The 72,089-nt window shown below is 34.7% G+C and overlaps 1 protein-coding gene and 1 pseudogene across 3 annotated transcripts; one reads left to right on the top strand and one right to left on the bottom strand.

The window, feature by feature from the left end:
- Positions 1-30,081: 30,081 nt before the first annotated feature.
- On the bottom strand, positions 30,082-36,831 carry LOC148782508 (alpha carbonic anhydrase 2-like). 3 transcript variants are annotated; one of them, XM_088864122.1, is made up of 5 exons: positions 36,672-36,825; positions 36,326-36,513; positions 35,490-35,599; positions 30,556-30,679; positions 30,082-30,455 (listed from the first exon to the last, which is right to left on the bottom strand). In XM_088864122.1, the coding sequence occupies exons 1-5, from the start codon at positions 36,796-36,798 to the stop codon at positions 30,201-30,203; spliced, it is 804 nt and encodes a 267-aa protein (XP_088720248.1). In that variant the 5' UTR covers positions 36,799-36,825; the 3' UTR covers positions 30,082-30,200. The 3 variants fall into 3 exon arrangements, with proteins under 3 accessions (XP_088720248.1, XP_088720246.1, XP_088720247.1); XM_088864120.1 differs by having other exon boundaries at positions 30,085-30,455; positions 36,326-36,543; positions 36,672-36,831; XM_088864121.1 differs by having other exon boundaries at positions 30,086-30,455; positions 30,556-30,658; positions 36,326-36,543; positions 36,672-36,831.
- Positions 36,832-43,777: 6,946 nt separating this feature from the next.
- Positions 43,778-47,136, top strand: LOC148782507 (alpha carbonic anhydrase 7-like; annotated as a pseudogene).
- The last annotated feature ends 24,953 nt before the right edge of the window (positions 47,137-72,089 follow it).

Here is a 72,089-nt window from a genome sequence, read left to right as displayed (position 1 = left end):
ATATTATAACTAATTAATTATTTCTGTTCGTTTTGATTAAAGATTATAGCCTTATGATTGGGTTTGGGTTTCCTGTAGTTAACGTCTTCAATTTGGTAGTAGGCGAGTGAAAATAGAGCGAAAGAGAGAGTACCAAGGTTTTGCAGCAAGTGCTAAAATAAAATATTATAAGTAGGGTTTTTCGGTAATGAAGTTTTGTTTCTCATAGGCAAGTTTATATGACTATTTTGTAGAAATAAATGATTATCTCTTCTTTTATTTTTCTTCTGCTGTCTCAGTTAGTGAGAGAAGACTAAGAGAAAGAAGAGAGGTGATAGAGACGGTGGCTAAGCTCGCCACTTGAGAAAGGGCTCGGCCTGCCGTCTCAATCAATGAGAGAAGATAAAAGATAGAAGAAGGGAGAAAATGAGAGAGAAAGACGGAGGCGGCAGCTGAGCGCATCACTTGGGAAAGGGCAGCTGAGCGCACCACTCGGAAAAGGGCTCTGGCTGCCGTCTCTGTCAAGAAAGAGAAGGCAAGAGAGAGAAGAGAGTAAAACAGGGACAGCAGCTGAGCCCATCACTTGGGAAAGGGCTCAGGCTGCCATACCAGTTAAGAAAGAGAAGGCAAGAGAGAAGGAGAGAGAAAAGAAAAAAGCAAATAGAGAAAGGAAAGTAGAAGAGAGATTATATATATGCATACCTTCCCAAAACCAGTTCAATCTCAGTCCATTCCTAGTCCGAGCAGGCGATTCTGGATTTGGACTCTGCAAAATAGTCTTTTATGTATTAGAAAATATCTCTCATTTATAGTCTAACGATAATTATATATGGGTAATATTGTTCATAATTTAAGTGAATTGGTTATCCAATATTAAGATAAAAGTTAATGATAACCATCACCTCCACTCTCTCTTAAAGATAACTACCTATGATAGGTTAGGATAAAAGAAAGAAATATAATAAGAAAAAGATATAAGGTGATGTTGCTCATTCTCCTTAAAGAAGTAGTAGAAAAGAAAGCTTGGAGTAGAAAAGAGGTGAAGCCTGATCTCCTTATTTGAAGACTAGAACGACAAGCCATTGTCTTTTATTGCTAGATCATGGTAAGTATGTTTTGATTTACTGTTTAATTCTTGTTTTTCAATAATCATGAACAATGATCTAAAAAGATTTACATGTTTTTCAAGTTTTTAAATCTGTAAATTTGTAATATGTGGTATCATAGCAATGATTGGCCTGTTCATAAACACTGAAAATAAGTTTTCATATGCAATTTTTAATGGCGTCAAATTCTAACCATCTCCTGTAGGCCACGGACAAGCCGCATTCTTTACATTTTAAGTCCGTGCTTAACCCTGCATTTTCTAAATCTAAAGTTTTATCTCTCCTGTTTTGGAAAGGGTTTTCCTTTCTTTCTCTCTCTAAAGATTTGAGATTTCACTCCTTCCTTATTTTGGCTTTATGTGCACTTTCTTTAAAATTTTAAATTTTTTTAAAAAACGACGTGTTGTCATCTTTCTGTTTTTTTTCCTCCTGGGATCCTCTTCATCTCTCTGTCTCTAAACTTTTCTCCGATTGCACACATAGTGCTTGTTTTGAGCGTAAATGTTTTTGATTACGCACAATGCAATAAAAAAAAAGTGTTTTGATTGCGCAAATTTTTTTTATTGTATTGTTCATATTGTGTTGGGGAACCACTAGTCCATGGTTGAGAACATGCAACAATAACATCGTCATGTAGTAGGTTGGTTTATGCTTCTAGCAATTGTGTTGAAATGTTAATATTTTTCTCGAGCATTAGCCTTTTGGGCTCTTTTAACTTTATCTTGGGTTTCCGTTTTAAAGATTCTTATGTAAAATATGTTTTTCTTATATGGTTTCTTCAGTTATGAGATATCAATTAGTGTTTTGGCTGTACTGATAGAAGGTATCGCAGTATTTAGAAAATGTGAATTTTCGTTTTAAAATGGATTGCAAATTTATCTGCTATTGTTTCTTGTGTAATCACTTATCCATTAGCAAACTAAAATTTTCCTATAGTAAATATGTAAAAGCTAGGTTAAATTGGTTTAGTCAATTAAGGGTGTGTAATCCTTATTTTAAACCAAATAAGTTGGAGTGATTGTGTAACCGCAACAATCATGAGAACTTGGATGGTATTAAAATATTTGATGATTCTTAATAATAATTTATTTATTTATTTATTTTGATAATAAAAAAAAGAGGTTTGAATCATCAGGGAGCCTACAAATTGGCGGAATAGGGTGGTTGGTGTGAGTACTGCAGACTTAGATGACGTTAAACTCAAATGAGTAATGTCTTCATTATCTATACTGTTTGTGATCAACCAGCCCTATAAAAGACATAAGGATTGATTGTTCACTAACAATAGACCGTTTAAGTGTCATAATTTCGGCCCATAGGAGGGCTTGCGATGATGCATCGATTTACTAAAAGTTCTTGATTTTAAGATAATGAAATGTTAATTACTCAGTTTTATGGGTAAATACAGTTTTGTGAGCTTGTTCTAAAAGCATGGAAGGTCTAAATTCCTCTGCACTTACTGGATACTTAGCCAGGATTGAAACTCTAAACGGATCTAAATTCTCTGATTGGAAGCAAAAGATTGAGATCACTCTAGGCATTTTGGATCTTGATTTAACCTTACTTGAAGATGAACATCCCAAACCCAACAATGAGAGTGCTACTAAATAAAAAACTAAACAGGATGAGCCTTTTGATTATAAAAGGTCTCTAGGTAAGACTATACGTGGTGCTATTCCTGATGAGGATAATGCTGAGAGTTTCATGAGCAAGGACGAAGAACAATTTGTAAGTCCCATTAAGGCATTGGTGATCACTCTTATGACAAAGTTACAGACCATAAGGGATGACAGGCATTGCTTTGTGAGGGACCATATTATGCAGATGATTGATATCACAAATCAATCGATGTCTATGGACATGGAGATCTCAGAAGGTTTTTTTGGTGCAATTCATTCTCGTCTTTGCATGCACAGTATGATTAGTTCAAACTTGCTTATAATACTCATAAAGAAAGTGGAATTTGAATGACGTTCAAATTATGTGTGTTCAAGAAGAAGAAAGATTAAATCAAAATAAGCTAGAAGTTGCCTATTTAGCAGAAACTATCTCAAGTAGAAAAGTAACTTTTAGAGCATTAGAAAATAAAGGTTATGGGACATATGCAAATTATCAATCAAAGGGGACTACTCCTCAAATTCAGAAACAAAATGACCAAAAGGAAAGAAAATATTTCTTTTGCAGAAAAAATTGGCATTTGAAGAGAGATTGCTTTCAATATAAGAAGCAGTTGAAAAATAAAGATATCCATCAACAATCAGAGACTCATTGATGGATAATGAAGGCTTGATTAAGATAATAGGAGTAGTTAGGTTAACTCTTGATGGTAGTTTTGTAATAGACCTGAAAGATACTGTTTATGTACCAACTGTTGGGCATAATCTTATATTAGTATGAAAATTAGATATTTATAGTTTTAATGTAATTTTCCCTATAAATTTCTTGTTATTTCATAGAAAGTATATTGTGGGTTTTGAAAAATTATGTGATGGTCTCTATAAAATAAATTTTGATTTTTTTTTTGTTTAATCTCTTTTATCCCTTCATGTGTGTAATGTGAAATATGAAAATGTTAGTGAGAATATTTTATGTTGTGGCCTTCTAGGCTAGGAAACTTTCCAAGAGAAAGGCTACAGAGAATAGTCAATTAAGGAGCATTGTTTTTAAGTCAAATTTGCCTATTTCTCTATGGGGGGCCCTGAAGACTGTTGTTTTCTTTTATTGCTTGGTCATGGCATGTATGTTTTGGTCTACTGTTTATATTCTAGTATTTCAGTAATCATGAACAACGATCCAAAAAGATTTATATGTTTTTCAGGCTCTTAAATCTGTAAATATGTAATTTATTTTTACATTATATGCACTTTGTTAAAAGGAAAAGTTGTTAATACATTAGGGGACACACGTTTCTACAATTTGCATGGAGTGCAATTTTAGCCTTCAAGGAAAGACTACAAAAATGAAATTAATTGCCGGGAGGCATTAGTTCAAAACACCCCACCCAAAATCAAACAGGGACTCATTCCGGTACTTGTCCAACTATCGCGTTTCCTAAGTTGGATTGCTAAAAAACCTAAAAGAATTTAAAAATAAAATAAAAACCAGAAACATGGAGATGATTTAATGGTTTCCTAGAACAGGATTGCCCAACTCAATAAAATGTAGTATGCCTCAAAAAGTGCTCCCAATGTATCATATTATGCATGTATATCCTCAGCAAAAAGATTTTATTTCGGAGTGTTTTTGCAATCTCAGGATATTGGATCATAAAACCACGAAAATATTGTGGAGGTGTTCAATGAGTGGTCCAAAATCAAACTATTTTAGCATACATTCCTCTACTTTATCACCACTGCACAGGCTTGTTATGCAGTATTAAAGGAGAAATTACATTATATAAACCTGTAAATATAATAATTTATTCATAAATAATAATTATCTGATGGTACTTGCCTTTTGAAACCAAAGTACTGCATACATAAATTGCAGCCTCCTACCTAATCAATGGGTGTTAAAAGACCTACCCATATACTTATTTTAAAATCGAGATAACAGAAAACACGACATAATATTTGTGTCACTTTCTAAGACTCATTCTTGAAGATGTACGCTTGTCCCTGGTTCAGGGGTTGTATAGGTCTTGCATTCTTCTCAAATTCCTGTCGATTACAAAAAAGAAAAAAAAGCAGCATCAGTCTAGAGAATTTTTCAATTCTTTTTTCTTGGTTATTAAGGTATGAGCTAAATGAAATATCTCACTTCTTCAACAGCGGCCCTTAACTTTCCCAGCTGCGCCATTGATATGGTCTTCACCTGTAACAAGTATATAGAAAAATGAGAAGTCTTCGCCTTTTGCCATTAAACGACTCCTTAGTTCATGCATATAAGGTCACCAATAATGCCCCCATCTCATCTCCACTATTGAAACCTCACATAACTCTTAACTTTAGGTAGGAGCCCTCACATAAGTCTTAACTTTAGGTAGGAGCCCGTGCCCTAACCGAAAGTGTAAGTTGTGACAAAGGTGGAGATGAGTTTAAGATCTTATAACTTTTTTTCTTTCATGAGAATTTATCAAATCACTTTTACAAATAGTTAACATTGTATTTGATTATTGGGTAAGCCTTCTATACTTCCCCATAAAATTTGGTACGTGTCATCATCTTAATGAACCTAAAAAATATTAAAAGAATAGATTTTTAAAACTAAAATAACCAAAAATACGCTTGAAACTTTTAGGGGTATTTTAGTCTTTTTTATTTTATCGGGAATATATTTTTATATGTTTCAAGGCATGAGTTTAAGAGAGGTGTGGACACCCAAAATTTGACGTTAAAATATTTTGTAGAAAGGAATTAAAAATAAAACAGTGTAGAGAAGTGACATTGTGATCAGGTCCATCTCAGCCTTCTATTCAGATCGGACCACTAGAAATGGGAAATATATAACTTCTCTACAGTAGGGGAAGTATAGAAAGATTTTCATCAATTATTTAATCACATTGCTACATATAGGCTGGGCAAAGGGCAAAGCAGTGTGGGCCTGAGGCACTACGACTTTCTTGGCCATGACACACTATACACCACTCAAGTTGAGTTGAGCTATGAAATTCCTTGACCAATCCTGGCCTAATCGATCACATGTATTGACCCGGGCATAGGACTGGCCGGATTGAGCAGCATGGCCCGTTGCTAGGCCTATCTACATGCACTTGGAGCAAGATGCAAGCCAATTAAGCAATTATAGCCTCCTTAGGGTATGTTTACCTCTTTTATGACAGTCCAAGTGACTCCCTCATCGCACGGAGGAGTTGTGAGGGAACCAAAGTATCAATAGTATGATTCTCTCTCCAAATCTATTGCATGATCCGGGTTCACTAATCCAACTTGCTCTTCAGATCACTTTTCATCGTCGATATCGTCAATCTCATCCATCACCTTCCAACAACCAACACACAGAAACATTAGTATAAACAAATACTCAAATCTTCATGCCCACTTGAAACCAGAGAGGCATTAGTAAATCTAAATCACCTCACCTTCAATAGGAAATGATCTTGCAGCCCAACTTTATAGATCACTGCAACTACGGCAATTCGTCCATCTGCGCTGCAATGGACCATTTGCATCTCCAAGTCATATCTAGAGACAAAGACTACAATATTCAGCTACTACGTACTTATCATGTGAATTCATGTCAAGAGACTTATTTAAATGGATGGTGGAGGTCAAAGAAACCCTTTTGCATCTATTGAGAAAATTAAAGGTCTACCTGCCAGTCTATGAAAAGAACAATAGGCTATTGTTATAAAACATAATAGTTACCAGGAGCGCCTAACTAGGGTGCACTTCAGCTCCGGAACCCAGCTCCGGCGCTCTGTAGCTGGGATCTTGATCGGAACTCGTTCTCTATTTTTTGGGAGCTCACTCCTAGTTTTAGGATTCTCTATTCCATTCACAATGGAGCTTGCTCATGATACTACACAGAACGTGTTCTTTAAATTTTAGGATCTCATTCCTGAATAATTAGATCCCCGCTCCCAGAGTTTTAGGAACACGATCCCTACATTTATGGAACTCGATCCCTATTTTCCCGAAACATCCTAAAAGAAAATTCTTAAATAAAATTAAATTTTAAAATAAATTAATAATATTTTAAGCCAAATTAATAAAAGTGGAGTTCTGCCATGGAGCGTGGACTAATCATGCACAGAACGCGATCCTTCCTTGAATGGAGCTCAATCCTTTCCAAATAAGAACACGGTCATTCTTAGATGAGGGCGCAATCCTGTTGTCGATGAGACCACGATCCTAATGAATTGTGAACGCAATCCCACTTGTCATGGAAAGCGCTCCCGTTAAATAGGAACCTCGATCCGATGTATTGGGAACGCGCTCCCTGTTCATACGGGATCTTGATCCGCTACTTTTACCCTCACCGGAACTCGCTTCTCGAGCTCCGGAGCTTTGGGCAGATGTCGCTTCGATGCTCCTACACTCGGAATCAGAGCCATTCCCGCTCCCGCTCCCGTTAGATTACCACGAGTTTAACCAGGGCGATACTATACTTTCACAGCTTTTAAGGACATTAAATAAACAAGAAGTTGGTGGTGGTTGTTTCAGCAATAGTGCCATTAAAATTGTAAATATCGAACAAAAAGCAACTCAAAACTTGAAGAACTGCGGTAGGGCAGACCAGTAACCATCTAAAGTATGTTCATATGGAGAATGCCAGTGAAACTCCCCAAGTACGAATTGGGTTCCATTGATGTGTATCCCACCAGCACTGCCTTTCTCCCATCCCAACTATTGTCAGCAACCAAAACATGGAAACTCTATGAATATCCATGAAAATGATTTTAATTACATGTAATGAAAAGGATAAAAAAATCTTGATGTAGGGGAAAATGATTTTAATTACATGTAATGAAAAGGATGAAAAAATCTTGATGTATGGGAAGTTGATTTTAATTAATTGTAATGAAAAGGATGAAAAAATCTTGTGAATTTGGCTAAATCTTGAATTTTTTATGTTTTAATCAATTATTCTCACCCAAGGTGAGGCACTTGTGGGTGTGCTGATGCGTACTTGGGTTAATACATTGGATATGGATTTGGGTAAAAAAGGGGGAAGTAAATAAAGAAACCTGGCCAACTGATGCGTCCAAAAGTTTTGATGAAAAGGTCAACAACAACAAATTTGAGAATGGGATGGGGCTTTGGCGGTACTACTGTCAAGCCCCATGATGAAGTCTCTGACTCTATTCTTATGAAATAGTAGGGGCCTAAATCCCCACTGACTTACCTTTTTGGAAAAGGGGTTAGGGTCGTGATGGTAGTATCCCCTATCTCTTAATAGTACGTTGTAGCTTCTATTCTCGCTGATAACTTCAAAAACTACTACGGATTTTAAAAAACCTTGTAGAGGCCTATATTCCCCACTGTATTTACCCCAAAGAAAAGGCGAGCAATAAGTAAAAGACCTTCATTTTCCAGGTTGTAAAAAACATTGTTTCAAGTCAACATTTGCCCCTCACTAATGAAAACCAAGATAACGGATCATCTCAATCATATTTTGGATTCTCACACCCCATTGCCATGGCCAGAGTTAGGAAGTTTGGCCTGTGCAGGCTCATATCGAGCCTTTAGGCTCTATAAGCTATGGTCGTATATGGCATTTCCATGAATGATATCAATGGGTGATTGCATGGCGCCCTTGGAGCATGCCACCCATTTAGAGCGGAGCCTGCCCCAATTTTCCGGTCCATTCCTGCTACCTTCCACATAGCTGAACTCAGCTTTCTCAACTGCAAAATCATCAAACCACATCATTTTGACTTTGCATTTCTAGAGAAGCATTGAGAAAAAGAAAGTACACAATGAAAATAAACCAGAAAAGAAGAAGAAAATGATGCAAAATAATAAATGAATATTATCTCAACGCATAGGAGGGTGAACTGAGATCGAAATATAGTGAAGAAACTGTTGTGGTTTTTGTTGTTCTTTTCAACTCATTTAAAAGAAGCAAAAAAATAAAATAAAAAAAAAAAACCCCCACACAGAGAGGGAGAGAGACAGGAGAGATTTTTTCTAGTGGGCATTCGAATAATATGATCATCTTGAATATTGACTTGTAAGAATCATTTTCAGGGGATCAGTGGTTCCTTGACTAATTTTGTAAATTAATGCTTCAGAGAAAACTACAAGAGAACTTTGTAGACATTTCCATTTGTCAAAAAAATATAAAAAAATGAAAAAAATAAAAGGGAAACTACTTCGTGGTTTTGAGATTAGAAATTAGCCAAAATATATAGTGGAAGAGGGTATGAAGCAATGGCAAATCAACAAGGGCTATAAGAGAATCACAACCAAGAATATGGAGGGTTTTAATGGATATTCCACTAAGTAATAAAACCATGCGATTGATTACCATGATCATCGCAGGAGACCAGGAAAGGATAAAAGAAAAGGAGAATTATGAAGGAAGAAGAGAGCTTCATATTCATCTGTCTAACACAAAAGCTTATTGTTTTCACGAAAGCTTACAGTGAGGTTACAGTTGATCTCTTTCTTATTTATAAAGAGGAGAGGTTGTAGAGTACGAGGTGACTTTAGCCACACGGTAACCGGAAAAAGTATCACAAGCCACCAAAGTTTTCTATAGAGATTAATTAAGAATTAGAGAAGGTTCATTGGGTGATTTTTTCATTACAACATGGCGATATTTTCTACTATTTCAAACACGTATTGTTTCTAGAAAAGCCCTTCTATCAAAAATCCATAAAAAAAGGAAAAACCACAAGGAAATCTTTGTACTCGTTCTGGTTTTGCATGTTAATCTCCATTCCTAAGTCCTAACAAACTTGTGTGGAAAAGAGTTACATTGAAAGTTTCTATTTCGAATAAGTCTAAACACTCCATGTCTCTTTGCTCGAGTAACAATAAACTTTGTGAGTACGTTTGCATTTCGTAAGCAAACTACTAAAGTGGATTCATTGCCTTTCGTTCATTATTTCTAAAATATTACAATGTTACACGTGCATTAGCATTAGGTACAATGGTCAAGCCTTGCAAAAAGAAAAGCCAAATGGTTTTGCGCTCCTGAGAGAGCTTACATCCCATTCACTCTCGGACCCGGTTTCTATGCGGCCAAGCACGCATATGTAGAAATGCGGGCCTCTTAAGGAATCTATTTTTGAGATGGATTTTAAGACTTAATTTTTAAGGACATGTAATCTCTAACATAGAGATCATGAATATGAATAAATAAATAAATAAATTTTAAAAACTAGAAATAATAATTCTAGTAAAAAAACATTCGAACCATTAGTTTCCATTGTTTTTAGGTGGAACACCTACTTGCATCTGTTTTTAAGATGGATGCTTTATAATCTGTGGACCACATATATAGAAATGCGGTCCAACCTGCATGAAACAATTTTCCTTCACTCTCTTCAACAAAAAGTAAGCTAGGGGTATCATTAGGACCCCAAATCTTTGGAAATTTATCCTCTAGGAGGACTTAGAGATCAACTCCAAGAAGAGGACGAGGGAGAGAGAGAGTTCTAACAAACAATGTATCAGCAAGACAAAAAATAACTTCCCAAAATTGAACCTACATTGTTCCATGACACCAAAATCTAAGTATTTAATAGCTCAAACTCCAATTTTCTTTTTCAAAAAAATCAACTGTTGATTTTTAAGAGAATTCCAAATTTTCAGGTCAGAAAAATTATCCAAGCATATATTTTACCTGAGGGAGCAAATGGATAGGTTGGTCCTATGGGATCATAGTACACGTGCCCAAGAGAAAAATAGGTATAATACACGAGGGAATCATCATCCCCCTCAACCTTCGACAGAAGCACGTGTTTGATACTTTTCTCCAATTAGATAAATATGGTTAAACACCCGCGTTTAATACTTTTCACTAATTTGGTGAAAATCCAAAATAATTTAATAATGTGGAATGGGTGTTTATTTTTGGGAAAATGAATAAAAGCCCCCCAGACTAGACTTTCTATGAGATCTACCTCCAACCAAATTTTTTTTCTCACTTTTTTCCTTAAAATACACTTTTCTAGTAAATATTCCCCAAGTAAAAAGAGGTATATTTTTTTATGAAAACACCATTTTTCGTACATAAAAATTTAATTTTGGTCCGGACATTCATGTGGGCTCACATGGGCTGGCAGACCGCTCTTTGACATTTCCGGACCCCGTTAAACTAAAAAAGTGCTGGACCACTCTTTGACATTGCCGGACCGCACATTCGACCGGTTGCTGGACCGCATGGGCCTGTTGCTGGACTGCATAGGGCTATTGATGGACCGCCCTTTGATAGTGCCAGATCGCATGGGCCTATTGCAAGACCGTTCTTTCTCAATGCCAGACTGCCACTTGTACTGTTCGACCGCCACTCTTATTTTTCGGACCGACATTATACTGCCGGACCACCCTAAGATTATGCCGGACCGCCTTTTCGTGGGAAAGAGGAAAGAAAGGACGGGGTAAAAATAAAAGAGGGTAGTTTAGACTTCTTTATTTTTTTTGGGTTGGGGGATATTTGCTAAAAAAGTATATTTTGGAAGTGAGACAAAAAGATTGGTTGGGGGTAAGCATAGAAAGTCTAGTCTTAGGGTTACTTATAATTGTCCCTTTATTTTATGTATTCCGTACTATAGGTGAGCACGATATTCAAACCCGTACCTTAGAACAAGTTTAATACTACATGGCCATAATCATTTAAGGGTGCGGTTTTTGTAAGGCTGAAAACCTAAACAATCAAACTAAGTCGCACCTTCAAGTAGTATCAAAAAATGTTGTTTGAATACTAGGAATCATTGTGATTGCCTAAACATTTATTTTCATATCTACTTATGGCATTTAAAACTTCAAAAATTGTGGAGATCAAGCATATCTATAAAACCATAATCTTGAAAATTAGTGGTACACATAATGCATTACAAGATGCACTATTTTCAATACTTGAATATATTTTTTTTCATGTCCGTACATCTTGAGGTCGGGATGACCCATTTGAGGATTTTTTGGCAACGAAACAAAATCTTCCAGTGAATTTTTGAGGTCCATCTTAATTTTATTTTTTAGGGGTGAGTATAAACCTTTTCCTTTAACTTTTGGTATAAGGTGGTTGCAATCAATTTTGACCATTAGATGTACTTGGATCAGAGTGGCAATGGGCAGCGGGCGACCCTGGACCTAGGGGCCGTCCCTAGTCCCCAAGCGGCCGGTTGGCCAAGCCCTAACAAAGCCGAAGGGGCTTGGTCCAAGCCTGGCATTGGCCTTGTCTTGGCCAGGTATGCCACGCAAAATAAAATTACAATAAAAATGAATAAAAGAAAAACTAAATAAAAAAAGGGTGGGGCTGCCCCAAACCGGGCCAGCCAAGTCACAAACTTAACCTTTGACTGGCTCGGCGCTCTAGCCCCATTTTGAATCCAAGGTGCTATGGTTTTAGGGCTTGGAGGCCCAGTCGAGCTGGACTAACCAGCTCATTGCCAGCCTCTATACTTGCATGTTCGAAGTTATTAGCAATCGAGAAAACATTTAGGTTCTAAAAGAATAACAATAACGTTTTTGGACTATTTTAGGAAAAAACCATTGGATATTTTTTTTTAAGATTTTGTAAGAATTCGTCTCTCTCTCCATCGTGCCGTTAGAATTTCTTATCTCTCGTTCCTCTCTCATTGTCTATCTCCCTATAGATATTGTTCTCGTCTCTCGCTTTGTCTTTCTATATTTTGCAGTTATAATTTCTTATTTCTCAATCTCTCTGTCTCCCTTACATTACTCTCTCTCTCTAATCATATAATTAGTCTAGTTTCTCACTCCTTGTAATTATAGATTGAGGTACACCAAGTTAATGCGAAAAAAAAAAACAACATCGTTGTATTTGCAAATAAAATTCAATAAGTCATCCAATATTTAGAGTCATGGACATATTGCAAGTACAAATAAGAAATATGTCACCACAATTGTGAAGTTCTTGAAAGCCTAGCAACAAAATACAAAGAACAAAAAAATCCAACCAAGAGAGTTAAAGTGCATGTAACTTATAGTCGTTGATGGTACATGTAACCATCACAAAAAGTGAGTTAAGGGGCTGCATGTAACATGTAGCTATTGGTGGTACATGTAACCACCACTACAATTAATGAGCATCCACCTTATAGCTCTATATAGAAAGATACTCATTAAGGTGGATGCTCATTAATGAGCATCCACCTTATAGCTCTATATAGAAAGTATCCCATACGAGAAAGATACTTAGAACAACTATTGAGCATCTCAACAACATATCGTCTCTTCAATTCCAGCAAGGAAACCACTGGGCTAAACTCTCTCTCTTTACTTGATTTTGTCTATTTCTCTCTCTAAACTATCAAGATTCTGGTGTCTATTATATGGGTTCCAAGTTCAGGTGCATAGACTTTAGAAACATTTTAAATTACATGTATGTTTTCATGTATCTCGAGGACCAATTGCTCTCCTTATCCAGATCAAATACTATATTGAAAGGGGGCAAATATCGTTTTGAGAAAACCCTCCTACATGCCCGAAAACAAAAAGATTTTGAGATCTAATTTTTTGAAATTGTAGCACTTTCTGCCCCCATTTCACTCAACAACTCCAACAGCTCCTAGGGTTAACAACATAGAAAACATTGAGCAATGCATTCCCATGATTGCTTTCTTATTGAAAATGCCTCAAAAACCCATTGTTGATCAACTCGGCAAAATCGAAGCTTCGCCCTTTGAGCAGCCCTAATCAAATCATTGAGATCTTTAACTCAACTCTTGAGCTAGCAAGCGTAGTTAGGGATCGGTATTAGATGGATCTATTGATTAGGTAGCTTACCAAAGCCTGATGTTTATCTGAAATCGAATCTTAATAAAAACAAGAGGAAAAATCCTTATAACAAATCACAGAAGTTCTAACATAGCCTTATTATCTCTTATGGTCGAGCTAAAATGGTGGAGCAAACCACTTACTAGCAGGATGAATATGGAATCTATCGTCCTGTAGATTACTTCAATGCTCTTTAAGTGCATGCAAAGATGCAAGGGATGGAGGAAAACGGCCAATGTCATTAATTAATTTGCTGCTGATTTGTTACTGTAAAAATAGAGAAATTGAAGAGATGGCGAAAAAGGGTGGTTCCCATATAGATTTCTCATTCATGTTTTTTCTCCATTTTCCCTATGAAATAGATGATTAGGTTTTGCACATGAACGGTTCAAGGACCATATTAACAAGAACAAGGCTCTTGATTTGGCGGCTTTGGGCGTTTTAATTAATGGTCTAGTGAGAAATTCAAAGGAGGAGGAAGTAAGAGAGATCATCAAGCTAGTTACAGATACTAATCTAGTTATCCTAAATAGAGAGAGTTCATCAGATTGAGAGGATATCTCACATATCCTTTACATCTCTCTACCCCAAATCTTCAATCCCAAATACCTCAGGCCATTCACATACTTTACTTCCAAATCCAAAAAAAAACCTTGAGTGAACGACGCCAGATTTATTTTACGGAGGACCCAAGCCCTAAAAAAACTTTAAGAGAGCGACATCATTTTTATAGTAGAGAGAGAGAGATCAAATGAAGAGGATAACGCCAGCAACCCACCTTCCTGCCCATTCTGGCAGTCTACTCGACCAAACCTTGTGAGCACTTCAACACTCGAACTCATGTGAGAGGAGCGAGCAGGGTTCGACAAAGAAGCAGGCCCTCAAGAGAGAGAGAAGGTGTTTACAACAAAAGAAAGGGTAACCGGATTAGCAGATCACTTTTCTCGTATACGAACTACAATATCTGACGGTCCAGTGGAGCCATTTAGATATATATATATATATATATATATATATATATATATATATATATATATATATATATATATATATATATATATATATATATATATATATATATATATATATATATATATATATATATATATATATATATATATATATATATGCTACGGTACGTCAAGGGGTGTACCTGTAAGAATAAGCCCGATGGAACGGATTGAATCTGGGCCGATCTGATGGTCTCGAGATGGCCATGACCTCATTTTGTGTTTGAATTTTAATTTTTTTTCTAAAACTCTAAATCACTTGAAATTTTTTACATGTGTTCTTCTCATCAAGGCTCACCTTATAAAAATATCACAAAAAAAGTTCACAAATAATAAATTAACTAAAATACCCCCAAAACTTCATGGGTATTTTGGTCACTCTATTTCATGTAAAATATTTTTTTTTGATATTTTTATTAGATTCACCTATTTTTAAGAAGGCACATCAAAAATTTCAAGTGATTTGGATTTGCAAAAAAATAAAATAAAATTCAAACACGAAATGAGGTCGTAACCGTCAGATCGGCCCAGATTCAAGCTGGGCCATTGCGCATCACATGGATTTATTATTTTCTTCATTCTGTACATTTTGTATCATCTGAATTCAATTAATTCAGCAAAAATTGGGGATTTAGGTTTAAATTCTTCTGGATTTATTTATTTTTTTGTCGTGTACATTTTGTATGATCTGATTTCGATTAATTCAACAAATATTGGGGATTTAGGTTTAAATTCTTGTGGATTTACTTTTTTCTTCGTCTTGTACATTTTCTATGATCAAATATTGGGGATTTTGGGTTTAAATTCTTATGGATTTAAAGGTGATAGGTTTTGTGTGTTCCTTGAACATTTTGTATAATCTGATTTCGATTAATTCGATTGTGAAGCCCATAATCAGGTACACCAGTAGCAAATATTTGGGATTTAGGTTTAAATACTCATGGACTTATTTTTTTCTTCATCTTGTACATTTTGTATGCTCTGTCTTCGATTTATTCAGCAAAAATTGGGGATTTAGGTTTAAATTCTCATGGATTTAATTTTTTCTGTCTTGTACATTTTTCATGATCAAATATTGGGGATTTTAGGTTTAAATTATTATGGATCTAAATATGATAGTTTTTTGGTGTTCCTTGTACATTTTATATGATCTGATTTCGATTATTTCAATTGTGAAGCCCAAAATCAGGTAAACCAGTAGCTAATATTGGGGATTTAGGTTTAAATTCTCATAGATTTATTTTTTTCTTCGTCTTGTACATTTTGTATGATCTGACTTCGATTAATTCAACAAAAATTGGGGATTTAGGTTTACATTTTTATGGATTTATTTATTTTTCCTCTTCATGTACATTTTGTATGATCTAATTTTGATTAATTCAGCAAATATTGGGGATTTAGGTTTAAATTCTGATGGATTTAATATTTTCTTTATCTTGTACATTTTGTATGATCTTATTTCAATTAATTCAGCAAATATTGAGGATTTAGGTTTAAATTCCTATAGATTTAACTTTTTCTTCGTCTTGTATATTTTGTATTATCTTATTTCGATTAATTCGATTGTAAAGCCCAAAATGAGAAGCACCAATAACAAATATTTGGGGTTTAGGTTTATATTCTTATGGATTTATTTTTTTCTCCATCTTGTACATTTACTATGCATTTTTTTCCGATTATTTTGATTGTGATGCCCAAAATCAAGTACACCTTTAGCAAATATTGGGGATTTAGGTTGAAATTTTTATGAATTTAATTATTTCTTCGCCTTGTACATTTAATATGATTTATTTACCTATATTTCCTCACCATTCTCTCTCTCCAAACTACCTGCAAACGATTCCAACATTTGCTTTTGCTTTGCCATCATAGCTCTATCTCTGCAAAATCTCCATCTAGATTTGTTCTCTCTATCTCTCTCATCTTGGGTGCATCCGAACTTTTATAAGAGGAGGTTCAAATGTGTGGTAAAAATAACTCCATTTAAAAGATTATCAATCAAAAGAAAGATAAATACGACTACTCATGGGTCACTATTATTTGATACCATTCTTTTGGACTAAAGTTGAAAGGTAGATCTGTATTTTTCTTCCAAGGAAATTTCAGTATGTATGTTGATAAATAATACGTTGTACATCCTTTGGCATTATCATCATTTTGGAACAAAGGTCAAGTTTTTTAGTTTGAGATTTGAAGGTGAATGATTGTGAATGACGAAATAGGGCTTCTTGTTAAAATTTTAAATTTCATTTTTGGCTTCTAATATTTCACCGCATGTGTTATTGGTCCCTTCATTATCTTTAACCTTGCATTTGCTATACACAACGATATACATATAGTGAAGTCAATAAATATTTTCATATTTAGCTTTGCATTTGCAAATTGTACAAGTAATCGAGGATATACACCTCGACATTGCCCTAAAGACAGTTTAGATTGTGCTACGAAAGCATCGACAAGCCCTATTAACCCAAATAGGATGTACTATAAGTTTCTATTATGTGGGTTCTTCCGATGGTGTGATGAATATGTTACCACTGTGCAAAATGTCAATTTAAGGCATCGCAATACACAACAGTGGAATCCAATGCATGAATCACAAGGACGTGTCATGGTCAATCAAGAAACAAGTATTGGCCATGATACGGTACTCGGTGCCATAGGGCGTCTACAACAATTTTTACTTTGTGCCCCTTGGGCATTTGCAACAATTATTGTATTTCTTGTGTATAATAAATGTGTGCTTGCCTGCGCTCATGTTTTTTATATTTGTAGTCCTTATTCAAAATATGTTATAGTATTTTTGTGTTCCTTTTTTACTAATGTAATTATTTCTATTGTGGAATTCAACTCATTCTCCTATTACGTTTAATGTTATAGTTGAAAGTAAGAAAATGGTTCATGTTGTAGTTGTAGAACATTTGTAGGTCAGAAAATTACAATATGCAGATTGGCCATGTAAGTGGTCCAATCTTCAATAGTAGGCTTTCAATTGTTGGGAATGTAGTGTATATCAAAGAGCCTTATGAACAAAACAAGTGATCTAGATTAGGTGCTCACAAGATGTACTATTTTCACGACTTGGAGCCCGTATTCATATCCAACATCTCAAAGTTGACATGATTTATTGGTGAGTTTTTCAGAGTTGAACAACTTTTTTGGATGGGTTTTTTAGGTTCGCCTCACGTCTATAATATGTGGTTGAAATCTCATGTAAACTTTTTCCAAGATAAAACTATAGTATCAAAGGTGACCACATCCGAGAAGTGATGGTAGAACACCCTTGACATGGCATCTACCTATAGTAGGCTGACGATGTAATCTTCTTCATCTAATTTGACTGTAGAAAAAAGATGGATATGATCTCTTCATATCGATTAACCATTCCATTGCACGATTGTCATCTTCCCCTTTGAAGTGTCTTCTCTTGTTTCGTAATTGGTTTTCGATGTCTTTTTGGGAGCAAGGGAAATTACCAATCCCTCCAACCTGCTCTAATAAGATATCATAGATATTATGAGATTTTACCAAAGCAGAGCTCAAGGAGTTTATCATTAACTTTGTCACATCCAATATTGTTCGGTGAGAACTGATGAGTCGAGCTTTCCTTGGAGATACAAGATTGTGATTGTGCTCCTTAACAAACCTTGTGACAACCTCTACAATATCCACCATGTTGTTATACTCTGACCATGTGCTAGATGCCACACTTTCTGAAATGGTGAGGTCCATCTCGACTACTAAAATTGCCCTACACAAAACACAATTTATTTGTCAACACTTCACATATTTTGAAAAAATTAATTTGACAATCTCCATATCTTATCTCTTGGTCGTTAAGTTTAGTTGGTTATGAAGCCTTATTCCATAGAATGTAACTCATTGTGAATTTCTAGATTGACTACAGTACCTTTCTCTACGCACAAAGAGAGGAGAGCTCACATAGAAACACAATTTTTTCCATATTTCAATATATTTTATCAATCGTAATTCCTAATTGGATGGGCTTTCTATGCACAGTCAACTTCAATTTAGGGACTCATATTGTTTTAGTAAACATTTGGTTTCTAATCTGGGTCGCTGGCCCCTATATTTTAAGGGGAGATTACTCGCTAGTTCAGCTTTCCATATTATTATTAATTGACAACTCAAAGACCTGACTCATTAACAAAATATTCATATAATGATTGTTAAATAAAATTAGATATAAGAATCTCCAAACAGTCCTTGTCATTTCAAGATTAATCATAATAATTTTTTTTTTTTTAAAAAAAAAAAAGATGAAGGCATCTCCACTCTTAAGAAAGACGGGTTCCATCAACTCAAACTTTCAGACATCCATGTTCTACCCTAGGGTGATCTTGAAAATGAAAATGAAAATGAGAAAATAAAATTTTAAACTTCCAAAATATATTAATTTTTTTTTTTTTTGCATTGTCTATTTTGGTTGACGTTCTATAGTCCGGGGATGTATGCATCCCCAACTCACAAAAGAACTTTCCTGTCAAAATCACCCAAGCAAGATTGGAATAAGGGAGTGTGATTACCCTAGTCTTGCCCGCTTCCCACATATTCTCCCTCGTTCCTTTTTTGCCTTTTCATTATTCAAAATACAAAATAAGTCTTGGATACCTTACTCAGAACAAACGGGTGATCGGCTGTATCCCACTAATCCAGTTTCTAAAACACTTAATTATTGTCAAAGGCTCTTGTACCTAGAAACTACACATTGTGAACTTATTGATAACATATCATTATCATTTGAAAAATGTAAGACCACCACCCACATCAGCGCACCCTTTTTTTTTCCTAGATTTGTACCCTGTCCAACACTCCCAAAGGAAAATGTCGGAACCTTAAAACCATGGTGTGTTCGATGTTAGCGATGTCTAACATCCCTAATTCTTTGCCTTTAGGTTGTCCAATGTTGCGAATGCTCGACACCTCATTCCTCAGCAAGAGGCTTGCCCAGTGTTGAAAATATCGCGCAGCCAAGGGGAATGAATTGGGTATGTTAGGTTATCTGATGTTGCTAACACCGAACACCATGTTCCTTAGCAAGAGTACCTGACCAGTGTTGAAAATATTTAATCACTCAAAGGCATGGATTTGGAAATGCTTGGCTGATTCATGTTGCTAACACCAAACACCTCGTTTCTTTGCAAGAGAAATCTTCGAGGTGTTGAAAATATCAAACAACTCAAAGGAAAACATTTGGAGATGTCCGGTATCATTAAAGTCGAATGTGCTGTGGGTTTTAGGGCTATCCAACATTATCAATATCAAGAAGACAAAGAAATAGGGGTGTTCTGCATTTCTGATTGCCAATAGGCCTTGAAAATAAAAAGTTATAAGATAAAAAACAAGAGTGAATTTCTCACCTGTCTGATATTGGAAATACCAGGCTGGAGGCAAAACTGGAAAAAGGACGTGGGTTGGCAGAGTGGTGTCCATGTAAATTTCAAAAAATATGGAGGGTACTATAATAAATTGGGAAAAAATGATACGTACGTAAATTTTCCTCTTTTTTATAGGAGGCTTTGGTTCGGGTTTCATACTTTTGTGCTTTACATTAAATGACTAAACAACCACTCCAATATGGATTAATTGTCAAATTAATACTGATTGCCAAATAAAACTAGTATAACGACGTAATTGACTGAAATATTCGAACATTAAAAACCGAGTGGTAATAGGGCAGAGAATTTAGAGGGTCCGGATCCACCCTGATCCTAATCTGGATCTGAAAAGTAACATGGGATCTGGATTTAATTGGATCAGAATGGTTGAATCCGATAGGATCCAAATATTTTACATGGGATCCGGATTAGAAATAGAGGGAGTATCGGGGTTCGATGTTAACAGTATCAGACCACCCAAGTTTTTCTTCTTTGATAAATGAAAATGGTCCATGTTTCGGACAACTGACGCCCAATTCAAATGATGAGGTAGTCTAATGTTTCCAATATCAGAATGCTCTAAAGTGGCTTGATCCGATATCTCGGACATAGACACTATCCCAAAATTCAAATATGAAATACAATCATGATCATTGGGTAGGCCCTGATTGAATCTAGACCGTTCAACTCGTATGTAGCTGTAGGCCCACTAGCCTATGTTATATATATATATATATATATATATATATATATATATATACAATTGCTTTACCTCAGCCTTGAAAGGAAAACCAAAGTCTAAAACCAATATATAAATGCCCAAAACTGAAATGGTCGGTATGCAATACATGTCTTTTTTCATGTAGATCGGGTGCGAATTTACTTTTCCTTATCAATTTTTTCTATGTTGATCACTGGTTTGAGTGGGTCACATCCCCAAAACAAGGGGTCCTAAATACTTCTAATGAGGGTTTTTCCTTAGAGAGGAAATGCGCAATTTGCTTTAGCGCGCATTTTTGTTTTAAAAAATTCAAACAAATAAATCTAATTCCCTAACGTGTACCATTATCTAGTGGCAGTTTTCCATTTTCACCAGGATATTACATTTTTTTGTTGCTATTGTACGTTGTTATATGTTCATACTTCGACAAGCATCAACTTCCAAGGACATCTAATCTTAAAACCAAAAAATATTGTAGAGGTGTTCAATAAATGGTTCAAAATCAAACCATTTTAGCATACATTCCTCTATTTTACCACCACTCTACGAACTTGTTTTGCAATAAATAATAATCATATGAATGTATCTTGTGGTATTTGCTTTTTGAAATCAAAGCATTGCATACATAGAATGCAGCCTACTACCTAATTAATGGGTGGGAAAAGACATACCCATTACTTATTTTAAAATTTTAAACATACATCATTTTTTTGACAAATGTTACTGAATTTATTAATCAAAAAAATTACAACAGAAAAAAAAATTTGAACACGCATCGAAATAAAAGAAAACAGTACATAATATTTGTGTCACATTCTACGACTCATTCTTGAAGATGTATACTTGTCTCTGGTTCAGGGGTTGTATAGGCCTAGCATTCTTCTCAAATTCCTGTCGAATACCAAAAAAAAAACAGCATCAGTCTAAGGAATTTTTCCATTGTTTTTTCTTGGTGAATAAAGCATGAGCTAAATGAAATTTCTCATTTCTTCAACAGCGGCCCTGAGCATTCCCAGCTGCGCCTTTGATACGGTCTTCACCTGCAACAAGAAAATAGAAAAAAGAAAAGTCTACGCCTTTTGCCATTAAACAACTCACATGAGATAGGGGAACAGATAGTCCGAAAACAAGGAGCAATTGATCAAGTGGATAGTGGTTGGTTGGCCTAGACAAAGAACAAGCAGTGTGGGCCTAAGCCACTGCAAATTGTGTCGAGGTATGAAATCCCTGGACTTGTCCTGGCCGAATAGGTCACATTTATTGACCCCGCCCCGGGACTTGTCAGGTTGAGTCGCACGGCTCATTGCTAGGCCTATCTACATGTACTTGGCTATTAGTTCATGTAAAAGTAGAGGATGCAAACCCAATTAAGTAATTATAACCTCCTTAGGGTATGTTTACCTCTTTTATGACAGTCCAAGTGACTCCCTCATCACAGGAAGGAGTGGTGAGGGAATCAAAGTATCTATAGTGTGATTCTCTCTCCAAATCTATTGCATGAACCAGGTTCACTAATCCAACTTGCTCTTCGGATCCCTTTTCATCATCGATATCGTCAATCTCATCCATCACCTTCCAACAACCAACACACAAAAACATTAGTATAAATGTTCATAATTGAGAACATAATTGAGAAATGTTCAACCTTAGACCCCAGTATTTCTGTCAAGGTATTAACTAGGAAATCCTCACAATTTATACCAATCATCTCTGTCTTCTCAAAATTGATTTTCTGACCTAAAGCCACTTCACAACATTTTAAGAACATAGCAATATTGGAAACATGATCCACTTTTGCCTCAAAAAATAACAACGTATCATCAGCATATAGAAGGTGATAAATACAAGGATCAGCATTAGGCAATTGTAAACCCACAAAATGTCCTTTGGAAACAATCATGCTAAATCATTCTGCATAAATAGTGAATGAGAAAGGGGATAGAGGGTCACCTTGTCTTATACCGCTAGAAGCACTAAAGAAACGCATAGGGCTACCATTATACAGAATTGAGAAATGAGCCAATGAGAGATAACCAGAAATCTACTTCCTCCACTTGTCCCAAAACCCATATTCTTCATAATCTCCAAAAGCACATTCCACTCAACCCTATCATAGGTTTTCTCCATATCCAATTTAATCACTAGTCCAGGAAACCCATTTAAAACATGAGAATGAATGCATTCCTGGGTAACCAAGACGCTATCAGTGATCAGTCTATCCTTTAATGAAGGCTGACGGTGGGCCCGTAATAATGTACGACAACACTACATTGAGCTGCTCCGCAAGCAGTTTAGCAATTATTTTGTAAAGGCTAGTAAGAAGACTAATAGGTCTTATATCGCTCAAGTTAGCAATAATCCACTTCTTAGGAATAAGGGCGATAAGCGTGGGGTTAACACCTCTGAACAACTCCCCTCTCCTAAGGAAACCTCTAACCATTTCCAGAAGCTCACTACTTACCAAATTCCAGAAAGTATGGAAGAAAATAAGACGATAGCCGTCTGGACCAGGAGCCTTATCACCAAGTAAAAAAAACACCGCCTTTTTAAGTTCAATCATCGAAACACCCCCTTCTAAAAAGGTAACCAAATGAATAGGAAGGACTTTAAAACCTACCCTATCCAGCCTCGGTGTTATCCTAACTTCAAAGGCAAAGGTTCTTTGGAAGTGACTAATGATAGCACTGGACATACCCTATCTATCATCAGGGTCCACACCTTGGATTAAGAGACCACACACGTCATTCTGTCTATTACAAGTATTGCCCATAGCATGGAAAAATTTCGTGTTAAGGTCCCCTTCTTTTAGCCATTTAACATGGGAACGTTGTTTCCAATACACTTCTTCAAGCCTCCTGAGCTCCTATAACTCCTTAATACAAAAAGATCTCTCTCCAATACCAACTCTTTTGAGAACACCCCCTGTGTTTTCAACCACAACATTTACCAATTCAATTTTTCTTAGACCATCATCAATCATACCCCTAATATGCACATGATTATTTATTTTCCACTCCAACAACTTGTGTTTAATATTGATCAGTTTCTTGTGAAGCTGAAAATCCATCGAACCCACAACATTGTGTTCTCCCATGTACTTATGACTAAATCGACCACTTCTTTCTCCTACAGCCAACCGATTTTCAATCGGAAAGGTGTAGGACCTTAGAAACGTTTTTAGTACACAACAAAATAGAGGTATGATCAGGAAATAGCCTAGGAAAAGCTTTAACTATGGCTAACGGGAAAACCTCAGACCACTCGCCAGAAATAAAAAATCTATCAAGTTTAGATATATACAAATTCACCACACTCCCATTAGTCTAGGTAAAGGCAGGGCCAGATATAGGCAAATCAATTAAAGCATGGGACTTAATGAAACGGTTAAAAAGACGAATAGCGTGTGTAACAGTACTACCATAGTTACTTTCATCAGGCCATCTAGTAAAGTTAAAACTCGCCCCCAGAAAAATCGAAAATTCAAAGGACTGAATAACTTCTGACATATCATTGACAAAAGCATCTTTCAAAGCATAGACATGAGGACTATAAACATTCATCAGGCCCCATCTAAAAGCAGAAAGAGAACACAAAAAACCAACTAACAAAAAGTTAGATTTTTTCACCACACAAAAAGAATGTAGAACTGTAGGATCCCAAAGAATCCACAGTCCCCCAAAAGCACCAACAACCTCAATCCCCACAAAATTCACAGACCCAGAACCACAAACTTCCCGGACACCAGGCAGAGTGAGGCTACGAAGTTTAGTTTCTTGTAAGATTAACATAGACGGTCTAAACTTAGTAACAAAAAACCAGACATCTTTTTTTCTGTTTGAGGTCGCCCAAACCTCGTACGTTCCGAGATAATAAATTCATTTAGGAGGCGGGCAGAGGATGAACCTGGACCATCCTTAAACGAGCCAAACTAGGCATCTTTCGAGAGCATAGCTTCCTCAGGCAATCCCTCAGCATTCTTTCATCAACCGAAGATCCAGAGCTGCTCTCCATCACCTGATCATCAGCTATAACAACCCCTCTCGCCGCAGCATTCAAGGGCATACATCCATGAGCCTGCAACTGTGCAAACGATCTGGTACCTTTGACAACTCCTTTTCCTTTACTTTTAGCTTTACGAACATTAGCTCGTGGGGTATTAGGCACCACCTCCTCAACCTGTGCTTTTTAGCCAATCTTCTCCTCTCCTTGCTTCAACTTTTGTTTCGCAATTGCCTCAAGCTTCTTCAGTTTCTTCTTGGCAATAACTTCTTGAAACACTACTCTAATCGGGATATTGAAATCCATACCAGTATCAGCAACCAAATTGCTAATCTTCTGGACCTCAGGGTCAACAAAGGCCCCCAGAGCAATATCTTCCTTCTCCACCACCTCCAGTGGAAACTCAGCAGTAAAGTGAAGCAACAATGGATGATTCTCCTGGGGAACCACATTGAGGGGAGGATGGATATCATCAATGACCACAACCAAATCCATTCTCTCCTCCATAAACGAAGCACCCTCCGCTACTTCTATCAGGGGATTCTGAGCCACAATGTCTACATTCAGCACCTGAGGTTCCTCATCCTCCTCAATCAACACAATAGCCATCGGATCCACCCCCAAAGGATCGAATGAAGGTCTCGGGGAGGAACGAATCTGATGTGTGGCATGACTGTGCAACAAGGGAAGCATCTTGCCCAAAAAACCCAGAATAGTCTGTATCGCTAGCGAGGAGCACAGATGATGGCCAAGAAAAACTAAGGCAGAGAAGAACAATAACCAGCTCCAATGACAGCTAGATGAAATAGCCAGCTTGTCACCGAGAAAAGGGCTCACCGCCTTCAACCTGTACGCAGGAGAAGACAACCACAATGATGGCAACTCTACACCCACCGGCGTAAAGGCCGAGGAAGCCTCCACCGCATTCACCAGCTCCGAAAATTGTGCTACACCCTTATCATGCAAGGATATGTCGTCAATCTTCAAATTACGAAGTGGAGGTGACCCCGCACCATCACCACGACGAAAAGCACCCTCAACATTGTTGGAAACGCTAGGCAAAGCCGAAGCTAAAAAATCAGTGAAATGTCCCACTGGAATCCACTGTTTCCTGATTTTCAAATTTTGAAATTTCAAAACGTCATTCGCATTGAACCATTGATCAACTTCCTCCGCTTTTTCCTACGGAAGGTCGCCAAAAATTCCAATTCCGAGGCAGACACCCCATTTCGCCCTTTCAAATTACGATGGCGGACAATCTTCTACTCTCCTTCAACAGTAGGATTAGGTTTCAGAACCCTGGAGGCCTTCTCATTCTTACCAAGGACACCTCAATGGCAAAAGAATCATGGCCAACAACCAGTCTAACAAACTTGGGGAGAAAGGCACCTCTGAGCTTCCAGATACGGACCTGACCATACTCAGATCAGTCCCCTCAAAAGAAGCTCTATCAAGATCGCAGTATTCTCGGCAACAGTTAGCCACCTTTCGAATTGTATCCAACGTCCAAGAATGGAAAAGAATGCCAGAAAGACAAATCCAAAGACTCTGTCTCTGCACATAAGACAAATGAGACGATGCTTTCCAGATATCTAAAGGTAAAAGCTTACCTCGATCACGAACAAAACGATTTCCCAAGGCTACCACAGTGTCCTGCTTGGATCGTAACAAGAAAAATATCTTATTAGGACCCAAAATTTTGACGATAGGAGGGTAAGAAAGACCCCATCCCCTTCTAGCCCAATCGTTCAAACAAAAAATGTTGGTAGAAGGTGGGGAAAAAGATCTCACCACTGGAAAATGAACCTCAACAAAAAGATCAGAAGCCAAATCGAACTTCACGTTAACCACCGAATCTCTCTCAAAACCACTCTCCCCTGTCTCTTCTTCTCCATCCTCCATATCTACCATGATGAGGCATCAAAAGCCGAGTTAAGATCCACTGGGTCTCATAGGATCATTATATATATATATATATATATATATTATATATATATATATATATATATATATATATATATATATATATATGATCTAAATTACAAAGGCTCAAGATAAAGAGAGTTGTGAAGGGTGGATTTATTAATTTATTTTTTTAAATAAAATTACTTTCGTGGAGAAATTTTGTAAATATTACTACAAGATAATGGTGTTTTTGTTATCTCCATAAGGGGTAAAGTTAAAATTTTAACTAAAGGACAAGGGCACTCTACAAATAAAATTCCAGGGCACTAACTTCTAAAATGCTATTGTATTTTTTTGAAAATTTCAAATTTGCCGTTGCTTGATGGTAAAGTTACCTATTTCAATATTTTTTTAATAAAAAATTAAGGATTTTTTTGATAAATATACCCATTACAACCCCTTCTAACTTGAACCTTTGTATTTTGAGGGGTTTTTAATTCTAGACAAACCCATATATATATATATATATATATATATATATATATATATATATATATATATATATATATATATATATATATATATATATATATATATATATAGGAAAAAGCTTGGGTGAGCCCATTAGTTCACAGGAAAAAATGAGCCCAACGGCCTAGATTGAATATGGGCCGATCTGACGATCACAGATGTCTAGTAGTGTTTAAATTTTAATCTTTTTTACAAAACTTAAATCACTTAAATTTTAGGCATATGTTCTTCTCATCAATCCTCACCTAATAAAAATATAAAAAAAATAATTCGTGAAACAAAACCAAAATACCCCCTAAAGATTTCAAGGGTATTTTTGTCAATTTATTTCATGGAAAATATTTTTTTGATATTTTTATAAAATTCATCTATTTTTGATGTACATACTCTCCAAATTTAAAGTGATTTGAATTTGTATAAAAAACATTAAAATTCAAACACGATCATATACATGTGATCGTTAGATTGGCCCAGATTCAATCTGAGCCGTTGGACTCATTTTTTTGTCAGCTAGTGGACTCACCTTAGCATCTTCAACACACACACACACACACACACACATATATATATATATATATATATATATATATATATATATATATATATATATATATATATATATATATATATATATATATAACACAAATTGCTTCACCTCGGCCTGGGAAGGAAAAACAAAAGTCTTAAACCTTTGGAATAGTTGGTCTGCAATTCTAACATGTCATTTTTTCTTGTGGCTCCAGGGTGGGTATTTAAGTTTCTTTTCATTTTTTATGTTGATCACTATTCCGAGTAGGTCACATCCTCAAAATTTTGGGTCCTATAGTACTCATAACCAGGATTTTGCCTAAGGGATCAAATGTGATGTATGACCATTAGTTTTTTTGAAATATTTAAAGAAGGAAAACGGTTATATAAGGATGCTACTTTATAGTGTTAAACCATGGATGCCCCTAAAAAATCCATCGAAAAAGGTAGTTTTAATGTTGAAATTTTTTTTGATTGATCATCTCAACATCGAGATGTATAACTATGAAAAATAAAAAGATTTTAAGTCTCAGAAATAGTGCATTTTAAAACATATTATCTACGCCATCCACTTTCAAGATTTTCATATGTTTATAGATATACTTTATTTTAACCATTTTGAAAATTTAAAATTTTATAGTTAGATATAAAAATAAATTTTAAGATAATCCTTAAAACATTTTACATCACAATTATATACTTTGAAGTTACACCTTACTTGTACACCTACGGATGCATCCATATGCCAACTGCACCCTTTAAATAAATAGCTCTTGTTACATTGTTTGTACCATAATCCAGTGGCAGTGTACTTTTTTAACCACGATATCGCATTTTCTGGTTTGTATTGCATTTCGATACAATTCAACAAGTGTCACCTTCTAAGTAAATCTAATTATAAAACTAATAAAAAATTGTTGAGGTGCTCAATAAAGGGTTCAAAATCAAACCATTTTAGTATACATTCCTCTAATTTACCACCACTCCATTATATATGGAAAACGATTATATAGGGCTGCTCTAAACAATCAAATTAGAGCAAACCTCAAAAATTTCACGGGAAGATGTTGTTTTGATGTCTAAATATCTTCAAATTGATCATCTTGATATCAAGATGCATAGATATGAGAAAAAAATGGATTTCAAGGTTTGAAAATAGTGCATCTTGTAACACATTTTTTTTTTGTTAATTTTCAATAGATCTACATTTTTTTTAAGCTTTAAATTTTATAATTAAAGATAAAAATATATTTTAAAGCGATCACAAAGATGTCCAATATTGAAATCGTATTTCTTGACACTATTTGAAAGTGCGTTGTACTTTGATTGTTTAGAGCCTCTGCTCTATACAAACCGCACCCTTACATCATATATAATTCTTGAAATCAAAGTATTGCACGACATTATGATTGAACATTATGATTTTAATTCATGTGCCAGGTGGTATTAACTTCTTGAAATCAAAGCTTTGCATTCATTACACGCTTGTGGACACCAACAATCGTATTTGTGACTATATATCACTCAATGCGCGCAAAAAGACCTACCCATAACTTATTTTGAACTTCTAATATATATAAAAATATTACAAAAATAATATTTGATTCACTTTCTACCGCTCCTTGTTGAAGATGTATAATTGTCTCTGGTTCAGGGGTTGTATTGGCCTTGCATTGTTCTCGAATCCCTGTCACAAATAGACGAACAAGTAACATCAGTTTATAGTATTTTTAATTTTATTTTTGTGATAAAAGTACGAGTTAAATGAAATTTCTCACATCTTCAACATCAGCCCTCAGCTTTTCCAGTTGTTCTTTCGAGACCGTCTTCACCTACAATAAGGCAAAAGAAAATTGAGAAGTATTCGACTTTGGCCATTAATAAGAGGGGACTGCCTTTAAAACAACTTGAAGGCTATTTGGGGGGATCTAAGTTTCAAATTACGACACACACAAAAAAAGATCAGCTCCTTTCTCGATGAATATAATTTCGATCACCAATAATGCCCCATCTCCACAACTGAAACCTCACATAATTCATAGCTTAGGTAGGAGCAAATACTGTAAGCTGGAAGGTAGTATATGTTGTGACAAGGGTGGAGATGAGATGATCTTATTACTTTTTAAGTTTCACGAGTATTTATGAAATCACTTCTATATTATCACGTATTCAACATATTTTTTTTTGTTTATCAAATCACACATAAAATACCAGTTGTTCTTTATCTGCCCTTTAATTAGATTTTAAAATTAATTAACAATACTGAAATATAACATAATTCATCTTTTAAATTTTCCTTTTTTTACATCACCTTACAACATTTTCTATAAAAAAATGTACTACTACTAATTCTCCCTTGAGACAAGGGAAGAGGTAGTCCGAAAACAGGGGGGCAAAGTGTTCATTCTTTTAGAAAGTGATAAAGTGGATAGTGGCTGGGATTTTGAGGGTGAGTGGTCAATGTGATAAGAAGGCTTGTTAAAGACTGGGCCTGGGCCTGAGCCACTAGGCAATCTAGGCCATGACACGCTGTACGCCGCCAACGTAGAGCTAAGCTATGAAATCCCTTGACCAGCCCTGGCCTGATCGGTCACATATACGAGGGCTCCGGTTTGGCTGGGTTGAGTTGCACAGCCCATTGCTAGGCTTATCTACATGCACTTGGCTCTAAGTTCATATAAAAGTGCATGTTGCATGTCAATTAAGCAATTATAGTCTCCTCTGGGTATGTTTACCTCTTTTATAACAGTCCACATGACTCCCTCATCGCAGGGAGGAGTAGTGAGGGAGCCAAGGTATCTATAGTATGGTTCTCTCTCCAAATCTATGGCATCTTCCGGGTTCACTAATCCAACTTTCACTTCGGACCCTGTTTTATCAGTGATATCCTCAATCGCATCCGTCACCTTCCAACAGCCAACGCACAGAAACATTAGTACAAGTAAATACTCAAAATCCCATGGCCCACTTAAAACCAGAGAGGCATTAGTATTGTCAGTCACTCACCTTCAATAGGAAATGATCTTGCAGCCCAACTTTATAGATCACTGCAACTACGGCTGTTCGTCCATCTGATCTTTGATGGACCATATGCATCTCCAAGTCATATCTACGGGCAAAGGCATAGGTACTTGTAATATGAATTCATGTCAGCAAACTTATGTAAATGCATGGTGGGGTTGAGAGAGAGAGAGAGAGCGAGAGGGGCATCCTCACTGCCAAAGAAGATTTTATACTTGATCCCTTAGGCAAGAAGACCAACTTAGGAGGATTTATTTGAATTGAAATTTTTCCACTTCAGAATCACCATATGCGTATTTTCAATGAAAAAATTATGCCTTTGGACCCCTAAACACTAAGATTTCACTGTCTGAAAATTGGATGATCTCTATTCAAACCTATAACCCATTTTTTCAGGCCGATATAGTGCATCATTTCTTTCCCACTGTGTTGAATAGGTTACATCCCCCAAATTTGGGTTCCTAAACAAAAATCCTAGCTAGGGTTTTCATCTGAGGAAGTTAATGTACAGTCTGCTCCTACGGGAGCATATAATGATCTTCACTTTTTGAAATTCAATCTAACCTTTCAAAACCTGCCCCATCTTCATGGTTCTCTCTTTCAAAAATGCACAACACATTCTTCACATGATTGGGACTAAACGAAGAAAGGAAACCCTTTCCTCAATTATTTGGAAGAGAGTATAATGATTTTGTATTGGTTGAGGCCCACACCTTATCCAACGATTCCCAACATGCCTAGAGGCCATCAATCCCTGAAGAGAAAAATGAAGCTGCGAATAAAAAAATATTATCGAAAAGGAGTAGGGTGAACTCTTGCTCCTCTCTTTCAAATAAGCCAGGTGGGGCATCTATACTCTGCTTAGACATCCTACTCTATGGCATCAGCAGTCTAAGGAGTTAGTGCAAAAAAAGAAAAAAAATAAAATAAGCGTAGCTAATTTAGCAAGAGATTGAAGGACTAGGAGCTCAGAGTGACTCCAAGTCTAAAGATCATGGTTCGAATGAAGAAATTTAGCAACCACTGTCAAAGAAGTTTTAAATATCAACTAGAGATAAGAAAAATCCAAAAGCTAACCAAGACTAGAACCTCACTATCACCTGGAAGAAGGAAGAATGATCAAATTCTTATCCGGCCAAAGTGCCAAGAAGGAAAAACACCCCTAACTCCTCTTCTTCTTCTTCTCCTCCTTCTCCTTCCTCCTCTTCTCCTCCTCCTCCTCCTCCTCCTCCTCCACCACCCTCTACTTCTTCTCCTCCTCTTTCGTCATCTTCTTCAAAAAGTGAAAAAAGAAACAAAAGAAAAAGGAAATACGTTGGGCTGAAAATCCGAAATGAATCTCGAGATTTGGACATGATCACTAGGCTGAACATCTGAAAAGAACTTTGGGGGCAATGAAGAAAATATAAAAAATAAGCATGTCGGGCTGAAAATCCGATAGGAACCTCGAGTGTTGGAAAAATGGGCACCAAGTTAAACTCCCGAAAGGGACCCCGACCTAATAGAAGAAAAAAGAAAAAACTTACTTTATCTCTTCGTCTCTTCTCCAAAATCTCTAGAAATTCTCCTCAACTTATCTTCTTAAGTCGAAATAGTGTCAAAAGTGAAAGAAATACGAAAGGCATCAGTCTAAGGCTCCAAGCTAAATCAGAACAGCATCAACTATCCAAACTTCAAAGGAATAGCAGTGAAGGGATAAAATTTGAAGTCCAAGGAGATCCGGAGTAATCAGGTGCAATATCTCATATTATCCAAGATATTGGTTTTCCCATAAACTTCAAGAAATATTTTCCCTTAAATTACAACACATGAGTCAAGATTGCAAAATGAAAAGGGACTTGATGATTCCTTGTCCTAAAGGTCCCAAGTAGGGGCTTGAAAAGCTCATGTTGAAAAAAAGAAGAAGAACAAAGCTCTATGGTAGCATGAACCTAAAATGCTTATCAAACCCGTTATTTAAAAATTCTCACCTATCATCAAAATTCCCTCATATGTTTTGTGAAGTTTTTAAAAACACTATTTTCTTTGGTTAAAAAGTGACCCAAAACTCTGTATCCGTTTTAAAATCTTACCAATATTCAAAATCTTCTAAAACGTATTAAAAAATGAAGGAGTTTCAAGGAGGCAGGGACATGATATTTCTGCGACCACCAGATCCTAAATTGCCATGCTTGCAAACCCTTAGGAAAGATAAATCACATTATAAGTTCCCAAAGCAAAAGGTTGAACCTGTGGACTCCAAGAATTAGAATAAAAGATAAAGAAGAAGTTCAAATAACTGGGAATTCATCACATCATCACTTCTTATAAATCAGAATCATGTTCGATTAGAGAACTAGATCTCAAAAAAATGGTCGAAAGTCAAAGATGACTACCCTGGGTCCCAGGTAGTATTGCGGACGTTACAACAATGAGTGTCACCGGCTAAAAAACAGCACGGTTCCTGTTAAATGTTGCTTCGGATTTCTTTGCCATTCACTCGTTACACTAGGTGAATACCATAGAGGGGAAACTATAGATAACCCCTCAAAATTCTAGCTAAGGGAATTCTTAATAAACTTAATTTCGAGTCCAAATGACTGCAGAAACCTCAGTAGACCATAGACAACCTAGATCCAGTAGAATTGTCCCAAACCAACCCAACACATGGTCTAAGAACTACCTAAATCGAACCTCCCGATCACAAGATACAAGCCCTAGAAGCTTCAGGGGCTAGAATTACCAAACTGCACTGCAAATGCGCGTGAGAGACCCGCTTGGCACTCCATGTGTCACGCAGTCCATAGGATGCTGTGTGCATTGTGCATGGAGCCATGGCCCATGTCGCACGGCCAGGAAGCCCAAACGTGGCCTGATGGTCTAAACTTTGTGTTTTGACACCATTTTAATTGTGGAAAAATCTGAAAAATTCTAAAAAATGAAGAAAAATGGCATAAATCTAATCCTAATTGAACTAGGAGATTAGGTTGATTAATTTCAACCTTAACCCTAGTTCAACCTATAAATACCCCCTCAAATAAAAAAAATCCTAGGAATTCCCTAGGAAATCCTTAGAAAATCAAAGAAATTTCGAAATTAGGAAAATACTAAAAAATTACTTAAAAGAAAGAAAAATCTTTAGGAAATTCCTAAAAATGGTAAAAAAATCCCAAAAAAATCCAATATTCAGATTTTACATTAGGAGATCCCCAAAACATTAGAAAACTAAAGAAAACTTCCTCAAAACCCAAGCAAAGCCAAGGTAGACTCTATCTAAATATCCCTAATTTTTTCCAAACCTTAGGAATCCTAAATCTAGGTGAAAGGACTTATGTCTACCAATTAGAGCAAGCAAAGAAATTAAAAAAGAAGATGGTAGCACCAGAAGAGCGGACTGATCCAAACCCGAAACTTTAGGTTTCAAGTCCCTAGAAGGTAAATATTTTTCTCTACTTAATTTAGTATATTTTTCTTCTTTAATCAAGTTTATTTTTCTATAATTTTGGGTGATTCATTAGTCAGTAAAATTTAAAATAGTTTTTGAAGCAATATAAACAGATATGGAAGCTGGCGCTGCCAATGGACTTAGTAAAGAATCGGATATGAATAGATCTGTGTCGTTCTTGAACCCATAATTTAAGCAATCCCACGTTCTTTATTTTTCCATAATTTAACTGAGTTTTACAAAGATTTGAGTTGATCTCATCCCAGAGATCAGCATAGGCCGGAGCGTGAACACTTTCACATAGACTCCTACATCAGAAGTGTTGAAACAATATAATTAAATTCAAGAGATTTCATACTATTGAGATTCACGATCAATCCAACCTATAATTTCGGCGTAGAATAAAGAAATATATATATTTTTATCTTCTTTGTCAATTTTTACGTCTAGTCACATCAACTTGCTAATCGAGGCATTAAAATCTTTTACGTGCCCCTTTAAAGATATGCCATCGCTCATCTTGAGATTGTAAAAGTTCTTGTTTAAAAAAATGTTTTTTAGAAAGAGACTTACCTTTATAAGTGCATTTGAGCCTAGCCCATAAATCTTTCGTAGTAGTTTATAAAGAGACATTGATTAAAACAAACGCATCAAGAACCAAGAAAATATTTGCTCTGGTCAATTCATCATTCTCATCAAATTCCAAATCATCAAACTTTTCATGTTTATTTTCTCTGTCTTTTAAAGATACTACACAACCATCTCTCAACTGTCAAATTTTTAGAGTTTCATATATAGTTGAACTTCCTCAAGCCATTGCAAATATTTGCGATTTGCCACAAATCTTGTGCTCAGCGAGGATCTTAAATCTTAACGCTCTAATATTGATCATAGACGAAAACAACCAAGGTTTGGAAAATTAATGGGAAAAAAATAATGCAAAAAAATTATACAAGCAAGGCACAAAGATTTACATGGTTTGGCAAGTTGGCTATGTCTAGTAACGTGCTCTTCCACTAATCAGAAACAATCATGTGAAGAATATAATAGATCATAAGCTCTCGCTCAAGCCCTAAAATATGATTTTTCTCTCGTTAAAACACCCAACCAAATTACTATAAAAAACTTACCATTTTTCTTTAATTTTCTCTTTGCATCTTTTTTTTTCATATATTTTCTGTCTTTGCGACAACTACTTTTGTAAGGAGGAAAGATCAAGAGAGACATATGTGAGACCCACCTATCTATGCCCTTTATTTTACACGTGAAAAAGTCTATCTCCTATGGGTCACGTGCTACCAGATCCTTAAGGATTCACACCCCATAAAAATGGGGTATCCCCAAATATAGAGAATATACGTTGTTGTCTCATATATTAGGTTTTTCAAAAAAAATTATTTAGTTTCCAATAGAAAGAACGATATGATTGAAATTAATTAATCTAAAGTGCAAAAGACAGAGACCCAGGTATAGCATAATTAATTAATTAATTTACCTTGAACCATCGAGACTGTGCTCTGAGGGTGAATGCCAATGGCATTGCTTGAGAACGTACTGTGTTTGATTTATTTCAATTGTTCCAGCTCCAATTTCTCCCCACTGAAGCTGCCACAATAATTTATACACGCATAAACAAGTAGAGAGAGAACAATGTTTAATTATAATGTTCGATTACAATTATAGATGAATGTACAACTGCGCTTAAAAAAGTACACACTTAATAAAGGAAGGAGCGCATATACTATGCTTCTGCTCATATCGTGAATCTCCTCCCTCACTCAAAACATCTATTCAGGAGATATGTTTTAGTCTAAATTATGGAAAACACATAATAATTACTGTACAATAACTTTTTACAGAAAGGAATTTGAATTTTAAGTTTTGTAACACTTGGATTTAGCCCTTAAAAATTGGACCGTCTTGATTCAATCTTTAGGCGTAAGTTTTTTTTAGCACATAAATAGTTTATTGTGAAAAATAGTTTTGCCAAGATTATTACATGCATTTTAAAGTTTACGTCCCAAAATTTGAGATCTGAAAAGTATCCATAGCGTGTATTTTGCCCGAGGGAGGAAATTGATTGTATGTTATGAGGGAGAAATCATTTGGTCAAACAAAAAAAGTTGTGTTCAAATAGTAAGTACAGAGAGAGAGATGATTGTCCACTTGTGTTCTAAGACATACTAATGAAAAAGAGATAAAAAAAAAACTGAAAAAGAAAGTTACTAAATTTCATTTTTGTTCATGAAGCACACACACTGACCCAATGAGCCAGATGAAAAGTAGATTTACTCAACCAACTCATAAAGAGGAGGGGAGAGAGAGAGATACCATTATAACATGGCCTTTGTTCATTAGGATTGCTTCGGCAGGCTTATATTCTCTCTTTAAACGCCCTAAATTTGGCAGAACCTCAGCCCTTCCCTGAAGCAAGTCAATGGGAGACTGCATATTCCCATTGCTGCAAGCCTTCCATTCGGGATGGAGCTCGCCCCAGTGCTTCGGCCCCTTCGCACTGCCTTCCAAATAATCAAACTCTTTCTCATCCTCTACCACCCATTAAACAAAAACTTCATATGTGAGAGAGAAGAGATAACTTACAGGAAGACCGGAAAAAAAAGGGAAAACAAAAACTGCAGTATATAAAGAAAAAGAGAAAATGGGTGGCAGAGATTACCAACTTTCTGAGGAGCCGAAGGAACTGATTGTGTTATGATGAGAAAAAGAATGAAAGAGGACGTGCAGCAAAGGGTAGGCCTGCATAGATCCATTGCGATCCTCTCTCTACAAAATGTATTACTCATTATCTCGCTCTATCTCTAACGAATAGTATGTGTTGCCTCGCCATTGGGCTTGTAATATATATAGGAGTTTTGATTGTGGGTCTCTTCATTCTCGGAATATGAATTGACATAGATATAGTAATAATAAAATAGGAAAGGATTGTCAAAGTCCGTACCAGCTGTGACGACTACAATGAATTATTATTATTATTTTTGCTTTTTTTTTTTGGTAATTGAATGATGAAGCGTGATTAGAATGCGGCCAAACCCGTATAGGTAGAAATACGGGCCCCTTAATAAATTTATTTTTGAAATATAATTCGTTCCTAATTTTTAGAGAATGTATAATCTTTAACATAAAGATCAAAATATGAAAAATAAATAAATTTTGAAAACAAAAAATGATAATTCTATTAAGAAAACATGTAGACTCCTCATTTCCATTGTTTTTTGATGGACCGCCTATTTGTACACAAGTTTAAGATGTATGTCAGCCCGCATGAAACAATTATTCTCTATTGCTGTTTGTCATTTGGTCTGCTTATTCTATTTTTTTCTGTTTTTTCTTTTTTGGAGACGGTAATTTGGGGCAATGGTTACTGTGCAACTATGCGACCTAATTTACCTCAATTTATTCGAGAGTTTCTAAATCCATAAACATAAGAGGGAAAGTAGTGCGTGTTACAGGGACGCACTCCTACAGTATGGTACCCCGAAGCTTTTAACATCCATCTTCGAGATGGGTGTTAGAAAATGGTGGCCCCTAAAAGTTCTAATGTCGATTATGCACAAATTATGTTAAAAAGTGTTTATTTTTATTTTTAAAATTTATTTTTCAAAATATTATGAACATGGTTGAGATTTCCATTCCTTAAACATTTGAATCCAAAATTTAGGAGAGAGGACTCATTTAATTCTATTGACTCATAGAAAACTTATCCTAAAGTCCGCGGACAAAAAAACTTTATGTTTTGGATTTCAAGGCATGTAATAATAAATAGATTGTGTGGTGGTAACCGGTGGTTGGTTTTGTTGAATGCAAGGTTGAAAAAAGCTCGTCCGCGATGCGATTCATTCACATCCATAGTCGTGGAGGATGGATCGGATTCAAGAATGGGTCGAATTGGTAAATTTTACCTCAAAAGTTTTTTTAAAAAATTGCTATAAATATCTAAAAATAATGTTTTTTTAGTTTCTAAAAGAAATTACGATTGGTCCATTATGTACTTTTATTACTTTGTAAAACTAGGTGAATATTGCGACGTTGTTTTCCTGTCTGGATATTTGTATAATTATTAATTATAATATAATATTATAATAGGGCAGTGATTCATGCAACAGTTGCATAATAATATAATGCAACAACCTTCAAAAACTATGTTAGGATCATTAGTTTGATCTAAATTTTGAAATATACACTCTTTTCATTATAATGAAAAATCACAAAAAAATAATAATTTGAAAATCGAGTATAAAAAGTATTGTTTTAGCCCAATTAACATAGGCCGTTCATTTTGATAAGATGTTTACATCTAGCCTTAGAAGGAATTTAGCTCTTTTCCAATTTTTTAAATAGCTTTATTATCATTAGATGAACAATGTTAAAAAAGAAAAAAATGATTTTGAGTTTGTAAAAGCTAAGATCTTGAAATTCACCAAATGAATAGTTTAGATTCGTTGTTGGAGGGAGGTCATTTTGACCCTATTTAGGATTCAAATCTAACTGTTTTTTTTTTTATTGATTATTGAGATGAAGAGAGTGTGTGTGCAAAATTTTAGGTCATATAAATACCACAAACATGATTTTCTAGAAGTGTGGTTGCATTATACTATAATATAACCATTGCATAAGATCATTGCCCATTATAATATTGTATCAAAATAACTAAAAATATAAAAAAACACTTTTATATTAAAATATTAAAAAAATAATTTATGTAAAATTAGTTTCACATCAAAGTATCAAACATTTATTAATTTCTTTACTCATCCAAAATTATCAGAACCTAGCTAATTATAATATCAGTTACTGAAATTGAAATTATTTATTTATATTTTATAATTGTTTAATACACAAATAAGAACAAATGTTAAGTGTATTATAATATCATCTAATTGAAAAAAATCTTATTTACAACTATAAGAAAAAATAATGCATTGCATAATTTGTAATACAAATAAGTTAATAAATAAAGGGTGCGGTTTGTATAGAGCCCAGGATCTAAACTATCAAATTAGAGCCTACCTTCAAATAGTATCGAGAAACGTCGTTTCCATATTGAAAATCTTTGTGATAGTCTTAAAATATATTTTCATATTTATCTATAAAGTTTAAAATTAAAAAATAGTGTAGATAGACAGATCTATGAAAGCTTGAAAATCTTGAAATTTAACGGTCTAAAATATGTTACAAAATACACTATTTCCAAAACTTGAAATCTATGTTTTTCTCATGTCCATGCTTCTTGATGTCGAGATGATCAATTTGAATATATTTGAACATCAAAACAACCTCTTCTAGTGAAATTTTTGAGATAGGCTCAAATTTGATTGTTTAGAAACTCGGCTCTATATAAACTTTTCCCATAAGGATGCAGTTTGTATAGAGCCAAGGCTCTAAACAATCAAATTAGAGCCTACCTTGAAATAGTATCAAGAAACATGGTTTCAATATTGAAAATCTTTGTGATAGAATTAAAATATATTTTTGTATTTATTTATAAAATTTAAAGCTTCAAAAATAATGTAGATAGACAGATCTATGAACGCTTGAAAATCTTGAAATTCAACGGTCTAAAATGTGTTGCAAAATACACAATTTCTAAATCTTGAAATTTATCTTTTCTCATGTCCGTCCTTCTTTTACCATAAATAAAACACAAGATGTAGCCATCAATACATGATTATTAGTTGTACTACTATAATAAACGTGATTTAAAAAATTGTTACAATACCATTGAATGCATATGAGGAAAATTTTAAAATACTAGTGAATATGCTCCAATAATAAGATTATAAAAATGCATCGTATAATTGCGGGGTGCCTTAAATAGTATTCTAAAACCTTCTTTATCGTATAAATGCAGGGTGCTTTAAATAGTATTCTAAAACCTACCTTATAGTGCTTTAAATAGTATTCTAAAACCTACCTTATAGTAGGAAACAGAGGTATAAAAGCATGGACATATGAGGAAGATTTTAAATAAAATCTTTTAATTAATGCGTCTTTAAATGCATATTCATATAAATAGATGCTCTTGGCGCCCTAAATAATGCAAAGCGATATAAATGCATGGTCTAAATGCATGGCACCTAAACAACATTGTCCCACTTCGAAAAGTAGTAGGAGTGCAAAACCCTATAAAACTTACTCAATCTCTTCAAGCAGTAGCAGGGTATGATGAAGTGGCAAAGCCATGTGGTTTGAGTGGGTCACTAAAGTTTAAAGAAAATATATATCCCATTTAAAAAGTCATGACGTCAGAATCACAATTTACAATTTATTGTGTAGCAATGTTGATTCGTGACATCATCTATTCCAAATAAGATCACCAATGTTTTAAACACCGGTTGAATGTGAGTTTTTTTGGGTTAATGGCGAAGTATTAAAAGAATGTGGTAAATAAGGTAATATTCAGATTGTTTTTTGGGTTAATGGCGAACTATTAAAGGAATGTGGTAAATAAGGTAATATTCAGATTGTTTTTTGGGTTAATGGCGAAGTATTAAAGGAATGTGGTAAATAAGGTAATATTCAGATTGTCGTAGAGGGAACGTTTTGATTTCGTTAGTTCGTATGAAGAAGATTGTTTAGAATAGAGACTACACATTGTTTGCCCTACATTGGAAGGCTCCTATCGTTTATGGTTATATCTTCCAGCAGATCGGGTCACCAATTTTTTAAACCGGTTCAATGTGACTTTTTTTGGGTTAATCGCGAGGTATTAAAGGAATGTGATAAATAAGGTAATATTCAGATTGTCGCAGAGGGAACGTTTTGATTTCGTTAGTTGTCGTATCAAGACGATTGGTTTAGAACCGAGACAACTCATGGTTGGCCATACATTGGAACGCTCCTATCCACGCTAGGGCTGCCAGTGTGCCGGGCTGGCTACCAAAAGGCCCAAAACTGTTTTGGGCCAGCCCGGTAAGTCCCGGAATAGAAATAAACGCGGTAATGGCCCGTTCACGACGGAAATTCATTTAGAAACCAAGCCCAGCCTGGTAAGGCCTTTGAATTTTATGCAAAGCCTGGCCAGACAAGAAAGCCTACTAGGCCTATTGGACCTAGCCCGAACCATTCCAGGCTTGACCCAGTTTTTATTATTATTATTATTATTATTTTACTAATTAATTTTTAAAAAATTTAAAACCCCTTTGAGGAATGAAAATACTAAAAAGGTTGTTTATCTCATAATTAAATTCGAGATTTTCGGTTTTCTCTCTCGTCAAGACATCCAAGTCCCCGCTCTCTCTCTCTCAAAAATCCAATTAGAAACCCATTTTCTGGTCCATCTCTCTCTCCAAAAACCAGTCCACATCTCTCTCCAAAACCCATTTTTGAAAGAGAGACACAAGAATGTTTATGCGCATTTTGGTTCGGCCCTTTAAAAGCCAGGCCCACCCGATAATGGCGGGGCTTTCAATGGCCTGCCCCAGGCCCGATAACTATTTCCCATGTTTGACCTGTAGCTTTTGCCCTATGAATTGTCCAAAGTTGATTTTTCTGTGTGTCTCTCTCTCTAAGAATCCGAACAGCGATAGTTGCAAGAGTAGCTCAACACCATAACCTACGCCATCTTTCCTCCTCCCTTGGCTTTTGTTCACAGTTATAGAAACCATATATTGTGTTTTCTATCTCGTATATTACAAGATATATTGAGTTTTTTTATTTCGTGGAATTACTATTGAGTTTTTTTATTTTGTGGGATACTGGTTTACTTCCGGGTGACGTAGGCATCACGGCCGAGCCATATATATGTATTGTTGGTTATTCTCTCTCAACACTATTTCTTTTATTGTAAATTCTACATGGTATTAGAGCAGGTTGTTTTATTGCTGAGCGTTGATAACTCCATAGCTGGATTTGTTCCCATCGAACCTTTGTCTGGTTCAGTGATAGTATACTCATGGGCCACAATTAATATGACTGGTAATTTGTAGTGTCTATCTAACCTAAAAAATAATAAAAATATAAATCCTATGTTTATTGCTAATGGTTCTTTAATTCATATCCATAGTGTTGGTAAGATCAATTTCTTCTCCAAGTCACAAAACTCTGAAGTCCTTTTTGTTCCATCATTTTCTTCAAACTTGATGTCTGTTAGTAAAATTACTCAAAGCATGAATTGCAGTGTTATTTTTTCTCCCAACTCTGTGATTTTCCAAGACCGGGCCACAGGGAAAAAGATTGGTGAAGGAAGATTGTCTCATGGGCAAAAATCATTTAATCAAGAGAATAAGGCTTTGGTTGCCAGTCAAGATAATTTTGATGTTAATAAATTGTGGCACTGAAGATTTGGACACCCTTCAGATAAAGTTTTGAAAAATCGTAATGCATTTTCTATCTTTAAACTCTCATTCTTGTTAAGTTTCAAAAGTCTCAAAACATACAATATTTCCTTTTTAGTCTTCTGTACATGTTTTAAAGGAACCACTTTATTTGATACATTTTGATGTGTGGGGATCAACCCCAGTCGATTCTTATGATGGTTGTAAACATTATGTTACTTTTATTGATGATTGTCCTCATACTACTTGGGTATATTTATTGAAATAAAAAACATCAGTTTTTCTATGTTCAAAGAGTCTTCCAAACTGATTTCCACTCAATACAAAAAGATGAATCTCAATGTAAATTCTAAAAATATCGATCAAAGAGTAATTTAGTAGATTTTGGTAATTCTATAAATTTGACCCTGTATGTATGTAAATCTCCCTATTTTTTATATTATTGCTTTTACAATTAAAAAAAGTTCCTATAGAGCCGAAGCTCTGAACTATCAAATTAGAGCCCATATCAAAAATTTCACTAGAAGAAGTTGTTTTGATGCCCAAATATCCTCAAATTGATCAACTCAGCATCAAGATGCATGGACATGAGAAAAACATGGATTTCAAGTTTCGAAAATAGTGCATCTTGTAACGCATTTTTGGACCATCAATTTTCAAGATTTTCATGTTGTTATAGATCTGCTAGATCTAGACCATTTCCGAAGCTTTAAATTTTATAATTAAAGATAAAAAATATATTTTAAGGTTATTACATATATTTCCAATATTTAAACTAGTTTTTTTTAACATTAACACATGACTTTTATGGAAAAAAGTGAAATTACAAGGGGAACGAAATACATAAAGATACATCACACAAATTTGGTAATCACCAGTGAGGATTGAAAAGGACCACCCTTGGCAATAGAATCAGCTTCAGCATTTGCTTCATGGTAACAATGAAGTATTTCAACATCAAGTGACTGAAGAACGTCACCAATTTCATGAAAAAGGGAAGAGAGTCTCCAAAGAGCTCGCGCTTCTATATTACACAATGATATAATATTCGTTGAATCCCCTTTAATAACCTTTTCTGTATCAAAATTTAAAAGCAATTTAATTCCCTCCAATAAACCGCTAGCTTCTACTTCATTGACTATTGTATTAGCACAAGGACCAGAGTAAGATTTCTCGACCCTATTTGAAAATGTGTTTTACTTTAATTGTTTAGAGCCTCGGCGCTACTGCACCTTTTACATTTAGATGGCATGGTTTCACACTTTCCCCATTGAATTACTTTTTTAAAAGAAAAAAAAAGCCTGAAAGATATACCCTATTAGTCCCAACACAAGAAAAGAATAAAAGAACAATAATAGAGAATTCATTGAAGTCATCACGGGTGGTACGGATTTTGAAAACCCTATCATAGTTTATTGTTGCTTTATCGGTATCAATTCCTCGTCTACGAAAGAAGAACCCGCCGACCAAATCTTTGTGCACGGCATATATGCATTACATGCTCAAGGGCGAGGCTATAAATGCTTACAAATTCGTTCGAGCTAGAGCGAGAGACACATTGTGTAGAGAGAGGATCGGCATGGATCTATGCAGGCCTACCCTTTGCTTCATGTCTTCTGTCATTATTTTTCTTATCATAACACAATCCGTTCCTTCGGCTTCATAGGAAGTTGGTAATCTTTGCTACCCATTTTCTCTCTCTGTCTTTATATACTGCAGTTTTTGTTTTCCTTCTATTTTTATCAACCTGCAATTTCTTCTGTTCCTCTCTTCCTTCTAAATCTAATTTATTTCTGGTTTTTACTTTTGTATCCTCTCTCACATGATGTTTTCTCTCTCTCATATGAAGTTTTTGTTTGATGAATGGTAGAGGATGAGAGAGAATTTGATTATTTGGAAGACAGTGAAAGGGGGCCAAAGCACTGGGGCGAGCTCTATCCCGAATGGAGGGCTTGTAGCAATGGGGATATGCAGTCTCCCATTGACCTGCTTCACGAAAGGGTGGAGGTTCTACCAAATTTGGGGCGATTACAGAGAAAATATAAGCCCGCTAAAGCAATCCTAAAGAACAGAGGCCATGATATAACGGTATCTCTCTCTCTATATGTGTTGTTTGAACTTAATCAAGGGAAAACTTTATATAGGGTTGCAACTGTAGAAGTACAATGCACCTCCAAAATCTATCGAAAAAGGTTGTTTTAATGTTAAAAGACGTTCTAATTGATCATCTTGATATCGAGATGTATGAATATGTAAAACAACGAAATTTTGAGTCGCAAATATAATGCATCTTGCAACACATTATCTAAACTGTCCATTTTCAAGATTTTCACATGTTTATAGATCTACATGATTTTAACTATTTTTTAAATTTAAAATTTAATTATTAGATATGAAAATACATTTTCAGATAATCCTAAAAAATTGTACATCAAAATTACATGTTGTAATAAAATTTAGAAGTACGCCTAAATTGGATTGTTTAAGGTTGCAACTTTATTGAAACCGCAGCCTTAATTAAACATTATTGTGTTGTTTGAACTTAATTAAACATTGTTTTCTCTCTACTTGTTTATGTGTGTAACTATAAATTGATGTGGCAGCTTAAGTGGGGGAAAAGTGGAGCTGGAACACTTGAAATAAACCAAACGGAGTATGTTCTGAAGCAATGTCATTGGCATTCACCCTCCGAGCACACTTTCAATGGTTCAAGGTAAATTAATTAATCAATTATGCAATGCATGGGTCTCTGTCCTTTTGACATCATTCCTTCTGTGACCTTTTTGTCCTGTCGCGCACTTATTGCAAAACTTTAGGGCTTTTCACATTTACTTCCCAATTGAAGGAAAAAATTGGGGGTTGTTTGATTAAGATACCATTTAGAGGTGCACTTGGTTCACCAAAGCAAAGATGGGAAGAATGCGGTGGTTGAGATTACCTATAAAATTGGCAGACCTGATACCTTTCTTAAGGAGGTAATCATGCTCACTCTCTAACGGTGTTTTATTTGGTAATTAATTGTCTAACAGTGTTTTCTCTTTATTAGTGCAAAAGTCGACGTCCTTCCGAAGACTATTTATTTTTTATATAAAAAAGTCACAATCATTACTAGCTATTGGATGTAATGTTTAATGGATGGAAATGTGTCATAACATTTGAAAGTTTTTATTTTGGACATTGTGTCTAGTTAGTGGCCCATTCTTAACCACCCGATTTTACATCTAATGATCAATAGTAGTTGTGAGCTCCTTGTAATAAAAATAAATGATCTCGTATACATTTCCAAAAAATAAATGGTCTCTAGCCGAAAATCCATTTAAAAATAGGATTTCTCTCCGTTTTTGTTAAGGCTTCTTATCCGTCTGCGGTAGGCCTACAAACTTCAATGCTCTTCTTTTTACTTTGCTTCCTTTCTCTTTTCCAATGCTTCCCTAAACACTTTTCCATGGAAAAGTGATTCGCGCGCCACTAACTTTTTTTTTCCAGATTCATGCAAATCATAGTTTAGATTTTCAAATTTTAAATTCAAAATCCAACTTATTTATGATATTTTATAACATATTATTTAGACCATCTATTTTAAAGATTGAATCGTTATAGATCTGCTTGAGCAGCACCGTTTTTAAAATTTAATATTTTTCAATTAGGGATAGAAATAACTGGAAAACACAGTATGTAGCATCGTCTCTTTCTCCATCCCAAATTTATCTACGTTGGTCGACATGCTTTTCCTTTTTCTTTCTCTCTCTTCATTGCTTTACTAACAAAATTTGTGACGATTTTGTGTGCGATTGAAGAAATAAAAGAATTCGGTTCTTTGATCATTTCAGCTTATGGGTAATATATTATCTATTGCGGATTCTAAAAATGCTGAAGCACAGGTGGGCGTGGTGGATCCAAGGCACATAAAGATGGGTAGTAGAAAGTATTACAGATATATGGGCTCTCTTACCACTCCACCATGCACACAAGGCGTTGCATGGAATATAGTCAAGAAGGTTTGCGACTCTCTCTCTAAATCTTCGTCCTAAATATGTTTTATTGCAATTTCCTCTCTCTATCGAGATTTACCAGGATTTGCACCCAATGTTGGCCCCTTTCCACCTGACTTTGTTTAAAGCTCGCACACTGATTCTCTCTTGCTACCTCTCTCTCTCCCCTCTTTTGGTATTCTCTAATGTAGCCAAGCATAAGCAAGGACTAGTTTGTTTGTTAGCAGGGCACTACCCAAGCTCTACCAACTAAATAATTAAAAAAAGAAATAATGAAAATTCAGATCGATCGAAGGGCAATTTTTTTTTTTTTAAAAACAAAATATGGGTTGACCAACTTACTTTAATTTTCACCTATATGCTGAGCATTTCGTATTTTACATAAATTTTATTGTCAGTAAGTAAATCACTCCAATTTAAATTTTGATAATGTTAATTTCAGGTGAGGACGGTCTCTAGAGAGCAGCTGAGGCTCTTGAGGGCTGCGGTTCATGATGTAAGCCTTTCAACTTTCATAATTATATATATACATTACTGCATGATTTATCTAGTTTAGTGATCCATTTATTTTGCATGATGCCTATTAAATAAATAGTACCAATTGTGTCTAATTATGTTACAGGAAGCTGAGGCGAACGCGAGGCCAACGCAGCCCATCAACAAACGAGTTGTTGACCTCTACACTCCAAGGCGTCTTTCACCTGCTCTCCATTTTTTACTTGAACATATACCAACATTGAAGAAGTACCCTTCAATTTCTTTTGTTCATTCTTTTAGGGCATGTAATTTATTTGTTACTTGGACAATAAACATTATACTAGATTACCAGTTCACATTAAATTTTATGCAAATATAAAGAAGCGCCCTTCAATTCTTCCATATTTGTCGTAAGGATCGATAAGAAATCTTTTAATCTGTTCTTGGTGTTTAGTGATTCGCCTTGTTTGGAGTTTTCGCAACCGGTCGGATTCGTGATTTTCTGTCTAAAATAACTTATTGTATTTATAAGTGCATAATGTTAGAGAAGTTGGGATCCGTGGGCCACATTGTACACCTGACCTTTCAATAATAAAAATAAAAAGGATCGGTTCAAATCGGTCGCAATCCACAAAAATAAAAAGTAAATAAAAATTAAAATAGGAGTTTATGCAGTTGTGATTTAGGGGGACTTAGAAAAATAGTAGATAAACTTAATTAATAATATATATATATATATATATATATATATATATATATATATATATATATATATATATATATATATATATATATATCAAAAAAGATTGTGTAAACCCATGGCGTACACCTACAGTAAACGCCAACAGCCTAGATTGAATTTGGGCCGATCTGACGATCACGAATGTCCGATAGTGTTTGAATTTGAATTTTTTTTCTATAAATCCAAAGCATTTTAAATTTTAGGCGTGTGTTCTTATCATCAAGGCACACCTAATAAAAATATAAAAACCATTGTTCATGAAAACAAATTAACCAAAATACCCCTAAAACTTTTAGGGGTATTTTGGTCAATTTATTTCATGTAAAATATTTTTCTGATATTTTTCGTACATTCGCCTATTTTGAAAAAAAAAAAAAAACGGCAAAAATTTCAACTCATTTGAATTTGTAAAATAAAATAATTAAAATTCAAACACTACCGGACATCTGTGATCGTCAGATCAGCCCATATTCAATCCGGGCCATTGGCGTTTACAGATGAAATGGCTATCACAAAGATTTCTCCTATTGAAACCACATTTCTAGAAGGTTTGCTTTACTTTGATTGTTTAGAGCATTGGCTCTATAAAAACTATGCCTATATATATATATATATATATATATATATATATATATATATATATATATATATATATATATATATATGATAGCCTTAAAATATATTTTTATCTTTAATTATAAAATTTAAAGCTTAAAAAATAGTGTAGATCAAGATGATATGTGAAAACATGAAAATCTTGAAAATTAAGGTCCCAAAATGCATTACTAGATGCAGTACTTCCATAACTTAATATCCATTTCTTTTCTCATGTCCATGTATCTTGATGTCGAGATGATCAATTTGATGATATTTGGGCAACAAAACAACCTCTTATAGTGAAAGTTTTGAGGTAGGCTCTAATTTGATTGTTAAGAGCCTAAGCTCTATATAAATGATTCCATATATATATATATATATATATATATATATATATATATATATATATATATATATATATATATATATATATATATATATATATATATATATATATATATATATATATCTAGGGAAACGTTTATATAGAGCTTAGGCTCTTAACAATCTAGAATTTGTATATGGGTTTGTCTAGAGTTGACAACCCCTCAAAATACAAAGGTTCAAGCTAGCAGGGATTGTGGTGGGTGTATTAAACAAAACAATCATTACTTTTTTATTAAAAAATTATTTAAATAGGTAACTTTACCATTAAGCAAGGACAAATTTGAAATTTTTTTAAAAGTACAATGGCATTTTGGAAGTTAGTGTTCTAGAATTTTATTTGTAGAGTGCCATTGTTCTTTAGTTAAATTTCAATTTTACCCATTATGGAGATGACAAAAGTACCATTTGTTTTGTAGTAATATTTACAAAGTTGCCCCATAAAAGTAACTTTTTTTAAAAAATAGACTACAAAATTAATAAATCCACCTTTCACAAAACTCTCAATCTTGAACCTTTGTAATTTGAAGGGTTGTGAAGTTTATAATATCCCTATATATATATATATATATATATATATATATATATATATATATATATATATATATATATATATATATATATATATATATATATATATATATATATATATATATATATATATATATATATATGAGAGTGTCGGTTTCATTTGTGTAATTTAGAGAATACTCTCCCAAAAATAATGAGTAGGCGTATATCTAAAGAGAGGGATTCTAAATGATAGGTGTACATCTAATGAGATAGTAGTGAGAAATCCTAAATTTTAAAGAGTGGCCACGTTTCTTTTTTGTACCTAGAGAGAGATCCTAAATTATAGGTATATATCTAAAGAGATAGGGAGAAATCCTAAATTTTAGAGAGAGGCCACGTTTGTAAAACACTGCATTAATTATATATAAGGCAAACGTATGTGAATGTGTGAGAGAGAGAGTACGCACAAATAATAGGAGGCCTACATGGATTTCTATGCACCTACAAATTTTAGGAGTATATGGATTTCTATATAGACCTCTGAATAATCCAAGGAGGTCAGAAGTTGTGCGATAGAGAGAAATTATAGAAAGGTATTCCTTCTAATTTGAAAGATACACATGAAAGAGGAAATAAATAAAAAATAGTATAAAGATATATCCCAATAAAATTCAAGAAAGAATCGAAAGAAAAGAGTTGTGCAATGAGAGATAAAATCGATGAAGATATTCTTTCTAATTTGCAAGATAGACATGAAATAGAAGATATTAAAAAATTTATAGGAGCTACCAATTTTTCACCCAATTTTTTAATAAAATTTTCCATTTGGAGTATCACGCATTGCGTCGAGTTAATAAGGTATGCTTTACATTAAGTATTATGTGTATCACGCATAACTTCGAGTTGATACGGTATGAGAATCTCAATGTTTTGCATCGTGACAATTGATTATATCAATTTATGCTTATGGAATTATTAGTTAAAACTCTAAATCATAGTTTTCCATCATCTCTTACACAGATTCAGCTAACTTTTTTCTTTTTTTTTGTATGGTACAGCATATGATCACAGTATGTATTGGCCCAATCAAAGAAGATGCATTAATCAACAAGGTATGGTTAGTTTTTGATAGAGTTATATATGATAATCCCTCATGTGCCCACCACTGTTAGAGCCATAAAGATTTTGTTAAAGGAAGCACATATAGATGCTTGTTAAAGGAAGCACAAAATTAATATGTCAATGTATAGTTAATTTTTTTCTAATATTTATTATTTTTCATTTTTTATGGTGGCTTCTTGTCTATTGATAAAAAAATACATGGTAATTATCTAACTCTTTTGATTGTAAATGAATATTGAAGGTCGTAAAGACTTTATGGTTTCTGTTTAAACATATTATTTTAAAAACAATTTACTCATTATTTGGTATTATTTATTTTTATACTAATTTTTTTGTATTATACTTTGATATATAATTTGTTATAGAAGTATTCTACTCCATTTTAGAGATCAAAATTCGTCAACATTGGCACTAGAAAGACTTTTTATAGATTTCTTCTTGATATTTGGCATGCATTACATAAATTTATATTTTTAAAATGAACTCCATTTTGACCTTTTGCTTTTTAATTTATGTGATGCAAACAAATATATTAACAAATTATTTGGTAGAACATATTTTTTTAACATAGGCTCTTTTATTATAATATAGGCTGACGTATTTTATTTTAATATAATGTTAAGGTCCATAGAACATATAGAGCTATTAGTTTAGGTGATGACACTAATAATTTAGGTGTTGAGCTAATTTTTTATATTTATATTTAGCTTTAAATTGAAATGTTTGGTAATTTATTTATGTAATTAACATATTTTTTTAATTTTTTCTGAGTTTACAATTTTAGATTTATTAATTTAAATGATCTATAGCTATTTTATCCTTTCATTGGGTTTTCCATCATGTTCAATGCACATTTATAAGAACACTAAAATTTAACCGTAAAGATTTCCTATAGAATTTCCAATCATTAAGATGTATCGTTTTTTCTATTTAGTCAGTATTTTTTATTAGCCTCTCATTAGATTCTTTGTGCATTAAGAAAATAATTTATCTTTATGCAATAAATTTTTTCTCTTTTTTTATGTTAAATTAAGCTTGGTAAATTTGTGTCTAAATATTTTAGGCCTTCCTTTATTTGGTTTGTTTACTGTTTATTTTTTATTTATGGATAAAATTTTTACAATTTCCAAAATAATCGTTTCTATGTTTTTATTTTTAAAAATATTTCAAACAACCACCCTGATTTTCTTTTAACTCTCAATATTTTAATTTAAGTACATCACTTCATGCATTGGAGATACTTTTGATGAATTTTGAATTTTTTTTAGTTGTGACTTTTTAAATAGTTTTCAAAATTATGTCCATTATTTTTATTTTTCCCAATATTTTATGCTTTCATTTCTGATTATAACATTAGAAAAAGAAATTTTTTTTAAGAAAATTTAATTTTTATTTTTATTATTTAAGCGACTTCTAAAATATTATGAATTTGTTTTTATTTTAATCTAACATTAAAATAAAAAATAAAAAGTCATTCTTTCATTTTATTATTTAAGCAACTTCTAAAGGATATATTGGTTTAATTTATCATTTTGATGCTTAATGTTATCATGTTATTATGGTTGTTATTATTATTATTATCATTATTATTATAACATTAATTTTATTTTATTGTAATTTATAGTATATGGTTGATTTATATTATTATGGTTATATGTTATTATTATATTAATAATATTATATTAGCAGTAATATAATTTATTAAAACGTCATTTTATGCTTTGTTTTATTTTTATATTACTATTACTGAATTCTATTATATATTATAACTAATTAATTATTTCTGTTCGTTTTGATTAAAGATTATAGCCTTATGATTGGGTTTGGGTTTCCTGTAGTTAACGTCTTCAATTTGGTAGTAGGCGAGTGAAAATAGAGCGAAAGAGAGAGTACCAAGGTTTTGCAGCAAGTGCTAAAATAAAATATTATAAGTAGGGTTTTTCGGTAATGAAGTTTTGTTTCTCATAGGCAAGTTTATATGACTATTTTGTAGAACAAAATGATTATCTCTTCTTTTATTTTTCTTCTGCTGTCTCAGTTAGTGAGAGAAGACTAAGAGAAAGAAGAGAGGTGACAGAGACGGTGGCTAAGCTCGCCACTTGAGAAAGGGCTCGGCCTGCCGTCTCAATCAATGAGAGAAGATAAAAGATAGAAGAAGGGAGAAAATGAGAGAGAAAGACGGAGGCGGCAGCTAAGCGCACCACTTGGGAAGAGCACACCACTCGGAAAAGGGCTCTGGCTGCCGTCTCTGTCAAGAAAGAGAAGGCAAGAGAGAGAAGAGAGTAAAACAGGGACAGCAGCTGAGCCCATCACTTGGGAAAGGGCTCAGGCTGCCATACCAGTTAAGAAAGAGAAGGCAAGAGAGAAGGAGAGAGAAAAGAAAAAAGCAAATAGAGAAAGGAAAGTAGAAGAGAGATTATATATATGCATACCTTCCCAAAACCAGTTCAATCTCAGTCCATTCCTAGTCCGAGCAGGCGATTCTGGATTTGGACTCTGCAAAATAGTCTTTTATGTATTAGAAAATATCTCTCATTTATAGTCTAACGATAATTATATATGGGTAATATTGTTCATAATTTAAGTGAATTGGTTATCCAATATTAAGATAAAAGTTAATGATAACCATCACCTCAACTCTCTCTTAAAGATAACTACCTATGATAGGTTAGGATAAAAGAAAGAAATATAATAAGAAAAAGATATAAGGTGATGTTGCTCATTCTCCCTAAAGAAGTAGTAGAAAAGAAAGCTTGGAGTAGAAAAGAGGTGAAGCCTGATCTCCTTATTTGAAGACTAGAACGACAAGCCATTGTCTTTTATTGCTAGATCATGGTAAGTATGTTTTGATTTACTGTTTAATTCTTGTTTTTCAATAATCATGAACAATGATCTAAAAAGATTTACATGTTTTTCAAGTTTTTAAATCTGTAAATTTGTAATATGTGGTATCATAGCAATGATTGGCCTGTTCATAAACACTGAAAATAAGTTTTCATATGCAATTTTTAATGGCGTCAAATTCTGACCATCTCCTGTAGGCCTCGGACAAGCCGCATTCTTTACATTTTAAGTCCGTGCTTAACCCTGCATTTTCTAAATCTAAAGTTTTATCTCTCCTGTTTTGGAAAGGGTTTTCCTTTCTTTCTCTCTCTAAAGATTTGAGATTTCACTCCTTCCTTATTTTGGCTTTATGTGCACTTTCTTTAAAATTTTAAATTTTTTTAAAAAACGACGTGTTGTCATCTTTCTGTTTTTTTTCCTCCTGGGATCCTCTTCATCTCTCTGTCTCTAAACTTTTCACCGATTGCACACATAGTGCTTGTTTTGAGCGTAAATGTTTTTGATTACGCACAATGCAATAAAAAAAAAGTGTTTTGATTGCGCAAATTTTTTTTATTGTATTGTTCATATTGTGTTGGGGAACCACTAGTCCATGGTTGAGAACATGCAACAATAACATCGTCATGTAGTAGGTTGGTTTATGCTTCTAGCAATTGTGTTGAAATGTTAATATTTTTCTCGAGCATTAGCCTTTTGGGCTCTTTTAACTTTATCTTGGGTTTCCGTTTTAAAGATTCTTATGTAAAATATGTTTTTCTTATATGGTTTCTTCAGTTATGAGATATCAATTAGTGTTTTGGCTGTACTGATAGAAGGTATCGCAGTATTTAGAAAATGTGAATTTTCGTTTTAAAATGGATTGCAAATTTATCTGCTATTGTTTCTTGTGTAATCACTTATCCATTAGCAAACTAAAATTTTCCTATAGTAAATAAGTAAAAGCCAGGTTAAATTGGTTTAGTCAATTAAGGGTGGGTAATCCTTATTTTAAACCAAATAAGTTGGAGTGATTGTGTAACCGCAACAATCATGAGAACTTGGATGGTATTAAAATATTTGATGATTCTTAATAATAATTTATTTATTTATTTATTTTGATAATAAAAAAAAGAGGTTTGAATCATCAGGGAGCCTACAAATTGGCGGAATAGGGTGGTTGGTGTGAGTACTGCAGACTTAGATGACGTTAAACTCAAATGAGTAATGTCTTCATTATATATAATGTTTGTGATCAACCAGCCCTATAAAAGACATAAGGATTGATTGTTCACTAACAATAGACCGTTTAAGTGTCATCATTTCGGCCCATAGGAGGGCTTGCGATGATGCACCGATTTACTAAAAGTTCTTGATTTTAAGATAATGAAATGTTAATTACTCAGTTTTATGGGTAAATACAGTTTTGTGAGCTTGTTCTAAAAGCATGGAAGGTCTAAATTCCTCTGCACTTACTGGATACTTAGCCAGGATTGAAACTCTAAACGGATCTAAATTCTCTGATTGGAAGCAAAAGATTGAGATCACTCTAGGCATTTTGGATCTTGATTTAACCTTACTTGAAGATGAACATCCCAAACCCAACAATGAGAGTGCTACTAAATAAAAAACTAAACAGGATGAGCCTTTTGATTATAAAAGGTCTCTAGGTAAGACTATACGTGGTGCTATTCCTGATGAGGATAATGCTGAGAGTTTCATGAGCAAGGAAGAAGAACAATTTGTAAGTCCCATTAAAGCATTGGTGATCACTCTTATGACAAAGTTACAGACCATAAGGGATGACAGGCATTGCTTTGTGAGGGACCATATTATGCAGATGATTGATATCACAAATCAATCGATGTCTATGGACATGGAGATCTCAGAAGGTTTTTTTGGTGCAATTCATTCTCGTCTTTGCATGCACAGTATGTTAGTTCAAACTTGCTTATAATACTCATAAAGAAAGTGGAATTTGAATGACGTTCGAATTATGTGTGTTCAAGAAGAAGAAAGATTAAATCAAAATAAGCTAGAAGTTGCCTATTTAGCAGAAACTATCTCAAGTAGAAAAGTAACTTTTAGAGCATTAGAAAATAAAGGTTATGGGACATATGCAAATTATCAATCAAAGGGGACTACTCCTCAAATTCAGAAACAAAATGACCAAAAGGAAAGAAAATATTTCTTTTGCAGAAAAAATTGGCATTTGAAGAGAGATTGCTTTCAATATAAGAAGCAGTTGAAAAATAAAGATATCCATCAACAATCAGAGACTCATTGATGGATAATGAAGGCTTGATTAAGATAATAGGAGTAGTTAGGTTAACTCTTGATGGTAGTTTTGTAATAGACCTGAAAGATACTGTTTATGTACCAACTGTTGGGCATAATCTTATATTAGTATGAAAATTAGATATTTATAGTTTTAATGTAATTTTCCCTATAAATTTCTTGTTATTTCATAGAAAGTATATTGTGGGTTTTGAAAAATTATGTGATGGTCTCTATAAAATAAATTTTGATTTTTTTTTTGTTTAATCTCTTTTATCCCTTCATGTGTGTAATGTGAAATATGAAAATGTTAGTGAGAATATTTTATGTTGTGGCCTTCTAGGCTAGGAAACTTTCCAAGAGAAAGGCTACAGAGAATAGTCAATTAAGGAGCATTGTTTTTAACTCAAATTTGCCTATTTCTCTATGGGGGGCCCTGAAGACTGTTGTTTTCTTTTATTGCTTGGTCATGGCATGTATGTTTTGGTCTACTGTTTATATTCTAGTATTTCAGTAATCATGAACAACGATCCAAAAAGATTTATATGTTTTTCAGGCTCTTAAATCTGTAAATATGTAATTTATTTTTACATTATATGCACTTTGTTAAAAGGAAAAGTTGTTAATACATTAGGGGACACACGTTTCTACAATTTGCATGGAGTGCAATTTTAGCCTTCAAGGAAGGACTACAAAAATGAAATTAATTGCAGGGAGGCATTAGTTCAAAACACCCCACCCAAAATCAAACAGGGACTCATTCCGGTACTTGTCCAACTATCGCGTTTCCTAAGTTGGATTGCTAAAAAACCTAAAAGAATTTAAAAATAAAATAAAAACCAGAAACATGGAGATGATTTAATGGTTTCCTAGAACAGGATTGCCCAACTCAATAAAATGTAGTATGCCTCAAAAAGTGCTCCCAATGTATCATATTATGCATGTATATCCTTAGCAAAAAGATTTTATTTCGGAGTGTTTTTGCAATCTCAGGATATTGGATCATAAAACCACGAAAATATTGTGGAGGTGTTCAATGAGTGGTCCAAAATCAAACTATTTTAGCATACATTCCTCTACTTTATATCCACTGCACATGCTTGTTATGCAGTATTAAAGGAGAAATTACATTATATAAACCTGTAAATATAATAATTTATTCATAAATAATAATTATCTGATGGTACTTGCCTTTTGAAACCAAAGTACTGCTTACATAAATTGCAGCCTCCTACCTAATCAATGGGTGGTAAAAGACCTACCCATATACTTATTTTAAAATCGAGATAACAGAAAACACGACATAATATTTGTGTCACTTTCTAAGACTCATTCTTGAAGTTGTACGCTTGTCCCTGGTTCAGGGGTTGTATAGGTCTTGCATTCTTCTCAAATTCCTGTCGATTACAAAAAAGAAAAAAAAGCAGCATCAGTCTAGAGAATTTTTCAATTCTTTTTTCTTGGTTATTAAGGTATGAGCTAAATGAAATATCTCACTTCTTCAACAGCGGCCCTTAACTTTCCCAGCTGCGCCATTGATATGGTCTTCACCTGTAACAAGTATATAGAAAAATGAGAAGTCTTCGCCTTTTGCCATTAAACGACTCCTTAGTTCATGCATATAAGCTCACCAATAATGCCCCCATCTCATCTCCACTATTGAAACCTCACATAACTCTTAACTTTAGGTAGGAGCCCTCACATAAGTCTTAACTTTAGGTAGGAGCCCGTGCCCTAACCGAAAGTGTAAGTTGTGACAAAGGTGGAGATGAGTTTAAGATCTTATAACTTTTTTTCTTTCATGAGAATTTATCAAATCACTTTTACAAATAGTTAACATTGTATTTGATTATTGGGTAAGCTTTCTATACTTCCCCATAAAATTTGGTACGTGTCATCATCTTAATGAACCTAAAAAATATTAAAAGAGTAGATTTTTAAAACTAAAATAACCAAAAATACGCTTGAAACTTTTAGGGGTATTTTAGTCTTTTTTATTTTATCGGGAATATATTTTTATATGTTTCAAGGCATGAGTTTAAGAGAGGTGTGGACACCCAAAATTTGACGTTAAAATATTTTGTAGAAAGGAATTAAAAATAAAACAGTGTAGAGAAGTGACATTGTGATCAGGTCCATCTCAGCCTTCTATTCAGATCGGACCGCTAGAAATGGGAAATATATAACTTCTCTACAGTAGGGGAAGTATAGAAAGATTTTCATCAATTATTTAATCACATTGCTACATATAGGCTGGGCAAAGGGCAAAGCAGTGTGGGCCTGAGGCACTACGACTTTCTTGGCCATGACACACTATACACCACTCAAGTTGAGTTGAGTTATGAAATTCCTTGACCAATCCTGGCCTAATCGATCACATGTATTGACCCGGGCATAGGACTGGCCGGATTGAGCAGCATGGCCCGTTGCTAGGCCTATCTACATGCACTTGGAGCAAGATGCAAGCCAATTAAGCAATTATAGCCTCCTTAGGGTATGTTTACCTCTTTTATGACAGTCCAAGTGACTCCCTCATCGCACGGAGGAGTTGTGAGGGAACCAAAGTATCAATAGTATGATTCTCTCTCCAAATCTATTGCATGATCCGGGTTCACTAATCCAACTTGCTCTTCAGATCACTTTTCATCGTCGATATCGTCAATCTCATCCATCACCTTCCAACAACCAACACACAGAAACATTAGTATAAACAAATACTCAAATCTTCATGCCCACTTGAAACCAGAGAGGCATTAGTAAATCTAAATCACCTCACCTTCAATAGGAAATGATCTTGCAGCCCAACTTTATAGATCACTGCAACTACAGCAATTCGTCCATCTGCGCTGCAATGGACCATTTGCATCTCCAAGTCATATCTAGAGACAAAGGCTACAATATTCAGCTACTAAGTACTTATCATGTGAATTCATGTCAAGAGACTTATTTAAATGGATGGTGGAGGTCAAAGAAACCCTTTTGCATCTATTGAGAAAATTAAAGGTCTACCTGCCAGTCTATGAAAAGAACAATAGGCTATTGTTATAAAACATAATAGTTACCAGGAGCGCCTAACTAGGGTGCACTTCAGCTCCGGAACCCAGCTCCGGCGCTCTGTAGCTGGGATCTTGATCGGAACTCGTTCTCTATTTTTTGGGAGCTCACTCCTATTTTTAGGATTCTCGATTCCATTCACAATGGAGCTTGCTCATGATACTACACAGAACGTGTTCTTTAAATTTTAGGATCTCATTCCTGAATAATTAGATCCCCGCTCCCAGAGTTTTAGGAGCACGATCCCTACATTTATGGAACAACATCCCTATTTTCCCGAAACATCCTAAAAGAAAATTCTTAAATAAAATTAAATTTTAAAATAAATTAATAATATTTTAAGCCAAATTTTAATAAAAGTGGAGTTCTGCCATGGAGCATGGACTAATCATGCACAGAACGCGATCCTTCCTTGAATGGAGCTCAATCCTTTCCAAATAAGAACACGGTCATTCTTAGATGAGGGCGCAATCCTGTTGTCGATGAGACCACGATCCTAATGAAATGTGAACACAATCCCACTTGTCATGGAAAGCGCTCCCGTTAAATAGGAACCTCGATCCGATGTATTGGGAATGCGCTCCCTGTTCATACGGGATCTTGATCCGCTACTTTTACCCTCACCGGAACTCGCTTCTCGAGCTCCGGAGCTTTGGGCAGATGTCGCTTCGATGCTCCTACACTCGGAATCAGAGCCATTCCCGCTCCCGCTCCCGTTAGATTACCACGAGTTTAACCAGGGCGATACTATACTTTCATAGCTTTTAAAGACATTAAATAAACAAGAAGTTGGTGGTGGTTGTTTCAGCAATAGTGCCATTAAAATTGTAAATATCGAACAAAAAGCAACTCAAAACTTGAAGAACTGCGGTAGGGCAGACCAGTAACCATCTAAAGTATGTTCATATGGAGAATGCCAGTGAAACTCCCCAAGTACGAATTGGGTTCCATTGATGTGTATCCCACCAGCACTGCCTTTCTCCCATCCCAACTATTGTCAGCAACCAAAACATGGAAACTCTATGAATATCCATGAAAATGATTTTAATTACATGTAATGAAAAGGATAAAAAAATCTTGATGTAGGGGAAAATGATTTTAATTACATGTAATGAAAGGGATGAAAAAATCTTGATGTATGGGAAGTTGATTTTAATTAATTGTAATGAAAAGGATGAAAAAATCTTGTGAATTTGGCTAAATCTTGAATTTTTTATGTTTTAATCAATTATTCTCACCCAAGGTGAGGCACTTGTGGGTGTGCTGATGCGTACTTGGGTTAATACATTGGATATGGATTTGGGTAAAAAAGGGGGAAGTAAATAAAGAAACCTGGCCAACTGATGCGTCCAAAAGTTTTGATGAAAAGGTCAACAACAACAAATTTGAGAATGGGATGGGGCTTTGGTGGTACTACTGTCAAGCCCCATGATGAAGTCTCTGACTCTATTCTTATGAAATAGTGGGGGCCTAAATCCCCATTGACTTACCTTTTTGGAAAAGGGGTTAGGGTCGTGATGGTAACATCCCCTATCTCTTAATAGTACGTTGTAGCTTCTATTCTCGCTGATAACTTCAAAAACTACTACGGATTTTAAAAAACCTTGTAGAGGCCTATATTCCCCACTGTATTTACCCCAAAGAAAAGGCGAGCAATAAGTAAAAGACCTTCATTTTCCAGGTTGTAAAAAACATTGTTTCAAGGCAACATTTGCCCGTCACTAATGAAAACCAAGATAGCGGATCATCTCAATCATATTTTGGATTCTCACACCCCAATGCCATGGCCAGAGTTAGGAAGTTTGGCCTGTGCAGGCTCATATCGAGCCTTTAGGCTCTTTAAGCTATGGTCGTATATGGCATTTCCATGAATGATATCAATGGGTGATTGCATGGCGCCCTTGGAGCATGCCACCCATTTAGAGCGGAGCCTGCCCCAATTTTCCGGTCCATTCCTGCTACCTTCCACATAGCTGAACTCAGCTTTCTCAACTGCAAAATAATCAAACCACATCATTTTGACTTTGCATTTCTAGAGAAGCATTGAGAAAAAGAAAGTACACAATGAAAATAAACCAGAAAAGAAGAAGAAAATGATGCAAAATAATAAATGAATAGTATCTCATCGCATAGGAGGGTGAACTGAGATCGAAATATAGTGAAGAAACTGTTGTGGTTTTTGTTGTTCTTTTCAACTCATTTAAAAGAAGCAAAAAAATAAAATAAAATAAAAAAACCCCCACACAGAGAGGGAGAGAGACAGGAGAGATTTTTTCTAGTGGGCATTCGAATAATATGATCATCTTGAATATTGACTTGTAAGAATCATTTTCAGGGGATCAGTGGTTCCTTGACTAATTTTGTAAATTAATGCTTCAGAGAAAACTACAAGAGAACTTTGTAGACATTTCCATTTGTCAAAAAAATATAAAAAAATGAAAAAAATAAAAGGGAAACTACTTCGTGGTTTTGAGATTAGAAATTAGCCAAAATATATAGTGGAAGAGGGTGTGAAGCAATGGCAAATCAACAAGGGCTATAAGAGAATCACAACCAAGAATATGGAGGGTTTTAATGGATATTCCACTAAGTAATAAAACCATGCGATTGATTACCATGATCATCGCAGGAGACCAGGAAAGGATAAAAGAAAAGGAGAATTATGAAGGAAGAAGAGAGCTTCATATTCATCTGTCTAACACAAAAGCTTATTGTTTTCACGAAAGCTTACAGTGAGGTTACAGTTGATCTCTTTCTTATTTATAAAGAGGAGAGGTTGTAGAGTACGAGGTGACTTTAGCCACACGGTAACCGGAAAAAGTATGACAAGCCACCAAAGTTTTCTATGGAGATTAATTAAGAATTAGAGAAGGTTCATTGGGTGATTTTTTCATTACAACATGGCGATATTTTCTACTATTTCAAACACGTATTGTTTCTAGAAAAGCCCTTCTATCAAAAATCCATAAAAAAAGGAAAAAACACAAGGAAATCTTTGTACTCGTTCTGGTTTTGCATGTTAATCTCCATTCCTAAGTCCTAACAAACTTGTGTGGAAAAGAGTTACATTGAAAGTTTCTATTTCGAATAAGTCTAAACACTCCATGTCTCTTTGCTCGAGTAACAATAAACTTTGTGAGTACCTTTGCATTTCGTAAGCAAACTACTAAAGTGGATTCATTGCCTTTCGTTCATTATTTCTAAAATATTACAATGTTACACGTGCATTAGCATTAGGTACAATGGTCAAGCCTTGCAAAAAGAAAAGCCAAATGGTTTTGCGCTCCTGAGAGAGCTTACATCCCATTCACTCTCGGACCCGGTTTCTATGCGGCCAAGCACGCATATGTAGAAATGCGGGCCTCTTAAGGAATCTATTTTTGAGATGGATTTTAAGACTTAATTTTTAAGGACATGTAATCTCTAACATAGAGATCATGAATAAGAATAAATAAATAAATAAATTTTAAAAACTAGAAATAATAATTCTAGTAAAAAAACATTCGAACCATTAGTTTCCATTGTTTTTAGGTGGAACACCTACTTGCATCTGTTTTTAAGATGGATGCTTTATAATCTGTGGACCACATATATAGAAATGCGGTCCAACCTGCATGAAACAATTTTCCTTCACTCTCTTCAACAAAAAGTAAGCTAGGGGTATCATTAGGACCCCAAATCTTTGGGAATTTATCCTCTAGGAGGACTTAGAGATCAACTCCAAGAAGAGGACGAGGGAGAGAGAGAGTTCTAACAAACAATGTATGAGCAAGACAAAAAATAACTTCCCAAAATTGAACCTACATTGTTCCATGACACAAAAATCTAAGTATTTAATAGTTCAAACTCCAATTTTCTTTTTCAAAAAAATTAACTGTTGATTTTTAAGAGAATTCCAAATTTTCAGGTCAGAAAAATTATCCAAGCATATATTTTACCTGAGGGAGCAAATGGATAGGTTGGTCCTATGGGATCATAGTACACGTACCCAAGAGAAAAATAGGTATAATACACGAGGGAATCATCATCTCCCTCAACCTTCGACAGAAGCACGTGTTTGATACTTTTCTCCAATTAGATAAATATGGTTAAACACCCGCGTTTAATACTTTTCACTAATTTGGTGAAAATCCAAAATAATTTAATAATGTGGAATGGGTGTTTATTTTTGGGAAAATTAATAAAAGCCCCCCAGACTAGACTTTCTATGAGATCTACCTCCAACCAAATTTTTTTTCTCACTTTTTTCCTTAAAATACACTTTTCTAGTAAATATTCCCCAAGTAAAAAGAGGTATATTTTTTTATGAAAACACCATTTTTCGTACATAAAAATTTAATTTTGGCCGGACATTCATGTGGGCTCACATGGGCTGGCAGACCGCTCTTTGACATTTCCGGACCCCGTTAAACTAAAAAAGTGCTGGACCACTCTTTGACATTGCCGGACCGCACATTCGACCGGTTGCTGGACCGCATGGGCCTGTTGCTGGACTGCATAGGGCTATTGATGGACCGCCCTTTGATAGTGCCAGATCGCATGGGCCTATTGCAAGACCGTTCTTTCTCAATGCCAGACTGCCACTTGTACTGTTCGACCGCCACTCTTATTTTTCGGACCGACATTATACTGCCGGACCGCCCTAAGATTATGCCGGACCGCCTTTTCGTGGGAAAGAGGAAAGAAAGGACGGGGTAAAAATAAAAGAGGGTAGTTTAGACTTCTTTATTTTTTTTGGGTTGGGGGATATTTGCTAAAAAAGTATATTTTGGAAGTGAGACAAAAAGATTGGTTGGGGGTAAGCATAGAAAGTCTAGTCTTAGGGTTACTTATAATTGTCCCTTTATTTTATGTATTCCGTACTATAGGTGAGCACGATATTCAAACCCGTACCTTAGCACAAGTTTAATACTACATGGCCATAATCATTTAAGGGTGCGGTTTTTGTAAGGCTGAAAACCTAAACAATCAAACTAAGTCGCACCTTCAAGTAGTATCAAAAAATGTTGTTTGAATACTAGGAATCATTGTGATTGCCTAAAAATTTATTTTCATATCTACTTATGACATTTAAAACTTCAAAAATTGTGTAGATCAAGCATATCTATAAAACCATAATCTTGAAAATTAGTGGTACACATAATGCATTACAAGATGCACTATTTTCAATACTTGAATATATTTTTTTTCATGTCCGTACATCTTGAGGTCGGGATGACCCATTTGAGGATTTTTTGGCAACGAAACAAAATCTTCCAGTGAATTTTTGAGGTCCATCTTAATTTTATTTTTTAGGGGTGAGTATAAACCTTTTCCTTTAACTTTTGGTATAAGGTGGTTGCAATCAATTTTGACCATTAGATGTACTTGGATCAGAGTGGCAATGGGCAGCGGGCGACCCTGGACCTAGGGGCCGTCCCTAGTCCCCAAGCGGCCGGTTGGCCAAGCCCTAACAAAGCCGAAGGGGCTTGGTCCAAGCCTGGCATTGGCCTTGTCTTGGCCAGGTATGCCACGCAAAATAAAATTACAATAAAAATGAATAAAAGAAAAACTAAATAAAAAAAGGGTGGGGCTGCCCCAAACCGGGCCAGCCAAGTCACAAACTTAACCTTTGACTGGCTCGGCGCTCTAGCCCCATTTTGAATCCAAGGTGCTATGGTTTTAGGGCTTGGAGGCCCAGTCGAGCTGGACTAACCGGCTCATTGCCAGCCTCTATACTTGCATGTTCGAAGTTATTAGCAATCGAGAAAACATTTAGGTTCTAAAAGAATAACAATAACATTTTTGGACTATTTTAGGAAAAAACCATTGGATATTTTTTTTTAAGATTTTGTAAGAATTCGTCTCTCTCTCCATCGTGCCGTTAGAATTTCTTATCTCTCGTTCCTCTCTCATTGTCTATCTCCCTATAGATATTGTTCTCGTCTCTCGCTTTGTCTTTCTATATTTTGCAGTTATAATTTCTTATTTCTCAATCTCTCTGTCTCCCTTACATTACTCTCTCTCTCTAATCATATAATTAGTCTAGTTTCTCACTCCTTGTAATTATAGATTGAGGTACACCAAGTTAATGCGAAAAAAAAAAACAACATCGTTGTATTTGCAAATAAAATTCAATAAGTCATCCAATATTTAGAATCATGGACATATTGCAAGTACAAATAAGAAATATGTCACCACAATTGTGAAGTTCTTGAAAGCCTAGCAACAAAATACAAAGAACAAAAAAATCCAACCAAGAGAGTTAAAGTGCATGTAACTTATAGTCGTTGATGGTACATGTAACCATCACAAAAAGTGAGTTAAGGGGCTGCATGTAACATGTAGCTATTGGTGGTACATGTAACCACCACTACAATTAATGAGCATCCACCTTATAGCTCTATATAGAAAGATACTCATTAAGGTGGATGCTCATTAATGAGCATCCACCTTATAGCTCTATATAGAAAGTATCCCATACGAGAAAGATACTTAGAACAACTATTGAGCATCTCAACAACATATCGTCTCTTCAATTCCAGCAAGGAAACCACTGGGCTAAACTCTCTCTCTTTACTTGATTTTGTCTATTTCTCTCTCTAAACTATCAAGATTCTGGTGTCTATTATATGGGTTCCAAGTTCAGGTGCATAGACTTTAGAAACATTTTAAAATACATGTATGTTTTCATGTATCTCGAGGACCAATTGCTCTCCTTATCCAGATCAAATACTATATTGAAAGGGGGCAAATATCGTTTTGAGAAAACCCTCCTACATGCCCGAAAACAAAAAGATTTTGAGATCTAATTTTTTGAAATTGTAGCACTTTCTGCCCCCATTTCACTCAACAACTCCAACAGCTCCTAGGGTTAACAACATAGAAAACATTGAGCAATGCATTCCCATGATTGCTTTCTTATTGAAAATGCCTCAAAAACCCATTGTTGATCAACTCGGCAAAATCGAAGCTTCGCCCTTTGAGCAGCCCTAATCAAATCATTGAGATCTTTAACTCAACTCTTGAGCTAGCAAGCGTAGTTAGGGATCGGTATTAGATGGATCTATTGATTAGGTAGCTTACCAAAGCCCGATGTTTATCTGAAATCGAATCTTAATAAAAACAAGAGGAAAAATCCTTATATCAAATCACAGAAGTTCTAACATAGCCTTATTATCTCTTATGGTCGAGCTAAAATGGTGGAGCAAACCACTTACTAGCAGGATGAATATGGAATCTATCGTCCTGTAGATTACTTCAATGCTCTTTAAGTGCATGCAAAGATGCAAGGGATGGAGGGAAACAGCCAATGTCATTAATTAATTTGGTGCTGATTTGTTACTGTAAAAATAGAGAAATTGAAGAGATGGCGAAAAAGGGTGGTTCCCATATAGATTTCTCATTCATGTTTTTTCCCCATTTTCCCTATGAAATAGATGATTAGGTTTTGCACATGAACGGTTCAAGGACCATATTAACAAGAACAAGGCTCTTGATTTGGCAGCTTTGGGCGTTTTAATTAATGGTCTAATGAGAAATTCAAAGGAGGAGGAAGTAAGAGAGATCATCAAGCTAGTTACAGATACTAATCTAGTTATCCTAAATAGAGAGAGTTCATCAGATTGAGAGGATATCTCACATATCCTTTACATCTCTCTACCCCAAATCTTCAATCCCAAATACCTCATGCCATTCACATACTTTACTTCCAAATCCAAAAAAAAACCTTGAGTGAACGACGCCAGATTTATTTTACGGAGGACCCAAACCCTAAAAAAACTTTAAGAGAACGACATCATTTTTATATTAGAGAGAGAGAGAGATCAAATGAAGAGGATAAGGCCAGCAACCCACCTTCCTGCCCATTCTGGCAGTCTACTCGACCAGACCTTGTGAGCACTTCAACACTCGAACTCATGTGAGAGGAGCGAGCAGGGTTCGACAAAGAAGCAGGCCCTCAAGAGAGAGAGAAGGTGTTTACAACAAAAGAAAGGGTAACCGGATTAGCAGATCACTTTTCTCGTATACGAACTACAATATCTGACGGTCCAGTGGAGCCATTTATATATATATATATATAGATATGCTACGGTACGTCAAGGGGTGTACCTGTAAGAATAAGCCCGAAGGAACGGATTGAATCTGGGCCGATCTGATGGTCTCGATATGGCCATGACCTCATTTTGTGTTTGAATTTTAATTTTTTTTCTAAAACTCTAAATCACTTGAAATTTTTTACGTGTGTTCTTCTCATCAAGGCTCACCTTATAAAAATATCACAAAAAAAATTCACGAATAATAAATTAACTAAAATACCCCCAAAACTTCATGGGTATTTTGGTCACTTTATTTCATGTAAAATATTTTTTTTTGATATTTTTATTAGATTCACCTATTTTTAAGAAGGCACATCAAAAATTTCAAGTGATTTGGATTTGCAAAAAAATAAAATAAAATTCAAACAAGAAATGAGGTCGTAACCGTCAGATCGGCCCAGATTCAAGCTGGGCCATTGCGCATCACATGGATTTATTATTTTCTTCATTCTGTACATTTTGTATCATCTGAATTCAATTAATTCAGCAAAAATTGGGGATTTAGGTTTAAATTCTTCTGGATTTATTTATTTTTTTGTCTTTTACATTTTGTATGATCTGATTTCGATTAATTCAACAAATATTGGGGATTTAGGTTTAAATTCTTGTGGATTTACTTTTTTCTTCATCTTGTACATTTTCTATGATCAAATATTGGGGATTTTGGGTTTAAATTCTTATGGATTTAAAGGTGATAGGTTTTGTGTGTTCCTTGAACATTTTGTATAATCTGATTTCGATTAATTCGATTGTGAAGCCCATAATCAGGTACACCAGTAGCATATATTTGGGATTTAGGTTTAAATACTCATGGACTTATTTTTTTCTTCATCTTGTACATTTTGTATGCTCTGTCTTCGATTTATTCAGCAAAAATTGGGGATTTAGGTTTAAATTCTCATGGATGTAATTTTTTCTGTCTTGTACATTTTTCATGATCAAATATTGGGGATTTTAGGTTTAAATTATTATGGATCTAAATATGATAGTTTTTTGGTGTTCCTTGTACATTTTATATGATCTGATTTCGATTATTTCAATTGTGAAGCCCAAAATCAGGTAAACCAGTAGCTAATATTGGGGATTTAGGTTTAAATTCTCATAGATTTATTTTTTTCTTCGTCTTGTACATTTTGTATGATCTGACTTCGATTAATTCAACAAAAATTGGGGATTTAGGTTTACATTTTTATGGATTTATTTATTTTTCCTCTTCATGTACATTTTGTATGATCTAATTTTGATTAATTCAGCAAATATTGGGGATTTAGGTTTAAGTTCTGATGGATTTAATATTTTCTTTATCTTGTACATTTTGTATGATCTTATTTCAATTAATTCAGCAAATATTGAGAATTTAGGTTTAAATTCCTATAGATTTAACTTTTTCTTCGTCTTGTATATTTTGTATTATCTTATTTCGATTAATTCGATTGTAAAGCCCAAAATGAGAAACACCAGTAACAAATATTTGGGGTTTAGGTTTATATTCTTATGGATTTATTTTTTTCTCCATCTTGTACATTTACTATGCATTTTTTTCCCATTATTTTGATTGTGATGCCCAAAATCAAGTACACCTTTAGCAAATATTGGGGATTTAGGTTGAAATTTTTATGAATTTAATTATTTCTTCGCCTTGTACATTTAATATGATTTATTTACCTATATTTCCTCACCATTCTCTCTCTCCAAACTACCTGCAAACGATTCCAACATTTGCTTTTGCTTTGCCATCACAGCTCTATCTCTGCAAAATCTCCATCTACATTTGTTCTCTCTATCTCTCTCATCTTGGGTGCATCCGAACTTTTATAAGAGGAGGTTCAAATGTGTGGTAAAAATAACTCCATTTAAAAGATTATCAATCAAAAGAAAGATAAATACGACTACTCATGGGTCACTATTATTTGATACCATTCTTTTGGACTAAAGTTGAAAGGTAGATCTGTATTTTTCTTCCAAGGAAATTTCAGTATGTATGTTGATAAATAATACGTTGTACATCCTTTGGCATTATCATCATTTTGGAACAAAGGTCAAGTTTTTTAGTTTGAGATTTGAAGGTGAATGATTGTGAATGACGAAATAGGGCTTCTTGTTAAAATTTTAAATTTCATTTTTGGCTTCTAATATTTCACCGCATGTGTTATTGGTCCCTTCATTATCTTTAACCTTGCATTTGCTATACACAACGATATACATATAGTGAAGTCAATAAATATTTTCATATTTAGCTTTGCATTTGCAAATTGTACAAGTAATCGAGGATATACACCTCGACATTGCCCTAAAGACAGTTTAGATTGTGCTACGAAAGCATCGACAAGCCCTATTAACCCAAATAGGATGTACTATAAGTTTCTATTATGTGGGTTCTTCCGATGGTGTGATGAATATGTTACCACTGTGCAAAATGTCAATTTAAGGCATCGCAATACACAACAGTGGAATCCAATACATGAATCACAAGGACGTGTCATGGTCAATCAAGAAACAAGTATTGGCCATGATACGGTACTCGGTGCCATAGGGCGTCTACAACAATTTTTACTTTGTGCCCCTTGGGCATTTGCAACAATTATTGTATTTCTTGTGTATAATAAATGTGTGCTTGCCTGCGCTCATGTTTTTTATATTTGTAGTCCTTATTCAAAATATGTTATAGTATTTTTGTGTTCCTTTTTTACTAATGTAATTATTTCTATTGTGGAATTCAACTCATTCTCCTATTACGTTTAATGTTATAGTTGAAAGTAAGAAAATGGTTCATGTTGTAGTAGTAGAACATTTGTAGGTCAGAAAATTACAATATGCAGATTGGCCATGTAAGTGGTCCAATCTTCAATAGCAGGCTTTCAATTGTTGGGAATGTAGTGTATATCAAAGAGCCTTATGAACAAAACAGGTGATCTAGATTAGGTGCTCACAAGATGTACTATTTTCACGACTTGGAGCCCGTATTCATATCCAACATCTCAAAGTTGACATGATTTATTGGTGAGTTTTTCAGAGTTGAACAACTTTTTTGGATGGGTTTTTTAGGTTCGCCTCACGTCTATAATATGTGGTTGAAATCTCATATAAACTTTTTCCAAGATGAAACTATAGTATCAAAGGTGACCACATCCGAGAAGTGATGGTAGAACACCCTTGACATGGCATCTACCTATAGTAGGCTGCCGATGTAATCTTCTTCATCTAATTTGACTGTAGAAAAAAGATGGATATGATCTCTTCATATCGATTAACCATTCCATTGCACGATTGTCATCTTCCCCTTTGAAGTATCTTCTCTTGTTTCGTAATTGGTTTTCGATGTCTTTTTGGGAGCAAGGGAATTACCAATCCCTCCAACCTGCTCTAATAAGATATCATAGATATTATGAGATTTTACCAAAGCAGAGCTCAAGGAGTTTATCATTAACTTTGTCACATCCAATATGTTCGGTGAGAACTGATGAGTCGAGCTTTCCTTGGAGGTACAAGATTGTGATTGTGCTCCTTAACAAACCTTGTGACAACCTCTACAATATCCACCATGTTGTTATACTCTGACCATGTGCTAGGTGCCACACTTTCTGAAATGGTGAGGTCCATCTCGACTACTAAAATTGCCCTACACAAAACACAATTTATTTGTCAACACTTCACATATTTTGAAAAAATTAATTTGACAATCTCCATATCTTATCTCTTGGTCGTTAAGTTTAGTTGGTTATGAAGCCTTATTCCATAGAATGTAACTCATTGTGAATTTCTAGATTGACTACAGTACCTTTCTCTACGCACAAAGAGAGGAGAGCTCACATAGAAACACAATTTTTTCCATATTTCAATATATTTTATCAATCGTAATTCCTAATTGGATGGGCTTTCTATGCACAGTCAACTTCAATTTAGGGACTCATATTGTTTTAGTAAACATTTGGTTTCTAATCTGGGTCGCTGGCCCCTATATTTTAAGGGGAGATTACTCGCTAGTTCAGCTTTCCATATTATTATTAATTGACAACTCAAAGACCTGACTCATTAACAAAATATTCATATAATGATTGTTAAATAAAATTAGATATAAGAATCTCCAAACAGTCCTTGTCATTTCAAGATTAATCATAATAATTTTTTTTTTTTTTTAAAAAAAAAAGATGAAGGCATCTCCACTCTTAAGAAAGACGGGTTCCATCAACTCAAACTTTCAGACATCCATGTTCTACCCTAGGGTGATCTTGAAAATGAAAATGAAAATGAGAAAATAAAATTTTAAACTTCCAAAATATATTAATTTTCTTTTTTTTTGCATTGTCTATTTTGGTTGACGTTCTATAGTCCAGGGATGTATGCATCCCCAACTCACAAAAGAACTTTCCTGTCAAAATCACCCAAGCAAGATTGGAATAAGGGAGTGTGATTACCCTAGTCTTGCCCGCTTCCCACATATTCTCCCTCGTTCCTTTTTTGCCTTTTTATTATTCATAATACAAAATAAGTCTTGGATACCTTACTCAGAACAAACGGGTGATCGGCTGTATCCCACTAATCCAGTTTCTAAAACACTTAATTATTGTCAAAGGCTCTTGTACCTAGAAACTACACATTGTGAACTTATTGATAACATATCATTATCATTTGAAAAATGTAAGACCACCACCCACATCAGCGCACCCTTTTTTTTTCCTAGATTTGTACCCTGTCCAACACTCCCAAAGGAAAATGTCGGAACCTTAAAACCATGGTGTGTTCGATGTTAGCGATGTCTAACATCCCTAATTCTTTGCCTTTAGGTTGTCCAATGTTGCGAATGCTCGACACCTCATTCCTCAGCAAGAGGCTTGCCCAGTGTTGAAAATATCGCGCAGCCAAGGGGAATGAATTGGGTATGTTAGGTTATCTGATGTTGCTAACACCGAACACCATGTTCCTTGGCAAGAGTACCTGACCAGTGTTGAAAATATTTAATCACTCAAAGGCATGGATTTGGAAATGCTTGGCTGATTCATGTTGCTAACACCAAACACCTCGTTTCTTTGCAAGAGAAATCTTCGAGGTGTTGAAAATATCAAACAACTCAAAGGCAAACATTTGGAGATGTCCGGTATCATTAAAGTCGAATGTGCTGTGGGTTTTAGGGCTATCCAACATTATCAATATCAAGAAGACAAAGAAATAGGGGTGTTCTGCATTTCTGATTGCCAATAGGCCTTGAAAATAAAAAGTTATAAGATAAAAAACAAGAGTGAATTTCTCACCTGTCTGATATTGGAAATACCAGGCTGGAGGCAAAACTGGAAAAAGGACGTGGGTTGGCAGAGTGGTGTCCATGTAAATTTCAAAAAATATGGAGGGTACTATAATAAAATGGGAAAAAATGATACGTACGTAAATTTTCCTCTTTTTTATAGGAGGCTTTGGTTCGGGTTTCATACTTTTGTGCTTTACATTAAATGACTAAACAACCACTCCAATATGGATTAATTGTCAAATTAATACTGATTGCCAAATAAAACTAGTATAATGACGTAATTGACTGAAATATTCGAACATTAAAAACCGAGTGGTAATAGGGCAGAGAATTTAGAGGGTCCGGATCCACCCTGATCCTAATCTGGATCTGAAAAGTAACATGGGATCTGGATTTAATTGGATCAGAATGGTTGAATCCGATAGGATCCAAATATTTTACATGGGATCCGGATTAGAAATAGAGGGAGTATCGGGGTTCGATGTTAACAGTATCAGACCACC

Source organism: Amborella trichopoda, chromosome 4 (assembly GCF_054954075.1).
Source record: "Amborella trichopoda isolate Santa Cruz 75 chromosome 4, AtrichopodaSantaCruz75HAP2 v2.0, whole genome shotgun sequence".
NCBI lineage: Eukaryota > Viridiplantae > Streptophyta > Magnoliopsida > Amborellales > Amborellaceae > Amborella > Amborella trichopoda.
The sequence above is the reverse complement of the archived record's forward strand: the minus strand, read 5'-3'. Positions and strand labels throughout refer to the sequence as shown.

Bases quoted from the DNA above. Each gene is read 5' to 3' on its own strand.
- LOC148782508 (XM_088864120.1), bottom strand. From the start codon at position 36,798: ATGAGTAATACATTTTGTAGAGAGAGGATCGCAATGGATCTATGCAGG. The intron at 36,544-36,671 runs GTAATCTCTGCC...AATGGGTGGTAG, and splicing joins TTCGGCTCCTCAGAAAGTTG to AGGATGAGAAAGAGTTTGAT. The intron at 30,680-35,489 runs GTAAATTAATTA...TCATATTACAAG, and splicing joins CACAGTCTCGATGGTTCAAG to TACCTATGCCTTTGCCCGTA.